The following is a 72,089-nucleotide window of genomic DNA, read 5'->3' on the forward strand; positions in this document are numbered from 1 at the left end:
AGTAAAGGGATATTTCACCACATTCTTCAACGCCTCTCTGAATTTAGTCTGGGTCACGGCATAAATACACGTGTTGGTGCAGCAACTCAGGAGCTGGAGCATAAATCCCAGTTCTTGTATAAATTTAGGTAGAATCACAGGAATAAAGTCGAACACATATAATCGTTTCCATACAGAAAACAACAGAAACACCGCCCATAACAGGATAAAATTCCCCGATATAACAAACAGTAAAATGATGGATTCCTTCTCTTCTCCATCTCTGGGTCACTGGGACTCTCCCCACTGCTGTGGGCCCGGAGTTTCCTGCGGACTCTGCTCGACACTAAAATGTGTCTGACGGTGAAAGCATTGAGCAGCAGAATCAGAACAAATGGAACAAATGGGGTTACAATATAATGAAGGAATTCAATTGCTGTCCACACCTGTGAATAACGAACATAATCTGATGCAAAACAAAACCAGGGAGAATTACTAATCCAATATTCACCTCCAAGCATAAAGTACCAGAAAGTGTTCTTCACACAGAACAGCACACTCACTGTTCCCAGAACCACAGCCGCCGTTTTCTCGGTGCAATATTTTGTTTTCAGCTTCTGGCAACAAATAGCCACAAATCGATCAAAGGTGAAAGTGACTGTGAACCAGACTGAACAGTCTGTGCCTGCGTAAAGCAGGACGGCGTGGATATTACACACTTTAAAGCCCCAAATGAACTGAAACTGAGTCCAATAAAGAATAGGAATTTGCCTGAATATCAGATCAGTGATAACGACCAGTAGATCCGCCGCTGCCATGGACACCAGGTAACGAGTGACACATTTGGAGAGACCGCACCTTCCTCGAGACAGGATCACAATCGTTACTAAGTTCACTGTAAGGAAGAGAAAAACAGAGAATTGTACATCAGACTGAGAGTAAAAGCAGCAGCCTGGTCGCTCATCCCTGGGAACATTCTACTAAATCTCCTCTGCACCCTCTCCAAGGCCTTGAAATCCTTCCTGAAGTGTGATGCCCATAATTGGAGACAATTGGACAGCTGAGGCCTGACCAGTGATTTATAACCAGTGGTTAGTCCACTCTTGGAGTATTGTGCACCGTTGTGATCTCCATTAATAACAATGGTTTAAAGGCACTGGAGTGAGTGCAAAACAGATTAACAATGATGATACCAGAACTGAGAGGATATACTTATCAGGAGAGGCTGAACAGGCTGGGACTCTTTTCTCTCCTTTTTTTCACTTGTGGTGGAGTGGAGGGACAAAACTCGTGGTCATAAATATAAGATAATGACCAACAAATCCAATAAGCAGTTCAGGAGAGACTGAGTTACCCAGGGACTGGTTAGAATGTAGAGCTCGCTACCACAAGGAATAGTTGAGGCGAATAGAATAGATGCATTTAAGGGGAAGTTCACTAAGTACAAGAGGGAGAAAGGAATGGAAGAATATGCTGATAGGGTGAGATGAAGTAGAATGGGAGGAGGCTCGTGTGGAGCATAAACACCGGCATGGACCAGTTGGGCCGAATGGCCTGTTTGTGAGCTGTAAATTCTATGTAATTCTATGTAACCCGAGTTTAGGAATTTTTAAATTGAGGCTTCGCTCGACCGGGAGCCAATGTAGGTCAGCAAGCAGAGGGGTGATGGGTGAACGGGACGAGGTGCGAGTTTGGATGCGGGCAGCAGAGTTTTGGATGAGCTCAAGTTTATGGAGCGTGGTGGGAAGACCGGCGAGAAGAGCATTGGAATAGTCGAGTCCGGAGGTAACAAAACCGCGGATCAGGATTTCAGCAGAAGATGGGCTGAGGCTGGGGCAGAGACGATGATGTTAGGGAGGTGGAAGTCGGCGATCTTGGTGATGGAGAGGACATGGGGACAGAAGCTCAGCTCAGGGTCAAATAGAACGCCTACTAGTCCGGTTCAGCCTCAGACTGTGACCAGGGAGGGGGATGGAATCAGTTGTGAATGAACGGAATTTGTGATAGGGGCTGAAGACAATGGCTTCAGTCTTTCTAATGTTTAAATGGATGAAATTTCTGCTCATCCAGGACTGGACGTTGGATTCGCAGTGAAGGGGTCGAGAGAGGCGGTGGTGAGAAACAGCTGGGTGTCAGTTACATGTGGAATCTGACTTTGTGTTTTCGGATGATGTCGCTGAGGGGAAGCTTGAATATGTGAAATGGGAGGAGGTCAATGATTGTTCCTTGTGGGACACCATAGATAACGGTGCGGGGGCGGGAAGATGAATCATTGCAGGAGATTCCCTAGCTAATCCTGAATTGATAGGAATGGAAGCAGGCGAGGGCAGTCCCACCCAGTTGGACAACGGAAGAGAGGCGTTGGATGTGGCTGGTGCGGACACCCGTGTCAAAGGCTGCAGACAGGCCAAGAAGGAAGAGGAGGGATAGTTTTCCACGGTCAGTCACATGGGATTTCATTCGTAACTTTGATTCGGGCCGTCTCAGTGCTGTGTCAGCGGTGGAAACCTGATTGGAGAGGTTTCTAATGCATTTGCAGGAAAGATGGGCACAGATTTTGGAAACGACAACACGTTGAAGGAGAGGAAAGGGAGGTTGGAGATGGGGCCGTAATTTACAAGGACCGAGGGATCATGGATTTCTTTTTGAGGATGGCGTGATGACGGCAGATTTGAAGAGGAGACGAGAGAGAACCGTGAATAAAAGGGTTAACTTTCCCCCTTTGGACATTAGATTTGGACATTGTAAGTTTAAACTGCAAAGGCAGCAACGTGCAGAAACTTTGAGAAGCTTCGGTTTTCAACAACAACTGATCTGAATGAAAGCAACGATGAGTAGAAGCTTCGAAAAGCTTCGAACTGGCTTTTGGTTCTCAAAACAACTGATCAGAACCTCAACAGAAAACAACTTGGAAAAAACAATGCTGAAACAGTTAGAAACCCCTGGGAAAGACAATTCAAGTTACTTGTTCACAGGTAACAGGAGTTTTAAGGTCTGCTGGTTATAGTTAATGACACTGATCTGTGGAAACCAGCGCTAACAGTCAGATCACCAATACACTCTGAAATATTGGACAATATCCAATAATGATTCAGCTCCAGGCAGCTGTCTTACTCTATGAACACATATTTCTGATCCGATACTAGGGTTCAGTGCAGAGAGCAGACGGCAAACTGTTCAATAAAGAGAATCGTCCACCAACATTCCTTGTGTACGAGACTCAAATAACAGGCAAATCCAAAAAAATGACCATCAGTTGAAGAAAGTCAGAAAAAGAACAGACTGTTCATTGGACTGGGACCATTGAATCGGCAACTGTTCACATGTTACATGAAGGAAACAAGGTGCATTTCCAGACACTGAACAAGAGGATTACAGTGAATACAATTAATAACCGGGTCTAAAGGACAAGGACAGTAAATACAGTTAAATGTGGTTTACAGAATTAATTGCTGAAATAATGACTTACCAGGAACACCAACAGCAGCGAGGAACGGATAGTAAATCTTTTGTACATCAAAAATTGCCCACAGAATCCGAAACTGAGTTGGAATATACCAAAACATGACTTCATTATCTGTGAGATCCAATGATCACTGTTTGTACTCGAGGCAAAGCTGCATCAAACACTCTGCTGTGACGCCTTGAAAACAGTCCCTATTTATGGCCCAGAGGGAACTCTCCAGTGAGACAATTAAACGACACATTGACATTAATTAAGGTCAGTGAACAAACAGGTTCGGTTAATCCCTAAACACCATCACTCCATATTGAAAATTACAGGTAAACAAGCATTTTACTGATGTTCAGTGAAGCTACCGAAAGTTCTGAATATTACTGAAAGAAAATGACGTAAAAAAGAAATTCTGAATCCCGCAGTCTTGCAGTGCTGATGTGAAGAGAGAGCAGCTTCACTGACAGAGTTCAGATTTTTTCTGTGATTTGAATTCAGCCGGCAATTTCAGAATGTTTCAAATACGTTTTCTGGGGTGGAGTTAACAAAAGTGCAAAAGACAACAAGGATAGATTGAAGCAGATCAAGTAATGGTCAGTAAGGAGACATGGGGGCTGATAATATAATGGTCAGTAATGATACATGGTGGCTGATAATACAATGGTCAGTAAGGATACATGGGGGCTGATAATACAATGGTCAGTAATGTTACATGGGGGCTGATAATACAATGGTCAGTAAGGATACACGGGGACTGATAATACAATGGTCAGTAAGGATACATGGGGACTGATAATACAATGGTCAGTTAGGGTCCAGGGGGACTGATAATACAATGGTCAGTAAGGGTACACGGGGGCTGATAATATAATGGTCAGTAAGAACACATTTGGTGTGATAATGCAATGTCCTGTACGGATACATGTGGGTGACAACTGAATGTTCCGGAAGGATTCTTGAATGCAGATAATGCAATGATCAGTAAGGAAACATGGGGTTTGCTAATGCAATGGTCAGAAAGAACACATTTGTGTGATAATGTAACGGTCAGTAAGAACACAGCGGGATGATAATACAGCAGTCAGGAAGAACAGCTGGGGTTTATCCGACAATGGTCAGTAAGGATACGTGGGGTGTGATACTGCAATGGTCAATAACTGTAAATGGGGCAGATAATATAATGGTCACTAATAATGTGTAGGGGTGATAATACAACGGTCAGTACGGATACTTGAGATGTGATAATGCAATGGTCGATAAGGATACTTGGATGCAGATGATACAATGGTCAATTATGATACATGGGGGTTATAATACAATGGGCAGTAAGGATACTTGGGGGCTGATAATGTAATGGTCAGCAAGGAGAGATGGGATTGATAATACAATGGTCAGTAATTATACATGGGGTGTGATAATGCAATGGCAATAAGGATACATCGGTGGTAATAATACAATGATCAGTAAAAATACACGGGGGTGATAACACAATGATCCATAAAAATACACGGGGGTGATAATACACTATTCATTAAGGAAACATGGGGCCGTTAATTCAACAGTCGGTTAGAATACATGGGATCTGACATTTACATGCTCATTTAGGATATTTTAGGCAAATAATGCAATGGTCAGTAAGAAGACACAGGGGCTGATAATGGAGTGGTCTCTAAGAACACATAGTGGTGGTAATACAATGGTCAGTAAAGATAATTCGACACAGATATTACAATTGACAGTACGAATACATGTGAGTGATAATGCAATGGTCTGTAAGAATACATGACGGTTCATAATACAATCGTCAGTCAGGATACATGGGATTGATAATACAGTGGTCAGCAAGTATACATGGGGGCTGATAATTCAATGGTTACCACGAATTCAGGGGGCCTGATAATACAATGGTTAATAAGGATACATGGGGGCTGAAAATACAATGGCCAGTAAGTATACACGGGGGCCGATAATACAATGGTCAGTAAGTAAAGATGGGTGCTGATAATATAATGGTCAGTAAGTATACATGGGGACTGATCATATAATGGTCAGTAAGTATACATGGGGTCTGACATTACAATGGTCAGTAAGGATACATGGGGGTTGATAATATAATGGTCAGTAAGTATACATGGGATCTGATATTACAATGGTCAATAAGGACGCATAGGGGCTGATAATACAATGGTTTCTAAGGATGCATGGGGTCTGATAATACGGTAGTTACTAAGGATGCATGGGGCCTGATAATACAATGGTCAGTAAGTATACATGGGGGCTGATATTAAAATGGTCACTAAGGATACATGGAGACTGATAATATAATGGTCAGTAAGTATACATGGGGTCTGATTTTACAATGGTCAGTAAGCATACATGGGGGCTGATAATACAATGGTCAGTAAGGATACATGGCGGCTGATAATAAAATGCTCAGTGACTATACATGGGGTCTGATATTACAATGGTTTGTCAGGACACATGGGGGCTGATAATACAATGGTTACGAAGGATACATGGGGGCTGATAATTCAATGGTTACGAAGGATACATGGGGGCTGATAATACAATGGTTACGAAGGATACATGGGGGCTGATAATACAATGGTTTCAAAGGATGCGTGGGGCCTGATAATACAATGGTTACTAAGGATACATGGTGGCTGAAAATACAATGGCCAGTAAGTGTACATGGGGACTGATAATAGAATGGTCAGTAAGGATACATGAGGGCTGATAATACTATGGCCCGTAAGTAAAGATGGGGATTGATAATACAATGGTCAGTAAGGATACATGGGGGCTGATAATATAATGGTCAGGAAGTATAAATGGGAGCTGATAATATAACGGTCAGCAAGTATACATGAGGGCTGATAATGCAATGGTCAGTAAGGATACATGGGGCCTGATAATACAATATTTACCAAGGATACATGGGGTCTGATAATATAATGGTTACAAAGGATGCATGTGGCCTGAAAATATAATGGTTACGAAGGATACATGGGGCCTGATAATTCAATTGTCAGTAAGGATGCATGGGGCCTGATAGTACAATGGTTACTCAGGATACATGGGGGTCGATAATACAGTGGTCAGTATGTAGACATGGGGGCCGATAATACAATGGTCAGTAATTATCCACGGGGAGTATTAATACAATGGTCAATAAGTATACAAGGGTGCTGACAATACAATGGCCAGTAGGTATACACGGCGGCTGATAATAGAATGGTCAGTAAGTGTACACGGGGGCTGACAATACAATGGCCAGTACGTATACATGGGGGCTGATAATACAATAGTCTTGAAGTACACATGGGAGTGATAATATAATGGTGAGTAAGGATACATGGGAGTGATAATAGAATGGTCCGTACGTATACATGGGGACTGATAATACAATGGTCAGTAAGGATACATGGCGGCTGATCATACAATGGTCAGTAATTATACATGGGGGTTGATAATACAATGGTCAGTAAGGATACATGGGGGCTGATAATATCATGATCAGTAAGTACATATGAGGGCTGATAATACAATGGTCTTTAAGTATACATGGGTGATGATAATAAAATGGTCTTTAAGTATACATGGGAGTGATAATAGAATGGTCAGTTAGTATACATGGGGGCTGATAATACAATGGTCAGTCAGTATACATGGGGGCTGATAATACAATGGTCAATAAGTATACGCGGCGGCTGATCATGCAATGGTCAGTAAGTGTACATGTGGACTGATAATACACTGGTCAGTAAGTGTACATGTGGACTGATAATACAATGGTCAGTAACTGTACATGCGGACTGATAATACACTGGTCAGTAAGTGTACACGTGGACTGATAATACAATGGTCAGTAAGGATACATGGGAGTGATAATACAATGGTCAGTAAGTGTACATGGAGTCTGATAATGCAATGGTCAGTGAGGAAGCATGAGGCAGATCTTGCCAGAAATTGTTCGGAGCGTCGAATCAACGTTCACCGCCGCTCCTTCGATTTAAATTAACGAAATTCCTTCCGGCGGGCTCTTCGGCGTCGAATTGTTTGAACTGGACCATGAATCCAATCCTGCTCTGTCCCCCGAGCCTCTGAGCAGCGTTGGTTGCCGCGGCTGGAAATGTCTGTGAGAGGAGAAGACACGCCCACAAAATCTGTCAGGAAGTGAAGTCACGCCCACAGCTCCAGCCTTCATTGCTCAAAGAGGTGAGCAGACTTCTCATTGAAAGTTAGTGTTCTTCATGCAATTGTAAATTCAAAATAAACTTTTTATAAAAAGCCGAATTTAAATGCATTTTTAAAAAGCAGTGGAAACTTAAATAAACAGTCTTTAAAAAGGAGTGTAAAATAAAATGAACTGTTTTTGAAAAGGCTGTTTTTACACTGAGAAAAATGATGGAACAGCAAAAGATGAATGAGAAGAGGTGAAACAAATGTTGTGATGAAGACCTCTACACACTCCTCAATGAGGTTGAGGTGAGGCTTCGGCGGCTTCTGGGGAACGGAAGTCTCGGGCGGCACAGAAAGTTAGCGTGTTGGTGTGGAAGGAGGTGGCACAGGTTCTGAGCACGAACAGCACCGTGTCACGGAGAGCGGAACAGGGCCGCAAAAAATCAATGATTTAATGCAGTCGGCCAGGATGTATAGAGAGTTTTTGAAATTCAAAATTTCAAATTTAAATGTGCTGAGTTTTCCTAATGCACAAACACAGGTTGTTTCTGGGTGGTGTGGTCAAGGTTCAATCCAATGGCAACTGGTCGGAAAACTCAGTTACCATTGTGGACGGGCCTCACTAAATGCTTTTCGAGATCTTTTATCCCAACTCCAGAGATTTGAGATGTTGAATCAAAATTAATGAATTAGACCCCGTCTCCAAACCCCCAATTTATCTCTCTCGCACAAACAAGCACAAACTGATTTTTTATTGTTAAATGTCCTGGAGAGTAAAACGGCTTTTAACAACCGTGAGAGGTCGAAGACCGGCGGCGGTTCAGCCTTGATGAGGGAGATGACCGAGCATGAAGAAAGGGCCACTCAGCTGCAGGGCAACACTTCCAGTTTAGTGCCTGGAGCGAGGAAAGGTGAGATTCACATTCCTCTATTGGCCAGCTGCATGTTTAAAACCTGCGTGTTGTCTGAAGGATGGGAAAAGGAGATTCGAGTCTGACCATGCTCGTGCAGCGTGTGGGCGTCTGTGATGTGACCGATGAACATGCTTCACCAGTGGAACATTTTGTTCTTCCTTCCCACAGGTGCACAGCCGTCTGAGGACACTCGGGCTGCCGAAGGTGTTGAGTCGGCGGCTGCAGAGGGTGATGGTGTTTGTGCTGCAGAGGGTGATGGTGTTTGGGCTGCAGAGGGTGATGGTGCTTGGGCTGCAGAGGGTGATGGTGTTTGTGCTGCAGAGAGTGATGGTGCTTGGGCTGCAGAGAGTGATGGTGTTTGGGCTGCAGAGAGTGATGGTGTTTGTGCTGCAGAAGTTGATGGTGTTTGTGCTGCAGAGAGTGATGGTGTTTGGGCTGCAGAGAGTGATGGTGTTTGTGCTGCAGAAGGTGATGGTGTTTGGGCTGCAGAGAGTGATGGTGTTTGTGCTGCAGAGAGTGATGGTGTTTGGGCTGCAGAGGGTGATGGTGTTTGTGCTGCAGAGGGTGATGGTGTTTGTGCTGCAGAGGGTGATGATGTTTGTGCTGCAGAGGGTGATGGTGTTTGGGCTGCAGAGGGTGATGGTGTTTGTGCTGCAGAGAGTGATGGTGTTTGTGCTGCAGAGAGTGATGGTGTTTGTGCTGCAGAGAGTGATGGTGTTTGTGCTGCAGAGGGTGATGGTGTTTGCGCTGCAGAGGGTGATGGTGTTTGGGCTGCAGAGAGTGATGGTGTTTGTGCTGCAGAGGGTGATGGTGTTTGTGCTGCAGAGAGTGATGGTGTTTGGGCTGCAGAGAGTGATGGTGTTTGTGCTACAGAGGGTGATGGTGTTTGTGCTGCAGAGGGTGATGGTGTTTGGGCTGCAGAGAGTGATGGTGTTTGTGCTGCAGAGGGTGATGGTGTTTGCGCTGCAGAGGGTGATGGTGTTTGTGCTGCAGAGGGTGATGGTGTTTGGGCTGCAGAGAGTGATGGTGTTTGTGCTGCAGAGGGTGATGGTGTTTGCGCTGCAGAGGGTGATGGTGTTTGTGCTGCAGAGGGTGATGGTGTTTGTGCTACAGAGAGTGATGGTGTTTGTGCTGCAGAGAGTGATGGTGTTTGTGCTGCAGAGAGCGATGGTGTTTGGGCTGCAGAGGGTGATGGTGTTTGTGCTATAGAGGGTGATGGTGTTTGTGCTGCAGAGAGTGATGGTGTTTGGGCTGCAGAGGGTGATGGTGTTTGGGCTGCAGAGAGTGATGGTGTTCGGTCTGCAGAGAGTGATGGTGTTTGGGCTGCAGAGGGTGATGGTGTTTGGGCTGCAGAGGGTGATGGTGTTTGGGCTGCAGAGAGTGATGGTGTTCGGTCTGCAGAGAGTGATGGTGTTTGGGCTGCAGAGAGTGATGGTGTTTGGGCTGCAGAGGGTGATGGTGTTTGTGCTGCAGAGGGTGATGGTGTTTGTGCTGCAGAGGGTGATGGTGTTTGGGCTGCAGAGAGTGATGGTGTTTGTGCTACAGAGGGTGATGGTGTTTGGGCTGCAGAGAGTGATGGTGTTTGGGCTGCAGAGAGTGATGGTGTTTGGACTGCAGAGAGTGATGGTGTTTGTGCTGCAGAGAGTGATGGTGTTTGGGCTGCAGAGAGTGATGGTGTTTGGGCTGCAGAGGGTGATGGTGTTTGTGCTGCAGAGGGTGATGTTGTTTGTGCTGCAGAGGGTGACGGTGTTTGGGCTGCAGAGAGTGATGGTGTTCGGTCTGCAGAGTGCGATGGTTTTTCAGCTCCGGACCCCACCTGCCACCCTCAGGGTGTTGATGTGGGGGGAGCGCTTTACGATGAGGAGCCTCACCTCACCGCCTCTCCAACTCCCGGCCCCTCTGGCTCTGTGCGAGACACAAATAATCCCCCTCTCACAGGCAGCCGTCAGCTGAGTCCGACCTGTCGGAGTGTGAGGAACCGATGGGAGTTGGGGTAGATGCGCCCCAGTCCCCCGTGAGGCGACGTAGACGTCATCCCCCTCCCCCTCCCCGCCATGTGCATGATGCATTGGGAGAGGACATCAACGGTCAACAAGTGAGACGATTGACGGCTGATGAGAGCGACAATTACCATGACTGTTTCGTCTCCATGAGACAGGAGATCAATGATGCTGGACACAACATTCATGTCAAGCTGGCCCATACTGGACAGAACATTGTCCAGCTGGCCCATACTGGACAGAACATTGCCCATCTGGCCCATACTGGACAGAACATTGCCCATCTGGCCCATACTGGACAGAACATTGCCCATCTGGCCCATACTGGACAGAACATTGCCCAGCTGGCCCATACTGGACGGAACATTGCCCAGCTGGCCCATACTGGACAGAACATTGCCCAGCTGGCCCAGACTGGACAGAACATTGCCCAGCTGGCCCATACTGGACAGAACATTGCCCAGCTCGTCCATACTGGACAGAACATTGTCCAGCTGGCCCATACTGGACAGAACATTGCCCAGCTGGCCCATACTGGGCAGAACATTGCCCAGCTGACAAATATTCACCAGGCTCTCGTACATTTCATGGAGTTGAATGCGAGTACGTCTGTGCTGTACCTGAAGCCCGTGACACACCCCGTGCCACTTCCTGCCGCAGACAGAGTACAGGCCCAAGAGTCAGGAGCTGAACCTGCACCTAACGCTACTTTTACTCATGTCCCCGTGGAACAGCAGCACTCCAGCTCCGAACTCCCTGATTACAGCCATTTTGTAAGACACAGATTTCGTGCCCTTGGCTAAAGAGGGGCTCGATCACAGGGTGGGATGGGGGCCAGGAGGAAATAGGATGCTCCTTTCGCACAGAGTTCACTTTCTCTTGTTCCGAGTGTCACAGCGACCCTCGAGCATGCCGCAAGGGGGCGTCTGTAAATCTTATTGCTGTTTGTTCGGTTGATGGTTGTTTGTTTTTATTCGCTTGTTGATATTTTATTATGTAATGAATCGCTCCTGATTGTTTGTGTGATAATTTTTGTTGCTGCTGCTGCTGCCCTTCAATCTTAGTCAGAAGTCATTTGTAATTGTTCGAAGATTTTCTGAATATAAACCATGTTAACATCACAAATGCTTTCAATCAAAAAAATTAATAAGTAAACGCAATTTTTGTTTAAAGTTTTGCACTACACACCTCAATGTTCACAATAAAGTTTTGCAATAACTAACGACTTCAAAATGTTAATGTAAAGTTTTGCACTAATTTTTTGATGCTGCAATTAAAGCTCACTGTTTCACTTTCAATCTTGCTTGTCCTGTTATCTGCTTTCCCGGGAGGGGGCGGAGAGACAATTCTTCACTTTCATCGATGTCTGAAAGCATCAGCCACTGGGTGCTCTCTCGCTGTCCTGTCCCCTGCAGCCACGGTTTCCTCGGGGGTGGGAGTGTGGGCACCAAACAAGGCCCCAGCAACATCCGGGTTGTCATCCTGCATCTCATCCATTCCCAGAGGCATCTCGTCTTCCTGGTCAAAGGTCAGTCCTTCCCGCAGGGTAAAGTTGTGCAATGCGCATCAGACAACCACAACCCTGGACACCTTGACAGGTGAGTACGGCAAAGATCCCCCGACCTGTCCAAGTATCGAAAGCGTGATTTCAGCTCCCCGATTCTCCTCTCCACGACTTGGCGTGAGCTCACGTGGGCACGGTTGTTCCTCTCCTGAGCTGTACTATTGGTCCTGTGGTAGGGTGTCATCAGCCACGGCTTCAGCGGGTCGCCCTTGTCACCTGATATCCATCCAGATCCTTGCTGCTCTCCGGTGAAGGTATCATTGCAAGTCTGAGTGGCGAAGGACGAAGGCATCATGGGCACTTCCCTTGTGATCTGTATTTACACTCATGATCCACAGGTCGGCATCGCAAAGGATCCTCACATTTAACCAATTAAACCTCTTCCTGTTGTTGTTAGTGACAGGTGCCTCATTGGGTGCCTTGAACGTCACATGGAATCCGTCGACAGCCCCCTGTAATCTGGGAATCCAGCGATCCTGCGGAACGCGGTCGACCTCTCCCTTTGAGAATCCAGCGATCCTGTGGAACGCGGGAGACCTCTCCCTTTGGGGAAATCAGCGATCCTGTGGAACACGGTAGATCTCTCCCTTTGGGGAATCCAGCGATCCTGTGGATCACGGTAGATCTCTCCCTTTGGGGAATCCAGAGATCGTGTGGAACGCGGTAGACATCTCCCATTGGGGAATCCAGCGATCCTGTGGAACACGGTCGACCTCTCCCTTTACCGCGCTGGGGACATGTCAAGTTTGAACAACTGGGAAACCGCGCGGAATATCGCGCCCGTGACCTCATGAATCCACTCTCACAGGACTCTGGGTGATTGTGTATCTGTGACCTGATGAATACAGACTCCCGCAGGGCTCTGGCTAATGGTGTATCTGTGACCTGATCAATTCAGACTCCCGCAGGGCTCTGGGTAATGGTGTATCTGTGACCTGATGAATTCAGACTCTCACAGGGCTCTGGCTAATGGTGTATCTGTGACCTGATCAATTCAGACTCCCGCAGGGCTCTGGGTAATGGTGTATCTGTGACCTGATGAATTCAGACTCTCACAGGGCTCTGGTGATGTTGCACATGTCACCGGGGCCTGACTGAAATGACCCACGTGCCACTGACGAGGCCCTGCAGGAAGTAGAAGGTGGCTGAAGGTCCTCTTGTAACATCTCATAGAGGCGGCCGATTGCCTCCTTGCTAAAACGAAGTCTCCACACAGAGAAGGTTGAGAGGAGATTTGATCGAGGTATTCAAAATCATGAAGGGTCCAGACAGAGTCGATAGAGAAGAAGTGTTCCCATTGGTGGAAGGGTCAAGAACTAGAGGACATGGCTTTAAGGCGATTGACAAAAGAACCAAAGGTGAAAAACATTTTTACACAGCGAGTGGTTCGGATCTGGAATGCACTGCCCGAGGGGGTGGTGGAGGCAGATTCAATCATGGCTGAAAAAATGCAGGGCCACGGGGACAGGGACGAGCTGGAATGTTCTTGCACAGGGCCGGTGCAGACTCGATGGGACGAATGGCCTCCATTCGTGCTGAAACCTTTATCTGACGGTATGATGCAAATGGGAGAAGAGTGACAATGAGCACTGTCAAAATGTAACTGAAATAACAACTCGCTGGAGTGCGGTTCGAACCCACGAGAACATAAACCCAGCGGATTTTAAGTAAAACGCTTGAAACACTCGGCCACTCTGTTTACTGTGTTTTTATATAATGTGCTTGAGTGTCATTTCTTCCATCTCTTTGTCAGTCAAGGTCCAGAATGAAATGATGTCGGGAGCAGGGAAAGAGAGACACTCTGAAAAGCGTTGAAGAAGTGACACATTACACATACACATACACGGACAGGTACCCACATGTGTAGGTTGAAACGCAGAAATGAAATCTTTGGAAAGTAAGCTCTGAACCGTTGTCGGCAGGATTCAAAGCTGCGCGGGGAGATCCCAATGGATTTCTAATCGATCGCCTGAACCACTTGGCGACGACGACTTGATTTCAGTTCAATGCTGCTCACTGGAAATTGCAACGATCCCTCCGTGCTGTAACCTTTCTCTGATGCAAATGGATGAAGAGTGACAATGAGCAGTATCAAAATGAAACAGCTACGAGGAGTGTGGAAACACGCTGATATAAAACAATTGGATTTTAAATCCAACGCCTTAAGCACTAACGATCGTTAGTCTTTAGCTTTTTCCATACCGACAGAAGCTTTTAGAGTCCGTTATGTTTCTTGCCAGTTGACTCTCATTTTCTATTTTCCCTTTCATCATCAATTTCTTGGTCCTCCTTTGTTGAATTCTAAAATGCTCCCAATCCTCAGGTTTACTGCTTTTTCTGGCAACTTTATTTCCCTCTTCCTTTGATTTAATACTATCTTTAATTTATCTTGTTCGCCACGGTTGGATCACTTTTCCTGTTGGGTTTTTGTGCCTTAAGGAATATATATTTGTTGCAGTCTTTCACTATCCTCTTCACTGTTCACTACACTTCCAAGTTTTGAGTCACCTGCAATTTTTTTAATTTTGCCCTGTACACCCAAGTCCAAGTCATTAATATATGTCAAAAAAGCAATGGTCCCAATACCGACCTAAGGGGAACACCACTGTACACCTCCCTCCTTCCGAAAAACTTTCACTTGCAATTGATCTCCAATATTTGATGTGGAAAATACACTGAAAATCTAACTCGGACCATCCCACTTTCCACAATTTAATTTCACTGATATTCCAGCGATTTTAAAGCCTGCTCTCTGCCTCACTCTTCACCTCGATTTCAGAACCCGAATAATATGCAAGTAATGAATACGCAGAATCGAGCTGTTTGCAGACCCGGGCTAATTCAGCCGCTCCAAACGAAGAGAAAGAGAGAGAGAGACAGACATACAGAAAGAAATTTATTTCCAATATTTGATGTGGAAAATACATTGAAAGACGAACTCGGACCATCCCAGTTTCCTGAATTTAATTTCACTGATATTCCACCGATTTTAAAGCTCTCTATTAAGGTCTCTCTCTCTGCATCTCTCTCCCCGTATCTCCATCTGTCTCCATCTCTCTCTCTCTCTTTCTGTCTGTCTCTTTCCATCTCTCTCTCTGTGACTCTTTCCACAACGGCCCGTTAAATAAACTGTCATGAAATTATTCGTTAAGGCGGAACAGTAGAAATCCATTGTTCCTCGATTAGTCGATTGTCGCAATCAGTTGCATAAACCTGTTGATCTGACTTCACCCGCTGAAGAGCATTATCATCGGGTTTTTGCTCGTGGGGTGCGGTGGCCAAGTGGAAAGGCGTCGGTCTTGTAAACCGAAAAGCGCGGGTTCGAACCCCGTCCGTACTTGTTTCAAGCTTGAATTTTTAATGAAATGACCGATTTGATGACAGTTTGTTCAACTTTCCACGGTCCACTGTTGAAAGAAGACTCACTGTTCACATTTCCATCTCTCTGTTCGTTCAGATCCAGAATAAAGTGATGTGGGGTGCGAGGAAAAGAGTGGGAAAGAGAGACACTCAGAAAGAGAGAGAGACACTGGGACAGAAAGAGACTCTCTCGGTCTGTCTGAGTCTGTGTCAGTCTCTCTCCCTCCATCTGTCCAATACCCGCAGATTTGAGAATCACGGGGTCAAAGAAGGAAACAGATTGGAACACATTGAGCCTGTGTCCTGTTTCAAAACCGACTCCCAGGAAAACGGCTCCGCTAGAATCGTTAAATGGTTCAAGTTTTTCCGGCGAGTTTGACCTCCTCCCTGAGATGGCGAGACACGGGGACGTGGGGCGATTAAAAGTCTTCGGAAAAATAATTTCCAATTGGATATTCTCCATCGTGGTGAGATATCCCCCCTTAGCCAGGGATTCAATTCCCCGATAGGGAGGAAGCATTTTTAAGACGCTAACTACAAATGTTACTTCTTTGCCTCACTTCTTCTTCAAAAACGACAGAAAAATAGAACAGAAAAAGAATGAAACAGGTGATTGTCACTTTCAGAATATTATTGAGCGGAGACTGTTTGGGGACTGAATTCTTGGGGCCCGTCTGTTGCAGAGCACAAATGTGTTCCGATCTGTTTCCTTCTTTGACCCTGTGATTCTCAGATCTGCGGGAATTAGAGAGAGGGAGGGGGAGAGACAAACAGAGAGAGAGAGAGAGAGACTGAAACAGAGAGAGAGAGAGAGAAAGACTGATCCTGAGAGACACCTTGAAATATTGGGGGGAGAGGGAGAGAGAGAGATTTAACGATTATGCCTGTGTGTGTAATGTGCCTAAATATGTGTGTATGTCTCACTTTTGCTGAGCTTTTCTGAGTGATTCTCTGTTTCTCTGTCTTTCTCTCTCTGTCACTCCCTCCCGCTCTCCCCACATCACTTTATTCTGGACCTTGACGAACAGAGAGATGGAAATGTGAAAGGTCAGTCTTCTTTCAACAGTGGCCCGTGGAAACCAGGGTTCAATTTCCCCACCGGGAGGTTACATTTTTATTGCCTTTAAAAGCTTCACTTTCATTCCTCTTGCAATTTATCTCCAAGTGGAGGTTTACCAGAAAGATCCCACATCCAACAATGAAATGGATGGTCAGTTAATCTGCGTTTTGGTGGTGTTAGTTGAGGGAGGAAGGATAATTTCCTTAATAATGGATTCTAGCATTTTCATTTTAGACACACACATACACAGCCATGTACACACGCAGACACTGATACATAGACAGATACTAACACACACACAGACACACACACACACACACACACAGGTACACACACTGACAGACAGACACACGTGTAGATTGAACCGCAGAGATGAAAGGTCATCAAATAAATGGTTAGAACAGATTCACTGAAATTTGAATCCTGTTTAACGCCATCTGTGGTGAGTGTCCTTTACTGACCCACACCAGTTCTTCGTTACTGTACTGGTGAGTATCACCGCTTATCACGCAAGTGACCGGGGGTTCAATTCTCCAACGGGGAGGTTGCACTTTCGCTGCCTTTAAAAGTTTCACGTTCATTTCTCTTGCAATTTATCTCTAATATTTGATGCGGAAAATACACTGAAAGGCTATCACGGACCACGAGGCACCGGACACAACAAAGGCAAACCAAGCCCAGTCGACAATGCAAAGTCCTCCTCACAAACATCTTGGGACTTGTGACAAAATTGGGAGAGCTGTCCCAAGAATAGCCTGACATAGCCATACTCACAGAATCATACCTTTCGGCCAACGTCCCAGACTCTTCCATCACCATCCCTGGGTATGTCCACTCCCACCGGCAGGACAGACCCACCAGAGGTGGGGGTATCGTGATATGCAGTCAGGAGGGAGACCTCAGATTTGACTCCGGACCCCATGAAATCTCATGGCATCAGGTCAAACATGGGCAAGGAAACCTTCTGCTGATTACCACCTAGCGCCCTCCTTCAGCTGATGAATCAGTCCTCCTCCATGTTGAGCACCACTTGGAGGAGGCAGTGACGGGAGCAGGGGCACTCTGGGTGGGGAACTTCCATGTCCATCACCAAGAGTGGCTCGGTAGCACCACTAAATTTAGCGAATTGTAATGAACTAAATGGTTGAAATAGAGTCACTGAAAATTGAAGCGCATCTAACGCCATCCGTGGTGATTGTCCTTGACCGACTCACGGCAGTTCCTCGTTAGTATCGTCTGTCTAGCGGGAGACCGGGGATACCCAACTTTAACTGCCTTTAAAAGACAGAGAGACAATCTGAAAAACGTTGAAGAAGTGAGACACATTACATACACACATATAGAGCGACCTACACACCCAGACACTGATACACAAACAGGTACACACACTGACAGACAGGCGCACCCTTCACCTCGATGTCAGAACCACAATAATTTGCAAGTAGTGAATACGCAGAATCGAGCTGTGAGCAGACCCGGGCTAATTCAGCAGCTCGAAACAGACAGAGAGAGAGAGAGAGAGATACAGAAAGAAAGAGAAACAGAGAGCGAGACACAAGAAGAGAGATGGAGAGTGAGAGAAGCCTTGATAAGGACGCAGAGGATGATTAGCAGAAAGATCCCACATACAACAATGAAATGGATGGCCAGTTAATCTGCTTTTTGGTGGTGTTAGTTGAGGGAGGAAGGATTACCGTTCAGGTTTCCAAATTTGCGCACAGCAAGGTCCCATTAATAGTAATGAAAAAGTACCAGGTACATAATGCAGATGTAAAAAGAGTGTCACTGAACAGTATGAAAGTGTAAATTAAAAAGCTACCAGGAGTGGGCTTCAAACCGCAGAACTGGTCGAGGTGTCAGCCGTCGCTCAGTGGGCAGCACTCTCGGCAGCCAGCACACAATCTGCTGAAAGAAGACTTGTCTTTCACATTTCCATCTCTTTGTCAGTCAAGATGAAATGATGTGGGGAGCGGGGGAAAGAGAGACAGAGAGAGAGAAAGACAGAGAAACACTTTGAAAAGCGTTGTAAAAGTGAGACACACACACACTCGTGCAGATTGAAACGGAGAGATGAAAGGTTTGAAAAGAAAGCTCTGAACCGGAGTCGGCAGGACTCGATCATACGCGGGGAGAATCCAATGGATTTCGGGACGACGACTGAACCTGTTCTAAATGCTGCTCACATTAAAATTACAAAGACCCATCGCTCTGTAACAGACGAGCATTAAGAATCGGGCTGCCTGTGTGTGTAATGTACCTGTATTTGTGTGTCTCACTTTTTCGAAGCTTTTCCGAGTGAGTCTCCGTTCCTCTGCCTTTCTTCGCTCTGTCACTCTCTCCCGCACTCCCCACATCACTTTATTCTGGACCTTGATGAACAAAGATATGGAAATGTGAAAGGTAAGTCTTCTTTCAACAGTAGCCCGTGGAAAGTTAAGCAAATTGTCATCAAATAAATGGTTAAAATAGATTCACTGAAACCTGAAGCGTGTCTGACGCCATCTGTGGTGAGTGTCCTTAATTAGCCCACGGCAGTTCCTCGTTCGTTTTGTGGTGAATATCCCCGCCTGTTATGCGAGAGACCGGGGCTTAATTCCCCGACGAAATATATCAAATCTTATTGCATTTAAAAGCTTCACTTTCATTTCTCTTGCAATTTATCTTCAACATTGGATGCGTGAAAAAACACTGATAAACTAACTCGGACTATCACACTTTCCACAATATAATTTCACTGACATTCCAGCGATTTTAAACCTTCCTCTCTGCGTCACCTTGATGACAGAACCACAAGAATGAGCAAGAAATGAAAGAAACAGTCGCGTTGTTTTATTTTATTCGTTCATGGGATGTGGGCGTCGCTGGAGAGACCAGCATTTATTGCCCATCCCTAATTGCCCTCGAGAAGGTGGTGGTGAGCCGCCTTCTTGAACCGCTGCAGTCCGTGTGGTGAAGGTTCCCCCACAGTGCTGTTAGGAAGGGAGTTCCAGGATTTTGACCCAGCTACGATGAAGGAACGGCGATATATTTCCAAGTCGGGATAGTGTGTGACTTGGAGGGGAACGTGCAGGTGGTGTTGTTCCCATGCGCCTGCTGCCCTTGTCCTTCTGGGTGGTAGAGGTCGCGGGTTTGGGAGGTGCTGTCGAAGATGCCTTGGCGAGTTGCTGCAGTGCATCCTGTAGATGGTACACACTGCAGCCACTGTGCGCCGGTGGTGGAGGGAGTGAATGTTTAGGGTGGTGGATGGACCTGAGGAACTTCTGCAGCAGTGTCCTGGGGCTGAGATGATTGGCCTTTGGCAACCACTAACCATCTTCCTTTGTGCTCGGTATGTCTTCAGCCACTGGAGAATTTTCACCATCATTCCCATTGACTTCAATTTTACGAGGGCTCCTTGGTGCTGCACTCGGTCAAATGCTGCCTTGATGTCAAGGGCAGTCACTCTCACCCCACCTCTGGAATTCAGCTCTTTTGTCCATGTTTGGACAAAGCCTGTAATGAGGTCTGGAGCCGAGTGGTCCTGGCGTAACCCAAACTGAGCATTGGTGAGCAGGTGCGGCTTGATAGCACTGTCGACGACACCTTCCATCACTTTGTTGATGTTTGAGAGCAGACAGATTGGGCTGTAATTGGCCGGATTGGTTGTGTCCTGCTTTTTATGGACAGGACATACCTGGGCAATTTTCCACATTGTCGGGTAGATGCCAGTGTTGTACCTGTACTGGGACAGTTTGGCTGGAGGCGCCGCTAGTTCTGGAGCACAAGTCTTCAGCACGAGAGCCGGGATGTTGTCGGGGCCCGGAGCTTTTGTTGTATCCACTGCACTCAGCTGTGAGACACACACGCACAGACACATTACACACACGCAGCCATGTACAAACCGACACTGATACACAGATAGATAATCACACATACAGTTACACACACTGACAGACAGACACACACGTGTATGTTGAAACGCAGATATGGAAGGTTTGAAAAGAAAGCTGTGAACCGTTGTCGGCAGGATTCGAAGCTGCGGGGAGGCCCCAATAGATTTCTGGTCCATTGCCTTCAGCACAACGACTTAACCTCAACTAAAACCTGCTCACTTAAAATGGCAACGACCCATCGCTCTGCAACACACGGGCACCAAGGTTCACTCGGCCTGTGTGTGTAACGTGTATGTTTGTCTCACTCGTTCTAAGCTTTTCTGAGTGGGACTCCGTTTCTCTGCCTTTCTCTCTCTCTGTCACTCTTTCCCGCGCTCCACACATCACTTTATTCTGGCACCTTGACTAACAAAGAGATGGAAATGTGAAAGGTAAGTTTTCTTTCAACAGAGGCCCGTGGAAAGTTTGTGTGCAACGTGCCTGAGTGTCACTTCCACGCTTTTCTGAGTGTCTCACAGTCTTTCTTTCTCCCTGTCATTTTGTCCCCAGCTCCCCACATCATTTTGCTCTGTACCTTGACCAACAAAGTGATGGAATTGTGAAATGTAAGAACTCTTTCAACAGGGACCCATGGAAAGTTAAACAAACTATCATCAAATAAATAGTTTAAAAAGATTGACTGGAACATACAACATGTCTCAGACCATCTGTGGTGAGAGGACATTCACTTCGTGCATCAGTTCTCCGTTAGTGGGAGCACGCGGAAGACCGAGGTTCAATTGTGGCATTAAAAGTCTCACTTTTATGTTTCTGGCCATTTATCTGCAAAATTGGATGCAGAAAATCGATTGATAAAATGTTCCCACCTTCCCGAAATTAATTGCACTGATATTCCAGCGAATCTCAGATCTCTCTAATCTGCTCCACTCTGGCCTTTGAGTCTGAAGATTGTGGTTTCAAGCCCCACCCCACCAGAGAGCTGAGCAGAGCAGAGGTTCCCAAACCGGGAACCGGACAAGGTGATCAAGGGGTCTGAGAAGAGGGAGGCCGTTGAAACTCACAAAACAGGAGATGCCTGCAATACCAATCGTCTCCAGTGGTGGCGCTGCAGCTCTCCCCTCAACTCTCTCAGTTTGATGCAATCACAATTGCCCACAACAAAAATTTGCATTGATATCGAGTCTTTAACGCAGCAAAACGCCCCAAGGCGCTTCACACCAGCGTAATCGGACAAACAATTGACGCAGAGCCGCATGACGGGTATCGTTATCAGCCGTCGCTCAGTGGGCATCAGTCTTGGCAACTAGCTCACAATGTGTTGAAAGAAGGCTTGTCTTTCACATATTCCATCTCTTTGTTAGTCAAAGTCCAGAATGAAATGATGTGGGGAGCGGGGGAAAGAGTGACGGAGATACACACTGAAAAGCGTTGAATAAGTGAGACACACACGGACAGACACAATACACACACGCTGACTCAGCAGACACTGATACACAGATTGATACTCAAACACACAGGTACACACACTGACAGACAGACACACACGTGTCGGTTGAAACACAGACGTGAAGGGTCTGAAAACAAAGCTCTGAACCTGCACGGGGAGACACCATTGAATTTTTTATCCATCGCCCGAAACAGCTCGGCAACGACTGCGAGAGCTCAGCTAAATGCTGCTCACTTAAAATTGCAACGATCCATCGCGCTGCAACAGACGGGCACCAAGAACGACCATGCCTCTGTGTGTAATGTGTGAGTGTCTCATTTTTTCTCAGCTTTTCTGTGTGAGTGTCCGTTTCTCTGTCTTTCTCTCAATAGTCCAATATTCCGTTTGCCTTCTGGATTACCTGCTGCACCTGTATGTTGACTTTTTGTGTTTCATGTACGATGACACCCAGATCCCTCTGTACTGCAGCATTTTGTAGTATTTCTCCGTTGAAATAATATTTTGCTTTTTTATTTTTCCTTCCAAAGTGGATGAATTCACATTTTCCCACCTTATATTCCACCTGCCAAATTTTTGCCCATTCGCTTAACCTGTCAATATCCCTTTGTGTCACCCTCGCAACTTGCTTTTCCACCTATTTTCGTATCATCAGCAAATTTGGCCACAATACACTCTGTCCCTTCATCCAAGTCATTGATATATATTGTAAATAGTTGAGGCCCCAGCACTGAACCCTGCGGCACCCATCAGTTACCGATTGCCATTTTGAAAATGACCCTTTAATCCCGACTCTTTGTTTTCTGTTCGTCAGCAAATCCCCAATCTATGAACTCTTATCTTGTGCCTGTTATTCTCTGCGAGGTAAAGGTCAGAAGCAGTGGCAGGAAGCGGCAGAAGGCACGGGTGTGTGCAAACGTGGAGTATAACAAGCAGCAGGGATACCACCTTTTATATGGCACCTTTTCGAATGCCTTTTGGAACTCCAAATATACTGCATCCATTGGTTCCCCTTTATCCACCCTGATCGTTACTTCCTCAAAGAACTGCAATAAAATTTTCAGACACGATTTCCCATTCATAAAACCATGTTGACTATTCTAGATTGTATTGTGAGTCCGCGAATGTCCTGCTCCGACTTCTTAAAAATGGATTCGAGCATTTTGATTTGAAACACACTCTTATCGGTTGAAACGCATAGATGAAAGGTCGGAAATGAAAATTCTGAACCGTAGTCGTCAGGATTCGAACTTGCGCGGGGAGACCCCAATGGATTTCTAGTCCATCGCCTTAACCACTCGGCCACGACTACTTGCTAAAAGCATAATGCTGCTCACTTAAAATCGCAATAATCCAGCGCTCTGCGACACGGAGCCGCAGAACTGGTGTCGGGATCAGCGGTCGGTGAGGGGGTCGGTTGTTCACGCTCGTTGCTCGTTTGGATATTGGTGGGTATCCGTACCTATTACATGGTAGACCTGGCTTCAAATACACCTGGACGATGAACTTCTCCTCCCTTTGAAGATATCATTTATCTCCAACATTGGACGTGTTGAAAAAAGACTGATAAACGAACTCGGACAATCCCACTTTCCACAATATAATTTCACTGATATTTCAGCGATTTTAAATCTCACTCTCCGCGTCACCTCGATGTCAGAACCACAATAATGAGCAAGAAATGAAAGGCAGAGTCGCGTTGTGAAGAGACCCCGGCTAATTCAGCATCCCGAAGTGGCTGATGGAGGCAGATTCAATGATGGCTTTCAAAACGGAACGGGATAAGTACTTGAAAGGAAAAAAGTTGCAGTGCTAGAGGGATAGGGCGGGGTCGTGGGACTAGCTGGATTGGTCTTGCATCAAGCCGGCACGGACACGATGGGCCAAAAGGCCTCCTTCCGTGCTGTCACCTTTCTCTGATTCTGTGATGCAAATGGCAAAAGAGAGTCAATGATCAGTATCAAAATGGAACGCAAACCGCACCGACCAGGAGTGGGGTTCGGAACCCACGCGGGTATAAAACCATTGGATTTTAAGTCCAACGCCTTAACCACTCGGCCATCCTGGTCCTTTCATAATATTGCTCCATGTGCAATGTGATTGAGTGTCACTTCTTCTACGGGTTTCTTTGTCATCAAATCAATGGTTGGAATGGATTCAATGAAATTTGAAGCGTGTCAAACGCCATCTGTGGGGAGTGTCCATCAACTGCTCACGCCAGTTCCTCCTTCGTGTTGTGCTGAATATCCCCATCTGTCACGCGGTTGATCAGGGTTCAATTCTCCAATGTCGAAGTCCCGGTGTTTCTGCCTTTAAAAGCTTCACTTTCATTTATCTCCACTATTTCATGTGGAAAATACACTGAAAGTCAAACTCGGACCATCCGACTTTCCACAATTTAATTTCACTGATATTCCAGCGATTTTAAAACCTGCTCTCTGCCTCACTCTTCACCTCGATTTCAGAACACTAATAATGTGCAAGTTATGAATACGCAGAATCGAGCTGTTTGCAGAATCGAGCTGTTTGCAGACCCGGGCTAATTCAGCCGCTCAAAATAGAGATAGAGAGACATACAGAAATAAATTTATTTCGAATATTTGATGTGGAAAAAACATTGAAAGACTAACTCGGACCATCCCACTTTCCAAAATTTAATCTCACTGATACTCCAACGATTTTAAAACTCTCTATTAAGGTCTCTCCATCTCTCTCTCCCCATGTCTCTATCTCTCTCCCTCGTTTTCTCTCTCTGTCTCTTTCAATCTCTCTCTCTGTGAATCTTTCCACAATGGCCCGTTTCATGAACTGTCATGAAATTATTAGTTCAGGCGGAATAGTCGAAATCCATTGCTCCTCAATCAGTCGATTGTCGCAATCAGTTGCTAAAAGCTGTTGATCTGACTTCACCCGATGAAGAACATTATCATCCGTTTTTGGCTCGTGGGGTGCGGTGGCCAATTGGAAAAGCGTTGGTCTCATTATAATAGTAAAAGCGCGAGCTCGATCCCCGTCCGTACCTGTTTCCAGCTTTAACTTTTAATGAAATGACCCATTTGATGACAGTTTGTTGAACTTTCCAGGGGCCACTGTTGAAAGAAGACTCACCGTTCACATTTCCATCTCTCTGTTCGTTAAGATCCAGAATAAAGTGATGTGGGGTGCGAGGAAAAGAGTGGGAAAGAGAGACACTCAGAAAGAGAGAGAGACACTGGGACAGAAAGAGACTCTCTCGGTCTGTCTGAGTCTGTGTCAGTCTCTCTCCCTCCATCTGTCCAATACCCGCAGATTTGAGAATCACAGGGTCAAAGAAGGAAACAGATTGGAACAAATTGAGCCTGTGTCCCTTTTCAAAACCGACTCCCAGGAAAACGGCTCCGGTAGAATCGTTAAATGGTCAATGTTTTCTTCTTCTTTCTCTCAATAGTCCAATATTCCGTTTGCCATCTGGATTAACTGCTGCACCTGGATGGTGACTTTTTGTGTTTCATGTACGATGACACTCATATCCCTCAGTACTGCAGCATTTGGTAATATTTCTCCATTGAAATAATATTTTGCTTTTTTATTTTTCCTGCCAAAGTGGATGAATTCACATTTTCCCACCTTATATTCCATCTGCCAATTTTTTGCCCATTCGCTTAACCTGTCAATATCCCTTTTTAGATACTTTGTGTCACCCTCGCAACTTGCCACCTCTTTTCGTATCATCAGCAAATTTGGCCACAATACACTCTGTCCCTTCAACCAAGTCATTGATATATATTGTAAATAGTTGAGGCCCGAGCACTGATCCCTGCGGCACCCGTCAGTTACCGATTGCCATTTTGAAAATGACCTTTAATCCCAACTGTTTGTTTTCTGTCAGTTCGCAAATCCCCAATCTATGAGCTCTTATCTTGTGACTGTTATTCTCTGCGAGGTAAAGGTCAGAAGCAGTGGCAGGAAGCGGCAGAAGGCACGGGTGTGTGCAAGCGTGGAGAACAACAAGCAGCAGGGATATCACCTTTTATATGGCACCTCATCGAATGCCTTTTGGAAATCCAAATATACTGCATCCATTGCTTCCCCTTTATCCACCCTGATCCCTACTTCCTCAAATAACTCGAATAAAATTGTCAGACAGGATTTCCCATTCATAAAACCATGTTGACCATTCGAGATTGTATTGTGAGTCCGCGAATGTCCTGCTCCTCCTTCTTGACAATGGATTTTCATTTCACACACACTCGGATCGGTTGAAACGCAGAGATTAAAGGATAAAATGATAACTCTAAACCGTAGTCGGCAGGATTCGAACTTGCATGGGGAGACCCCAATGGATTTCTAGTCCATCGCCTTAACCACTCGGCCACGACTACTTGCTAAAAGCATAATGCTGCTCACTTAAAATCGTAATAATCCAGCGCTCTGCGACACCGAGCCGCAGAACTGGTGTCGGTATCAACCGTCGGTCAGCGGATCGGTTGTTCACGCTCGTTGCTCGTTTGTATCGTGGTGGGTATGCCTACCTATTACATGGTCGACCTGGCTTCAAATACACCTGGACGATGAACTTCTCCTCCCTTTAAAGATATCATTTATCTCGAACATTGGACGTGTGATAAAAAGACTGATAAACGAACTCGGACAATCCCACTTTCCACAATATAATTTCACTGATATTTCAGCGATTTTAAATCTCACTCTCCGCGTCACCTCGATGTCAGAACCACAATAATGAGCAAGAAATGAAAGGCAGAGTCGCGTTGTGAAGAGACCCGGGCTAATTCAGCATCCCGAAGTGGCTGATGGAGGCAGATTCAATGATGGCTTTCAAAACGGAACGGGAAAAGTACTTGAAAGGAACAAAAGTGCATTGCTCGGGGGATAGGGCGGGGTCGTGGGACGAGCTGGATTGGTCTTGCATGGAGCCGGCACGGACACGATGGGCCAAAAGGCCTCCTTCCGTGCTGTCAACTTTCCATGATTCTGTGATGCAAATTGCAAAAGAGAGTCAATGATCAGTATCAAAATGTAACATCTACCAGGAGTGGGGTTCGAACCCACGCGGGTATAAACCCATTGGATCTTAAGTCCAACGCCTTAACCACTCGGCCATCCTGGTTCTTTCATAATCTTGTTCTATATGTAATGTACTTGAGTGTCATTTCTTCTACGCTTTTCTTTGTCATCAAATAAATGGTTGGAATGGATTCAATGAAATTTGAAGCGTGTCTCACGCCATCTGTGCGGAGTGTCCATCAACTGCTCACGCCAGTTCCACGTTGGTGTCGTGCTGAATATCCCCATCTGTCACGCGGTTGATCAGGGTTCAATTCTCCAATGTCGAAGTCCCGGTGTTTCTGCCTTTAAAAGCTTCACTTTCATTTATCTCCAATATTTGATGTGGAAAATACACTGAAAGTCGAACTCCGACCATCCCACTTTCCATAATTTAATTTCACTGATATTCCAGCGATTTTAAAACCTGCTCTCTGCCTCACTCTTCACCGCGATGGCAGAACCCGAATAATGTGCAAGAAATGAAGACGCAGAATCGAGCTGTGAGCAATCCCGGGCTGATTCAGCAGCCCGCAACAGAGAGAGAGAGAGAAACAGAAAGAAAGAGAAACAGAGAGCGAGACACAGGAAGAGAGACGGAGAGTGAGAGAGGCACTGATGAGGGCGCAGAGGAGGTTTGCGAGAAATATCCCACATACAACAATGAAATGAATGGCCAGTTAATCTGCGTTTTGGTGGTGTTAGTTGAAGAAGGAAGTTTCGCAAATTGTCATTAAATAAATGTTCAAAATAAATTCACTGAAATTTGAAGGGTGTCCAACGCCATCTGTGGTGAGTGTCCATCACCAGATTACACCAGATCCTCGTTAGTATTGTGGTGAGTATCCTCGCCTGTAACTCGAACACCCGCGGTTCAATTCCCCGACCGAAAGTGGAACTTTTGCTGCCTTCAAAAGCTTCACTTTTCGTCCTGTGCCAGTTCCTCGTTCGTGTTGTGGTGAAGGACAGGGAGAGACAGAGAGACAAAGACATCGGAAAGGGCGCAGAGGAGATTCACCAGAAAGATCTCACATACAGCAATGAAAAGGATGGTCATTTCATCTGCTTTTTGGTGGTGTTCATTATCGTCCAGGTTTGGAAATTTGCGACCAGCAAGGCCCCACAAACAGCAATGACAGAGTAACAGGTGCATGAGGCAGATGGAACAAGAGTTTCAATGAGCAGTATCAAAATGTAACGGAAATAACTGTTATCAGAAATGGGTTTCGAACCCACGCGGGTATAAACCCGTTGGATTTTTAGTCTAATATTTTAACCCCACGCCTCCATGCTTGTCGATGTGTCGAGATGGTGCTGAGTATCCCCGAGTGGTTAAGGCGATGGATCAGAAATCCATTGGGATCTTTCCGCGAAGGTCCGGATCCTGCCGACTGCGGATGCCATTATCAGCGGTTTAACATGCAGCAAACTTCTCATTCTTCAGTGAATTAAAAATGCACGGCTTTGAACACTTCGAGTTTTATGCTCGTTGGAATTGATCTGCAAGATTTCACGAAATCGACGACAGAAATAGAACAAAGAATGAGCCAAATGACCGATAGTCTGTCTCTCTCTGTGTGTTTGAGTCACCCGATGTGTTTCTGTCTGTTTGTGTGTGTGTGTTGGTGTGTGCGCGCGCCACACATTTTCTCCGTTTTTCTGAAGGGGTCTCTGTCTCTTTCTTTCTCTCCCACACTCTCTCCCGCGTTCCTCACATAATTTGACTCTGGACATGATCCAACAAAGAGATGGAAAAGTGGTCGTTCATCTTCTTTCACCAGTGGCCCGTGGAAAGATAAATAAAGTGTCATTAAGCACCAGGCCGAGCGGTTCAGGACTTAAGATCCAATTGGTTCACAACCGGGTGAACCCCACTCCAGGCAGCTCTTCAATTTAATCCCGTTACACTTTCATACTGCTCAGTTCCACTCGTTTCCCATCTGCATTATGTACCTGTTACTTTGTCATTGCGGTTTTTGGGACCTTGCTGTGCGCATGGCTGGAAACCTGGACGATAATCTTTCCTCAAGCAATACCACCAAAAAACAGATTAACTGTTGGTTCTGATATCGAGGTGAAGGGTGAGGCAGAGAGCAGCTTTTAAAATCGCTGGAATATCAGTGAAATTAAATTGTGGAAAGCGGGATGGTCCGAGTTTGTCTTTCAGTGTATTTTCCGCATCCAATATTGCAGGTAAATTACAAGAGAAATGAAAGTGAATCTATTAAAGACAGCAAAAATGTAACCTCCCTGTCGGGGAATTGAATCCTGGTCTTCCGCGTGGATTTTTCTCTCTGAATACACAGATTCCAATGTTGAAAACGTGACAGGAACATTCTCTCCAACACGAATTATATATAAGACACTTGGAAATCCATGAACACACATTGATAGCCTCATGGTAGCACTGGGTCTGGATATGGAATGGCCGGTTCAAATCACTGGAGAATGACAAGAATCCCATCGTTTTAATTCTGTTTGGGAATCAAATCACTTATTTAAATTTTTTAAATAAAGCATGAAGCAATATAAGGGCATAAGAACATAAAATAGGAGCAGGAGTAGGCCACTGGGCCCCTCGAACCTGCACCGCCATTCAATAAGATCATGGTTGATCTTCGACCTCAACTCCACTTCCCGCCCGATCCAAATATCCCTTGATTCCCCGAGAGTCCAAAAAATTATCGATCTCAGTCTTGAATATATTGAATGACTCAGCATCCACAGCCCTCTGGGGTTGAGAATTCCTCAGATTCACAACCCTCTGCGTGAAGAAATTCCTCCTCATCTCAGTCTTGAATGGCCGACCCCTTACCCTGAGGCTATGCCCCCTACTTCTCGACTCTCCAGCCAGAGAAATCAGCCTCTCGGCATGTACCCTGTCAAGCGCCCTCAGAATCTTATATGTTCCAATGAAATCACCTCTCATTCTTCTGAACTCCAGAAAGTATAGTCCCATTCTACTCAACCTCTCTTCATAGGACAAACCTCTCACCCCAGGAATTAATCTAGTGAACCTTCGTTGCACCGCCTCAAAGGCAAGTATATCCCTCCTTAGATAAGGAGACCAAAACTGTGCGCAGTACTACAGGTGAGGTCTCACCAATGCCCTGCACAACTGCAGTAAGACTTCCTTACTCTTGTACTCCAACCCCCTTGCAATAAACGCCAACATGCCGTTTGCCTTACTCATTGCTTGCTGCACCTGCATAATCACTTTTTGTGTTTCTTGTTGGAGGACACCCAATTCTTCCTGAACACCAAATGTTACTAATTTCTCAACATATAAAAATATTCTGCTTTTCTATTTTTCATACCGAATTGTAAAACCTCACATTTCCCCACATCATACTCCACCTGGCACCTTGTTACCCATTCACTTAGCCTGTCTATATCCCTTTGCAGACTCTTTGTGTCCTCCTCACAGCTTACTTTCCCACCGAGCTTTGTATCATCAGCAAACTTGGATGCATTACACTCGGTCTGTTCATCTAAGCCATTGATATAGATTGTAAATAGCTGAGGCCCAAGCTCCGATCCTTGCGGTACCCCACTAGTTACAGCCTGCCAACCTGAAAATGACCCATTTATCCGCACTCTATTTTCTGTCCGTTAACCAATCCTCTATCCGTGCTAATGGATTATCCCAACTCCATGAACCCTTACATTGTGCAACAACCTTTGATGTGGCATCTTATCGAATGTCTTTTGAAAATCCAAATGTACGACATCCATTGGTTCACCTTTATCTATCCTGCCAGTTGCATCCTCAAAAAACTCTAATAAATTTGTCAAACACGATTTCCCTTTCATTAAACCATGTTGACTCTGCCGAATCATATTATGATGTTCTAAGTGCCCTGTTAACACTTCCTTAATAATGGATTCCAGCATATTCCCGACAGCAAGAGGTCAGGCTAATTGGCCTGTCGTTCCTTGTTTTTTCTCCCCCTCCCTTCTTGAAAAGCGGGATAACATTTGCTGCATTCCAATCCACTGGGACCATTCCAGAATCTCGAGATTTTGGGAAGCTCATAACCGATGCATCCACTATCTCTGCAGCCACCTCTTTTCGAACTCACGGATGTTGGCCATCAGGTTCAGGGGATTTGTCGGCTTTTATTCCCATTAGTTTGTCCAGTACTTTTTCTCCAGTGATATTAATTGTATTAAGTTCCTTCCTCTCATTTACCCCCTGGTTCCCCATTATTTTTGTTGTGCTTTTAGTGTCTTCCACTGTGAAAACAGAGAAAAAAATATTTGTTTAACGTATCTGCTTCTTCCTGATTACCTATTATAATTTCTCCTGTCTCAGCCTGTAAGGGACCAATGTTTACTTTTGCTACTCTCTTACTTTTTACATCGAAACATAGAAACAAAGAAAATAGGAGCAGGAGTAGACCATTCGGCCCTTCGAGCCTGCTCCGCCATTCAATATGATCATGGCTGATTCTTTATCTCAATACCATATTCCCGCTCTCTCCCCATACCCCTTCATGCCTTCTGTGTCTCGAAATCTCTCAATGTCCTTCTTAAATATTTTCAGTGACATGGCCTCCACAGCCTTCTGGGTAGAGAATTCCATTGGTTCACCACCCTCTGAATGAAGAAATTTCTCCTCATCTCAGTCCTAAATGTCCTGCTCCGTTTCATAGCCTGTGACCCCTCGTTCTGGACTCCCCAACCAGGGGAAACATCCTCCTTGCATCCAGCCTGTCTAGCCCTGTCAGAGCTTTATACGTTTCAATGAGATCCCCTCTTTTTCTTCTAAACTCTGGTGAATACAGGCTGAGTCGACCGAATATCTCCTCATACGACAGTGCTGCTATCCCAAGAATCAATCTGGTGAAACTTCGCTGCACTCCCTCCATGCCAAGTTTATCCTTTCTTCGGTAAGGAGGCCAAAACTGCATACAAACAGGTGTGGTCTCACCAAGGCGCTGAAAACTGCAGTGAGACTTCTTTTCTCCTGTACTCAAATCCACTTGCAATGAAGGCCAACATACCATTTGCCTTCCTAACTGCTTGCTGCACCTGCATGCTTGCTTTCAGTGATTGGTGTACAAGGACACCCAGGTCCTTTTGTACATCAACGTTTCCCAATCTATCACTATTTAAATAATACTCTGCCTTTCTGTTTTTCCATCCGAAGTGGATAACTTCACATTTATCCACGTTATACTGCATCTGCCATGTATTTGCCCACTCACTCAACTTGTCTAAATCGCCTTGAAGCCTCTTGGCATCATCCTCACAACTCACCATCCCACCTAGTTTTGTATCATCAGCAAACTTGGAAATATTACATTTGGTTGCCTCATCCAAATCAGGGGGCCAAAGCACAGATCCTTGCGGTACCCCACTAGTTACCACCTGCATCCCCGAAAAAGACCCATTTATTCCTACTCTCTGTTTCCTGTCTGCTAACCAATTTTCAATCCATGCCAGTATATTAATCCCAACCCCATGTGATTTAAGTTTGTACACGAACTTCTTATGTGGGAGTTTCTCAAAGGCCTTCTGAAAATCATAATACACCATATCCACTGGTTCCCTCTTATCTATCCTACCAGTTACACCCTCAAAAACCTCCAGTAGGTTTGTCAAACAAGATTTCCCTTTCATAAATCCATGTTGACTTTGTCGAATCCCATTGATATTTTCGAAGTGTCCTGTTATTACATCCTTTACAATCGACTCGAGCATTTTCCCTGCTACTGATGTTAGGCTAACCGGTATGTAGTTCCCTGTTTTCTCTCTCCCCCCTTTTCTAAATAGTTTTGTTACCTTTGCCACCCTCCAATCTGCAGGCATTTCTCCAAAAACTATACAATTTTTGAAGATGACAACCAATGCATCCACTATTTCCATAGCAAATTATTTTAATACTCTGGGATGCAGATTATCAGGCCGTGGGGATTTATCGGCTTTCAGTCCCAATAATTTCTCCAGCACTATTTTTTTACAAACACTAATTTCCTTTAACACCTCCTTCTCACGAGACCCTTGGTTCCCGAGCATATCTGTGAAGTTGTTTGTGTCCTCTTCCTTGAAGACAGAACCAAAGTATTTGTTTAATTGCTCTGCCATTTCCTTGTTCCCCATTATAAATTCTCCCGTTTCTGACTGTAAGGCACCTGCATTTGTCTTCACTAATCTTTTTCTTGTTACATACTTGTAGAAGCTTTAACAGTCTGCTTTTATGTACCTTGCAAGTTTACTCTCGTGCTCTATTTTCCCCTTTTAATCTTTTTTGCTGAATTAAAAACTGATCCCAATCCTCAGTCTTGCTACATTTTCTGGCAACTTCATATGACTCCTCTTTGGATCTAAAATTATGCTTAATTTATTTTGTTAGCCATGGTTGGGCCGCTTTTCCTTTTGTGTTTTTGCGCCAGAAAGGAATGTATAATTGATGCAGTTCATGCATTCGTTCCTTAAATGTTAACCATTGCCTATCCACCATCATGGTAATCACCAATCTATCACAGCCAACTCACTCCTCATTCTTCGTAGTTTCCTTTGTTGAGATTTGGGACCCTAGTTTCGATTGGACTATTTCACTTTCCATCTTAATGAAGAATTCTATCATGTTATGGCCATTCTTTCCAAAAGGACCACGCAAACAAGATCATTAATTAACCCCTTCTCATTGCACAATATCCAATTAGGGATAGCCTGTTCCCGAGTTGTCTCCTCAACGTACTGGTCTAAAAAACCATCTCAGACTCACTCCAGGAATTCATCCTCCACAGTATTATTACCAATTTGGTTTGGCCAAGTCAATATGTAGATTACAATCACCCATGATTACTACAGTACCCTTGTAACATGCATCTCTCATTTCCTGTTTGATGCCGTTCCCTACATTACCACCACTGGTATTGATTCATGTTATCATGAAGAATCTTTTTTTTTTCATTTCATTCCGTTTACCTTATTTTATGGACACTGCACAAATGGCGGATGAAAATAAAATCAGCAATCATTTTGAGAGAATTGTTCTAACCTGGAGTTCAGGTTACATGAGCTGATGCCTGATTGCTGGACGCTTAACTTTCAAATATTGATTGGTAAAAAATGGTCCTTGCCTGGGCACAGTTTGCACTCCAGGGATTTAAGCAGAAAATCTCGGCTGACACTCCAGTGCAGTACTGAGGGAGCGCTGCACTGTTGTAGATGCCGTCTTTCGGATGAGTCGTTTAACTGAGGACCTCATAGGTGGATGTAAAAGATCCCATGGTACTATTCGAAGAAGAGCAGTGGAGTTCTCCCCGATGTCCTGGCCAATATTTATCACTCAACCAACATCGAAACAGATTATCTCATCATGTTCTTCATTGCTGTTTATGGGAGCCTGCTGTGCTCAAATTGGCTGCCGGCATTACAACCGTGAGTACAGTTAAAAGTATGTCATTGATTGTAAAGCGCTTTGGGACAACGTGACACTGGGAAAGGCGCTATAGACATGCAAGACTTTCTATCTTTCTCATTCTGCATGGGGTCATTTGACTGAGATAATCTGATACACCCCTCTACCCATGATTCCTCTCTTGATTTGTGCTTTTTGCATACATAAATATTGTTTTTTTAATGTATGTACGTGTAGATTGCCCACGTCTATTTTTCTGATTGGAAGAATTTTGATGAAGAAGATTCTCCACGCCCGAAACGATAACCTTTGTTCTTTCAGATTTAGAATATTTTGCTTTTTGTTGCAGTGCTGTGGGACTCTGTCCAGTTTACTAACATAACAGAAGGGGTAAGAGTACAGGCTGATTTAATACAGAATACAGCAGGTCACTGGGAAAGTTACACACTGTACAGTGCAGCTGATAAAACTCCTGCTGTAAATAAAGGGCAGGGTCAGTTACACAAGACTGAGCGACTTTATTGTGCAGCCTCCAGGCATCATCTTTACAACTGTCAAAATTAAACCCAAAATCTGTTCCCCAGAACAGACATTAACTGGCTCGCCTGCTTCATCTGCTGCTGTTCTGCTTCTGCACTCACCCACTCCAAGCTGATTACAATGAGTTGTTTTATGATTATTTCGTGCTCTCTGTGTGTTAATCACATTCCTGTCTCTACCTTGCTGTTTTTTTTATCTGTCTGCCTTTCACTGGTTCTGTCTCTCTGTCAATATATTTATCTTTCTCAGTCTTCTTTCTGGCATTTTTCTGTCTTGTTACTTCACCCTCTTTTAATTTCTATCTCTGTATTCCTGTTCCATTTCTACATTTTTTCTCTGTGACCCTTTGCTTCTCTCTTTATATCTCTATGTTTCTGTCTTCCATCTTTATCTCTTCTTTCCATTTGCCTCGCTGTCCCTCTCGCTCGTTCTCTCCCCACTCTCTCTGTCTATCTCTGTCTTTTTTGCCTTCTCACCCCCTTTTCAACTCTTTCTCTCTCTTTCGCTCTGCCTTTCACTCTCTCTGTTCTGTCTCTCCTTTTCTTTATTTCTCTCTTCACTTTCTCCATCTCCTTCTTTTTTATGAATTCGCAATCAACTTTAATTTGGTTGTACGCAGACTACGTAAATGCATCATTAATTCTTGCACATTAGTCCAACATTATCTTTTATACAAATGAAGAAAAAGTAACAGTAAAATTGGATGTTTTTTTCAACATAAAAATACCCATTTCTTCTGTTCAGATACATACGTAGTAATTATATTCATAAACATATTTATTTACATAGCTGTCTCCGCAGTTCAGTATTAATTCATTGTGTAAAGTGTTTTGAGATGTGTTAATATAAAGGGCACTGTACAAATTCCGTTTTAATGAATTACATTGTCCATTTGTAGACCAGCAAATATCCGCCTCTTTCTTTTGTTGTCTCACTTTGTCTCTTTTGCTGTCTGTCGCTCTCCTGCACTGATTCTTTCTGTGTCTCCAGTTCTCTTTGTTTCACTTCTTTTGTCTCTATCGCCCTGTTTCAATCTCTCTTTGCAATTTTCCCTGTGTCCCTCTCACTTTCTGTCCACTTTCCTTCTGCACCTCTGAGTTTCTTTCTCCATTTGTCCACCTGTTTCTCTCAACTCGCTCTCGCTGGTAAATTCCCTCTCTTTCTCTTAATCTGTGTTATTCATTTCCTGTCTCTGTTTTCTGATGGAAAGATGCTCCTTTCCTGTTTGTGCCTTTTCTCCCTGTATTTCTTTCTCATTGTATTTTTCTCCTTTCATGTTTTTCCATCTCTCGTGTCTTTTCTATTTATCTTCCTGTCCCCTCTCTGTTTCTGCACTTTATTCTTTCTCCCTCTCTCCCTCTTTTCTGTTTATTTCTTTTTCTTTCTGATTGTCTCGAGCTGTTTCTCCATCCAAATCTCTTACTCTGTTTCTTTCCGTCTTTCTTTAACTTGTTAACTGTCCTTTTCTCTCTGCCGCTTTCTGCTCTTCGGTCACTTTCACTTTCTTTTTCTCTACGCCTTCCTTTCTATCTCTTTCTTCACTCGTTCTTTCTCAATGATCTGCTTTTCTCTCTGTTTATGGCTCTAACTGTCTCTCATTTCCCCTTTCTATCTGCCTCTATATGTAAGTTTATCTCTATGTGTAACCCTGTCTCTTCCTCTCCATGCCTTTATCTATCTATCTATCTATCTATCTATCTATCTATCTATCTATCTATCTATCTATCTATCTATCTATCTATCTATCTATCTATCTATCCATCTATCTGTCTATCTATCTATCTAACTATCTATCTATCTGTTTGTTGGTCTGTCTGTCTGTCTATCTCTCTCTGTCATTCTATCTCTCCATTTATGTGGAGTGCACCCATTCCGATCAGGCCCACAGTCGCTACTTTCATTGACAGGTTTGCCCATTTTGCAGGGCGGCCATTTCGTTGAAGTCCAGTTGAGCTCTTTCGTGCCGCCTGTTGGAGCAACAATTCATGTGTTGTCTGCAGAGCGAATCACGCCTCAATGGGGCAGATTATCAATATAATGTAACATCAGAATCAGATGTAAAATTATTTCAGCGAATATAAAATGTACTTTCCATCCGGTGGGTTGTGCAGGGGGTGGAGTATGAAATGGCTTTAAATAGTTATTGTGCTTGAAACCCTTCAGCCCTTTCTACGATTTAACGAATTTAACAATTAGATTGAGTGGGTATTTCACCGCGTTCTTCAGCTCCTCTCTGAATTTAGACTGGGTCAGGACATAAATACACGTGTTTGTGCAGGAACTGAGAAGCTGCAGCATTCCTGATGTGGCTTCTGTGATATAACGAGGGTCAGTGTAGGAATTATAATACCGAGTGAGTGTAATTCGCCGATAAATGTTATTTACAACCTGGGTCACCCATAATAGGATAAAACTGCCCGATATACTGAAGAGTAAAATGATGGATTTATTTCGGTTCTCCATCTCTGGATCCTTCTGATTCTCTTCATTGCTGCGGCCCCGGAGTCCCCTGCTGACTCGACTGGCCACTAAAATACGTCTGACCGTCAGAACATTGAGCAGCAAAATCAGAAAGAACGGGACACAAGGGGTTAAAATTAGGTGAACGAACTCATATGCGGCCCACACTGGGGAAGTGCGGAAGTTCAGTTTAAAGACACAATCCCGGGGAACATTATCAATTATAAGGTAAGGTTGATATATGAAGTACCAGGGAACGCTCTCTAAACAGCCCAACACACTCACTGTTCCTATAACTACAGCCGCCATTTTCTCGGTGCAATATTTTGTTTTAAGATTCTCACAACAAATGGCCAAAAATCGATTAAAGGTGAAAGCGACTGTGAGCCAGACAGAAACCACTGTGGCTGCAGAACCAAAGAACATAATGGGACGACACACGGGAGTAATGAACAAGAATGAATTGGGGAAATAACTTAGACCAACCCGTGTCAATATCAGATCAGTGATCACGACCAGGAGATCGGCCGCTGCCATTCCCAGCAGGTAGCGACTGATGCACTTGGAGAGCCCGCACTTTCCTCGGGACAGGATCACAATCGCAAAAAGTTAACTGTAAGAGAGAGAAAAGGAAGCAGAGAAATTACTGATCAGACCTGGAGCCAAAGCAGCAATTTGACAGGATCTGGGGTTAAATTTCCAGCTTTGTTGCTGCATCGAACGGTGGAAACTGATTCATTCACCTGGGCAGCGCTCTCGGGCAGAGAAATGTTTATAAACTCAATTATCAATAACGAATTGTGAGAGCGATAAAGAAAGTGAATAAATGAGCACTGGATCCACTGGAAGGGCCGAGTGAGAGCGCAGTGCCGGTGGGGAAGAGAGAAGGAGTTTTAGCGAGCGGGAATCCGGGTTAAAGCCGAATTTGGGCTCCAGACTGACGGGAAAGAGAGCGAAGGCCGGAAAGGTAAGGGGACAGGGGGAGGAGCAGCGGGTTTGTTGCCCTGGATTAAGAGAACCGACAGAGGCTGACACAAAACGGGATAAGACCGAAAGCGGTGGCCGTGAGTTTGAGGCTTCGGATCGGATTGGAAGAGGCAGCTGGAGACAGAGGCAATGAGTGAGATTGGGAGGTGGACAAGGAAAAGGACATGTCGGAGCAGGAGGGGAGTTAGGAGTAGATTGTTTGAGAAAGCGGATAAACTGAAGCAATGGATGAGGAGACAGAGGATTCAATGTGGTGGTTGGAGAGGCTGGGATTCACAGGGAGAGACTGCAGCAGAGTGTGAGAGGAAATCTAATCTATCGGTCCCACTAACACAATCCAACTAATACACTGAACGGTTCACTTCAGTGGTTATTGGTGTCAGGGAACAGCTGGTTGGATATAAAATGTATTCATTAAATTTACTTTGCACATTCAATTAAAACTAAATTAAAATATATGAATTAAATCAACCACGTTCTTCAGTGAATTCTGCTGATTCTGAGTTTTTGAATACAGTATCCTAATAATTCATTAGGATCAAGAAATCACGAATTCTATTCTTTAAATACATTTGAATTATGTTTATTTATTCAGTCAGTGAATAAGGAAAAGTAACAATCACCAAAACAGACTGAGGCCCTGATAGCGATAAACACACCCAGCGAGAGTGCAATAAAACTCTCACAATCTGACAACTTCCTGTTGACATCCTCAAGTCACATTTCCTCTTCATAATTGTACTGGAAGCTTCAACAGTTCATTCCGATGAATGATTCACCGCATGGCCGCTTTATCTCTGTCTCTCTCCCATTCTCTTTCTCTCTTTCTCTCTCTCTTCTCACGTTCTTTCTCCCCCTCCCTCTCGTTTTCCGTCTCCGTCTCTGTCTCTATCGCTTCTCTATCTATTATTCTGCCCTCTCTACTCTTTCTCAATGCCCCTTTTCACATCCGATTCAATCCTAACATCCTGCAGCACATTCTGTTCACCAGCGCGGTGTTCCACGGATCCTATTCTCAGTGTCAGTTTGTAAAATTGTGAATCCTCTATGGAATAGTTTAATGTTACTACAGAAGATCCAAGTCTCCACCTGTTCACCTACACTGTTAACTTCATCTGCAAATCATGGAAGAAACAGAATCAAATGCCCCTTCCAGACAGACCTCACAATAATTGAAATTCCTTCTCCTGTAATTATAAAGTACACCATTAGATGGAGCTGTTGTTCAATTCACAAAACGCCAACATCACCGCTGCTGCAAAGAATCGACAGATAAATAGAAGGGCTCAGGATTCCAATGGATAAAGTGCAAACTGGTTTATCATACCCTCAAAACATTGCATTTTACAATGAACTCATCCACCGTGACACAGAGAAGGAGATGTGAAAGATTCAGCAGCAAACTCATTTCAATAGCCAGAACTTTGGAGCTGCGCCAGATACACACAATGAAATAATATTTCATAAGAGTGAGAACCAATAAATACATTGAAATCCCAGTTAAGCTGAACCATGTTATTGGGGAGGAGGGACATTGCGCTGCCTCCTTGTAACACTGAGACCGTGAGCTGTCTCGTCATCAATCATTCAAAACACATTTTTGAAAAAATACTGCAGGACACGTTCGTTCCACAACATGAAACTGTTCCGAGCTCCTGATGGTCTGATACCAGCTCTTAGCCCAGACACCTGATTCCAATACATTTAGCACAGAGAATAATTCAGTGACAATGCCAGGGTTGGACATAAAACGTTCATTACAGATATAATGGAATTGCTGCAAGACCGAAAGTTTACAATTTAAGAGATGCCATTATTGAACAGTACACTTAGTGCAGACAATTATCCAGTAACAAGGTCAGGGTTGGATACACAAAGATCATTACTGCTCAGTCCTGTAACTGAAAGAGCGGAGACTCCATCAGTTAACTGGTAGAACAGAACAGGCGACTGTGTGAGACATTCAGGGAGCAAAAATATTTTGCCAAGTACAGCAGCACAGTTAACACCGATTTACACCATTAACAGCTGAGATAACAGCTTACCCGGCACTCCAATTACTGCAAGGGCAGGATAGTAAATATCTTCTATCTGATAAATTATTGGATATTCCATTTCTGTGAGAAGCAGTCACTTCCGTTGTTCTGGAAACCATAACTCTGGCAGGTACTCTGAGCTGATACATTCCAATGAACCCTGATTTATACAGGGGACAAGACTTCACTGACACGGTTATACTCGTGATCATTGCTATTAGTTACAGTCACTTAAACAAACACATTACATCAGCAGCTTTGACTCTGATATAAATAATGTGGTGGATATAACACAAAAATCTCAAAGTCCAGGACATTATCTTAATGAGACCTCTCTCAGGAATAAAGTTAAAATCTGTGCTCATACAGGACTGATCCAACAATAATGAGCGGCTTCATTTACAGTTTTCATATAATTGTATTGGCCATGTTCACTCTTAGCGATTCATTTATAATTTATACCGATTTATCCGCCGTGTCCATCAAATCCAGGGTCTCAACCAGACCCGTTCCACTCTTTTCCTGCAGTTTCCCAGTTATAATATGAATTCTGAGTCTGGCAAGAGTGCCACCCACTGAATCACAGCTGACATTGAAAGGGAGTAATGTAGATGGAGCGGCTTAGGGAGCACATTCTGGGGCGTGGATGTGGCTTAACGATCAGCTGCCAAAAGTAGGGCAAAGAGACTGTGGATACACAAGCAGCCAGAGGTGGACGAGAAGGGCGAGGGGCTGTAAAGATGGAGGAGATTGCAGAGATAGGGAGGGGTGAGGCTTTTATGTATTTCAGCGTAAGAAAGAAAAAAAAATAAAGACTTAGGAGACTGGAAGCCAATGCAGATGAGTCGGGGATTGGAAGATTGGTGAAGGAGTTAATGAGGGATACGTTACAGGGAGCAAAGCTTTGGATGAGTTGAAGTTTTTCGAGATGCCAGAGAGGAGAAGAAAGGCCATAGAGGGTAGAAAGGCATGGCTAAGGGTTTTAGAAGCTTAGCAGGGTGAGTGGAACGGGCGTTATTAAGGACCTGGAAGTCGGCGGTCTTTGTGATGGAGAGGATATGGGGTCAGAAGCTCAGCACGGGGTCGAATGGGACGTAAAAGTTACGAACATTCAGATTCAGCCTCAGACTAAAGCCAGGCATGGGGATGGAATCAGTGCCGAGGATGTGGAGATTGTGCGACCAAAGATCATGACATTCCAATGAAATTGGAGGAAATTTAAAACAGGATGTCGATCTGATAACACAAAGACATTGCAAGGATCGAGGGAGGAGGTTGTTTTGTCAGTGTTCATCTGAAAGGAGGTCCATGTTTGTGGACGAAGTCACCAAAGGGGCAGCATGTAGATGAGGACAAGGAGGGAGCCAAGGATTGAACCTTTAGAGACGTCAGAGGTAACGGTGATCGGGTGGGAAGAGAAGCTTCTCCTGGTTACGATCAGATAGGTGAGTGGAAACAAGCGAGGGTCGTCCCACCAAAAGAGGCCAAAGTCTGATGAGCGAGGAGGTCATGAGTGGATTTGCTGTCGGTGCATAGGGAAATGTGCAGGGCTATGGGGAAAGAGCAGGCGGGTGGGACGAATTGGATAGTTCTTTCAAAGAGCCGGCACAAGCACGATGGGTCGAATGGCCTCCATCAAATTCTATGATTTTATTTGTGGAGGAGACGAGGGGGATGCAGAGGGGTGGGTCATGGACGGATTTAAATTCAAGGATGAGGATTCTAAATTTCAGGGATATGGGAGTGGGAGCCAGTGAGGGTCAGTGAGGCCGAGCGGGACCTGGTGCTGGTTGGTCACAGGCAACAGAGTTTTGGACGAGCTCAGGTTTATGGAAGGTGGAGGATCGGTGGCCGGACAGGACTGTATTGGAGGAATGGAGTCTGGAAGGGACAGAGGCATGGATGAGGGTTTCAATGGCAATGGGCTGAGGAAGGAAAGGAGGCGGGTGAGGGAAACAGGGGGCCTTTGTGATGGAGGTCAAATCAGGTCATGAGCTCAGCTCGGCGTTACACGGGGCTAACTTTACTGGACACGTTAACCAATGCAGAATAAACGGGTAAACATCTGAAGTAAAATAGCGGAGAGTGGAATCTCAATGGGGCACTTTCAGTCTCCGTCCCCTAATATCACCCACAGTCATTTCTAGGCTGCAATCCTCAACCTGCCCTTTAGCTCTCCGCGTGTTAAGGAATCAAAATTCAGATTTTGATTGGAAAACTGCAGGAACAGAGTGAAACGGGTCTGGTTGAGTCCCTGGATTCAATGTGCACTGCGGATAAATCGGTATACATTATAAATGAATCGCCAAGAGTGAACATGGCCAATACAATTATATGAAAACTGTAAATGAAGCCGCTCATTATTGTTGGATCAGTCCTGTATGAGCACAGGTTTTAACTTTATTCATGAGAGAGGCCTCATTAAGATAATGTCCTGGACTTTGAGATGTTTGTGTTATATCCACCACATTATTTATATCAGAGTCAAAGCTGCTGATGTAATGTGTTTGTTCAAGTGACTGTAACTAATAGCAATGATCACGGGTATAACCGTGTCAGTGGAGTCTTATCCCGTGTATAAATCAGGGTTCATTGGAATGTATCAGCTCAGAGTGCCTGCCGGAGTTATGTTTACCAGACCAACAGAAGTGACCGCTTCTCACAGTAATGGGATATCCAGTAATGTTTCAGATTGAAGACATTTACTATCCTGCCCTTTCAGCCGTTGGAGTGCCGGGTAAGCTGTTATCTCAGTTGTTAATGGTATAAATCGGTGTTAACTGTGCTGCTGTACTTGGCGAAATATCTTTTCTCCCTGCATGTTTTACACAGTGGCTTGTTGTGTTCTACCAGTTGAATGATGGAATGTGTTAAGTTGGTCTTGTAGGAGCTGGTCTGTAATGAACTTTGTAAATACAAACCTGGCATTGTTACTGGGTGTACTGAATGTAAACTACTCTGTACTGAATGTCCTGTTCAATAATGGTATCTCCTAAACTTCGAAACGTTCGGTCTTGTCGCAATTCCATTATATCTGTCGTGGCCTTTGTATATTCCAAACTGGCATTGTTCCGGGATTATTCTCTGTACTGAATGGATTGGAATCAGGTGTCAGGGCTAAGAGCTGGTATCAGACCATCAGGAGCTGTTAACAGTTTCATGTTGTGGAACGAACGTGCCCTGGAATATTTTTTCATTAATGTGTTTTCAGTGATAGATAATGGGACAGCTCACGGTCTCAGTGTTACAAGGAGGCAGCGCAATGTCCCCCCTCCCCAATAACATGGTGCAGTTTAACAGGGGTTTCAGTGTTTTTTTTGGTTATCACTTATAAAATGTTATTTCATTGTTTGTATCTGGCGCAGCTCCAGAGGTCTGGTTACTGAACTGAGTTTGCTGCTGAATCTTTCACATCTCCTTCTCTACTTCACTGTGGATGGATTCATTCTAAAATACAATGTTTTGGTGTTATGCTGTGTCAGTTTGCACTGAGTCTGTTGGAATCCAGAGCCCTCTCTTTGTCATGGATTCGAAGCGGTGACGTTGGCGTTTTGTTAATTGAACAACACCGCCATCTAATGGTGTACTTTATAATTACAGGAGAAGGAATTTCAATTATTGTGCAGTCTGTCTGGAAGAGGCATTTGATTCTGTTTCTTTCATGATTTGCAGATGAAGTGAACAGTGTAGGCGAACAGGAGGAAACTTGGATGATCTGTAGTAAAATTAAACTATTCCACAGAGGCTTCACTATTTAATAAACTGACACTGAGAATAGGATCGGTGGAACACGGGGCTGGTGAACAGAATGTCGGGGCAGGATGTTAGGATTGAATCGGATGTGAAAAGGGGCATTGAGAAAGAGTAGAGATGGCAGAATAATAGATAGAGGAGCGAGAGTGCAATAAAACTCTCGCAATCTGACAACTTCCTATTAACATCTTCAAGTCACTTTACTTCTTCATATTTGTACTGGAAGTTTCAGCAGTTCATTCCGATGAATGATTCACCCTGCTGCCACTCTCTCCCTCTCTCTACCTGTCTCTCTCCATCTCTATCCCCGTCTCTCTCGCTCTCTGTCTCTCCCTCTCACTCTCTCTCTCTCTCCCGATGTCTCTCTCTATCTCTATGTCTCTCTTTCTCTTCTCGCGCTCCTCCTAACCCCTCCTCTCGATTTCCCTCTCAGTCTCTGTCTCTACCGCCCTCTATCTATTATTCTGCCATCTCTACTCTCTTTCTCAATGCCCCTTTTCACATCCGATACAATCCCAACATCCTCAGCGCCTCAGTCTGTTTTGGTGAATGTTACTTTTCCTTATTCACTGAATGAATAAATAAACATAATTCAAATGTATTTAAAGAATAGAATCAGTGATTTCTTGATCCTAATGAATTATTAAGATAGTGTATTCTAAAAACTCGGTATCGGCGGAATTCAATGAAGAACGAGGTGGATTTAATTCATACATTTCAATTTAATTTTAATTGAATGTGCAAAGTAAATTTAATGAACACATTTTATACCCGATGAGCTGTTCACTGACACCAATAACCACTGAAGTGAAGTGTTGAATTTATTAGTTGGATTGTGTTAGTGGGGTCTATAGATTAGATTTCCTCTCACACTCTGCTGCAGTCTCTCCCTGTGAATCCCAGCCTCTCCCACCACCACAGTGAATCCTCTGTCTCCTCATCCATTGCTTCAGTTTATCCACTTTCTCAAACAACCTGCTCCTGACTCCCCTCCTGCTCCGACATGTCCTTTTCCTTGTCTCTCTCCGATCTCACTCATTGCCTCGGTCTCCAGCTGACTCTTCCAATCCGATCCAAAGCCTCAAACTCACCGCCGCGACTCTCGACCTTTCCTTGTTTTGTGCCAGCCCCTGTCGGCGCTCTGAACCCAGAGAAACAAACCAGCTGCACCCCCCACCCTGTCCCCTCACCTTTCTGGCCTTCGCTCTCTTTCCCGTCAGTCTGGAGCCCAAATCCGGCTTTAACCCGTTGGATACCAGCTCGGTAAAACTCCGTCTCCCTTCCCCACCGGCACTGCGCTCTCACTCGGCCCTTCCAGTGGATCCAGTGCTCATTTATTCACTTTCTTTATCGCTCTCACAATTCATAATTGATAATTGAGTTTAAAAACATTTCTCTGCCTGAAAGCGCTGCCCAGGTCAATGAATCAGTTTGCACCGTTCGATGCAGCAACAAAGCTGGAAACTTAACCTCAGATCCTGTCAAATTGCTGCTTTGGCTCCAGGTCTGATCAGTAATTTCTCTGCTTCCTTTTCTCTCACTTACAGTAAACTTGTTGGCGATTGTGATCCTGTCCCGTGGAAATTGCGGGCTCTCCAAGTGTATCAGTCGCTACCTGCTGGGAATGGCAGCGGCCGATCTCCTGGTCGTTATCACTGATCTGATATTGACACGGGTTGGTGGAATTTATTTCCCAGATTCATTTTTGTTCATTACTCCCGTGTGTCGTCCCATTATGTTCTTGGGTTATGCAGCCACGGTGGTTTCTGTCTGGCTCACAGTCGCTTTCACCTTTGATCGATTTGTGGCCATTTGTTGTGAGAATCTTAAAACAAAATATTGCACCGAGAAAATGGCGGCTGCAGTTATAGGAACAGTGAGTGTGTTGGGCTGTTTAGAGAGTGTTCCCTGGTACTTTATATATCAACCTTACCTTATAATTGATAATGTTCCCCGGTATTGTGTCTTTAAACTGAACTTCCGCACTTCCCCAGTGTGGGCCGCATTTGAGTTATTTCACCTCATTTTAACCCCTTGTGTCCCGTTCTTTCTGATTTTGCTGCTCAATTTTGTGACGGTCAGGCGCATTTTAGCAGCCAGTCGAGTCCGCAGGGGACTCCGGGGCCGCAGCAATGGAGAGAATCACAAGGATTCAGAGATGGAGAACCGAAAGAAATCCATCATTTTACTCTTCAGTATATCGGGCAGTTTTATCCTATTATGGGTGACCCAGGTTGTAAATAACATTTATCGGCGAATGACAGACACTCGGTATTATAATTCCTACACTGACCCTCGTTATATCACAGAATCCACATCAGTAATGCTGCAGCTTCTCAGTTCCTGCACAAACACGTGTATTTATGTCCTGACCCAGGCTAAATTCAGAGAGGAGCTGAAGAACGCGGTGAAATACCCATTCAATCTAATTGTTAAATTAGTGAAATCATAGAAAGAGCTGAAAGGTTTCAAGCACTAGAATTTTTCTAGCCATTTCATACTCCACCCATTGCACTTCCCACTGGATGGAAAGTACATTTTATATCAGCTGAAATATTCTTAAATCTGATTCTAACATTACATTATATTGATAATCCGACCTATTGAGGCGTGATTCGCTCTGCAGACAACACGTGAATTGTTGTTCAAACAAGCGGCACGAAAGAGCTCAGCTGGACTTCAACTAAACGGCCGCCCTGCAAAATGGGCAAACTTGTCAATCAAATTAGTTGCTGTGGGCCTGATCAGAATGAGTGCACTCCACATAAATGGAGAGATAGGATGACAGAGAGAGATAGACAGACAGACAGACCAACAAACAGATAGATAGATAGTTAGATAGATAGATAGATAGATAGATAGATAGATAGATAGATAGATAGATAGATAGATAGATAGATAGATAGATAGATAGATAGATAGATAAAGGCATGGAGAGGAAGAGACAGGGTTATACATAGAGATAACATTACATATAGAGGCAGATAGAAAGGGGAAATGAGAGACAGTTCGAGCCATAAACAGAGAGAAAAGCTGATAATTGAGAAAGAAATCGTGAAGAAAGTGAAAGAAAGGAAGACGTAGAGAAATAGAAAGTGAAAGTGACTGAAGGGCAGAAAGGGGCAGAGAGAAAAGGACAGTTAACAAGTTAAAGAAAGACGTAAAGAAACAGCTTAAGAGATTTCGATGGAGAAACAGCTGGAGACAATCAAAAAAATGAAATAACCAGAAAAGGGTGCAAGAGAGAGAGAAAGAATAAAGTGCAGAAACAGAGAGGGGGCAGGAAGATAAATAGAAAAGACAAGAGAGATGGAGAAACATGGAAGGAGAATATATAATGAGAAAGAAATACAGGGAGAAAAAGCACAGACAGGAAAGGAGCATGTATACATTAGAAAACAGAGACAGGGAATGAATAACACAGATTAAGAGAAAGAGAGGGAGTTTACTAGCGAGAGAAATTTGAGAGAAACTGGTCGACAAATGGAGAAAGAAACTCAGAAGTGCAGATGGAAAGTTAGACAGAAAGTGAGAGGCACACAAGGAAAATTACAAAGAGAGATTGAAACAAGGCGATAGAAACAAAAGAGGTGAAGCAATGAGAACTGGAGACACATAAAGATTCAGTGCAGGAGAGAGACAGACTGCAAAAGAGACAAAGTGAGACAACAAAAGAAAGAGGCGGATATTTGCTGGTCTACAAATGGACAATGTAATTCATTAAAGCGGAATTTGTGCAGTGCCCTTTATATTAACACATCTCAAAACACTTTACACAATGAATTACTTCTGAGCTGCAGAGACAGCTATGTAAACACACGTGTAAATGAATATAATTACTATGTATGTGTCTGAACAGAAGAAATGGGTGTGTTTATGTTGATTTGCAAATATCCAATTGTACTGTTATTTTTTCTTTATTTGTATAAAAGATAATGTTGGACTAATGTGCAAGAATTAATGATACATTTACGTAGTCTGCGTACAACGAAATTAAAATTGATTGTGAATTCATAAAAAAGAAAGAGGCGGAGAAAGTGAAGAGAGAAATGCAGAAAAGGAGAGACAGAACAGAGAGAGTGAAAGGCAGAGCGAAAGAGAGAAAGAGTTGAAAAGGGGGTGAGAAGGCAAAAAAGACAGAAATAGACAGAGAGAGTGGGGAGAGAACGAGCGAGAGGGACAGCGAGGCAAATGGAAAGAAGAGATAAAGATGAAAGACAAAAACATCGAGATACAAAGAGTGAAGTAAAGGGTGACAGAGAAAAAGTATAGAGATGGAACAGTGATACAGAGACAGAAATTAAAAGAGGGTGAAGTAACAAGACAGAAAAATGCCAGAAATGAGGCTGAGAAAGATAAATATATTCACAGAGAGACAGAACCAATGAAAGACACAGATACAAAAAAAACAGCAAGGTAGAGACAGGAATGTGATTAACACACAGAGAGCATGAAATAATCATAAAACAACTCATTGTAATCAGTTTGGAGTGGGTGAGTGCAGAAGCAGAACAGCAGCAGATGAAGCAGGCGAGCCAGTTAATGTCTGTTCTGGGGGAACAGATTTTGGGTTTAATTTTGACAGTTGTAAAGATGATGCCTGGAGGCTGCACAATAAAGTCACTCAGTCTTGTGTAACTGACCCTGCCCTTTATTTACAGCAGGAGTTTTACCAGCTGCTCTGTACAGTGTGTAACTTTCCCAGTGACCTGCTGTATTCTGTATTAAATCAGCTTGTACTCTTACCCCTTCTGTTGTGTTAGTAAACTGGACAGAGTCCCACATCACTGTGACAAAAAGCAAAATACTCCGAATCTGAAAGAACAAAGGTTATCGTTTCGGGCGTGGAGAATCTTGTTCACCAAAAATTGAAGACACAGACATAGTCATCCAAGCAGGAAAATAGGCGGGGATATCTCCAACTATCGATATGAAACAATCTCGATTTATGTATGCAAACAATGCAAAGCAATAGAAGAATCATGGGTAGAGGGGTGGATGAGATTATCTCAGTCAAATAACCCCACGCAGAAGAAGAAAGATAGAAAATCTCGCATGTCTAAAGCGCATTTCACAGTGTCAGGTTGTCCCAACACGTTTTATAATCAATGAAATACTTTTAGCTGTACTCACTGTTGTAATGCAGGCAGCCAATTTGAGCACAGCAAGCTCCCATAAACAGCAATGAAGAAAATGATTGGATAATCTGTTTTAGGTGTTGATTGAGTGATAAATGTTGGCCAGGACATCGGGGAGAACTCCACTGCTCTTCTTCGAATAGGACCACGGGATATTTTGCATCCACTTGAGGGGTCCTCAGTTTAATGTCTCATCCTAAAGACGGCATCTCCGACAGTGAAGAGCTCCCTCAATACAGCACTGAAGTGTCAGCCTAGATTTTCTGCACAAATCCCTGGAGTGTAAACTGTGCCCAGGCAAGGACCATGACTTGGTTAAATAAAGTTTACCAATCAATATATTAAAGTTAAGCCTCCAGCAATCAGACACCACTTTGTGTAACTTGGACTCCAGGTTCCAACAATTCTCTTAAAATGATTGCTGATTTTATTTTCATCCACCAATTGTACAGTGTCCATAAAAAGAAGGTGAACGGAATAAAATCAAAACAAAAAAAGACTCTTCATAATAACATGAATCAATGCCAATAGTGGTAATGTAGGGGCAGCATAAAACAGGAAATTAGAGATGCATGTAAAAAGAGTTCTACAGTAATCATGGGTGACTTTAATCTACATCTCGACTGGCCAAACCAAATTAGCAAAAATACAGTGGAGGTTGAATTCCTGGAGTGTGTACCAGATGCTTTTTTAGGCCATTACGTTGAGGAGCCAACTAGGGGACAGGCTATCCTAGATTGGGTATTGTGCAATAGAAGGGGTTAATTAATAATCTTATTGTGCGGGATCTAAACAAAGGAAACTACGAAGGTATGAGGAGTCAGTTGGCTATCATAGGTTGGGGAGCTTCATTAAAAGACATGACGGTTGATAGGCAATGGCTAACATTTCAGGAACGAATGCATGAATTGCAACAGTTGTACATTCCCTTCTGGAGCAAAAACACAAAAAGAAAAGCGGCCCAACCATGGCGAACAAAAGAAATTAAGGATAGTATGAGATCCAAAGAGGAGTCATATAAAGTTGCCAGAAAAAGTAGCAAGCCTGAGGATTGGAAAGAGTTTACAATTCAGCAAAAAAGCACCAAGAGATTGATTGATAAGGGATTAATAGAGTATGAGAGTAAACTTTAAGGAACATCAAAGCAGATTGTGAACGCTTCTACAAGTATGTAAAAAGGCAAAGATTAGTGGAGACAAAAGTTGGTCCCTTACATTCAGAAGAGGGAGAATTTATAATGGGCAACAAGGAAATGATAGAGCAATTAAACAAATACTTTGGTTCTGCCTTCACGGAGGAGAACACAAATAACTTCCCAGAATTGCTGGGGAACCAAGGGTCTGGTGAGAAGGAGGTATTAAAGGAAATTAGTATTCGTAAAAAAAAATAGTGTTAGAGAAATTAATGGGACTGAAAGCCGATAAATCCACAGGAACTGATAATCTGCATCCCACAGCACTAAAAGAGGTAGCCATGGAAATAGCGGATGCATTGATTGTCATCGTCCAATATTGTATAGATGATGGAACAGTTCCTACTGATTGGAGAGTGGCAAATGTAATCCCACTATTTGAAAAAGGAGGGAGAGTGAAGACAGGGAAGAACAGACCGGTGAGCCTAACATCAGTAGTGGGGAAAATACTGGAGTCCATTATAATGGCTGTGATAACAGGGCACTTCGAAAATATCAACGGGATTAGACAAAGTCAACATGAATTTATGAAAGGGAAATCGTGTTTGACAAACCAACTGGAGATTTTTGATGATGTAAATGTTAGAATAGATAAGGGAGAACCAGTGGATGTGGTACATTTGGATTTTCAGAAGGCCTTTGATAAAGTCCCACATGATAGGTTAGTGTGCAATAGTAAAGCACATTGGATTGGGGGTAATATGCTGGCAAGGAAACAGGAAGCGGAGAATAGGAATAAAAGAGTCTTTTTTGGGCTGCCAGGCGGTGACTAGTGTGGTACCACAGGGATCAGTGCTTGGGCCCCAGCTATTCACAATTTATATCAATGATTTGGATGAGTGAACCAAATGTAATATTTCCAAGTTTGCTGACGATACAAAACTCGGTGGGATGGTGAGTTGTGAGGATGATGCAAAGAGGCATCAAGGCGATTTAGACAAGTTGAGTGAGTGGGAAAACACATGGCAGGTGCAGTGTAATGTGGATAAATGTGAAGTTATCCACTACGGAAGGAAAAACAGAAAGGCAGAGTATTATTGAAATGTTGATAGATTGGGAAATGTTGATGTACGAAGGGACCTGGGTGTCCTTGTACACCAGTGACTGAAATCAAACATGCAGGTGCAGCAAGCAGTTAGGAAGGCAAATGATATGTTGGCCTTCATTGCAAGAGGATTTCAGTACAAGAGCAGGGATGTCTTACTGCAGTTATACAGGGCCTTGGTGAGACCACACCTGAAGTATTCAGTGCAGTTTTTGTCTCTTTAAGAAAGGATATCCTTGTCATAGAGGGAGTGCAGCGAAGGTTCACCAGACTGATTCCTGGGATGGCAGGAATGTCGTATGAGGAGTGATTGGATCGACTATGTCTGTTTTCACGTGAGTTTGAAGAATAAGAGGGGATCTCATTGAAATGTATAAAACTCTGACAGGACTAGACTGACTGGATGCAAGGACGATGTTTCTCCTGGATGGGGGGTCTGGAACGAGGGGTCACCGTCTTTGGATACGAGGGAGGACATTTAGGACTGAGATGAGGAGAAATTTTATCACTCAGAGGGTGTTGAACCTGTGGAATTCTCTACCACAGAAGGCTGTGGAGGCCAAGTCACTGAATATATTTAAGAAGGAGTTAGAAAGATTTCTAGACACAAAAGGCATCAAGGGGTGTGGGGAGAGAGCGGGAATATGGTACTGAGATAGAGGATCAGCCATGATCATATTGAGTGGTGGAGCAGTCTCGAAGGGCTGAATGGCCTACTCCTGCTCCTATTTTCCATGTTTTTTGTAAAAAGGAATAGATTAGCAAAAGAAAACGTTAGACTCTTAGAGGCTGAGACAGGAGAAATTATGAGGGGGAATCAGGAAATTGCAGATGCGTTAAACAAATATTGTTTCTTTGTCTTCACAGTCGAAGACACAAAAATCATACCAAAAATAATGGGGAACCAAGGGGTAAATGAGAGGGAGCAACTTTAAACAATTAATATCACTAGAGAAAAAGTACTGGATAAGTTAAAGGAGTAAAAGCCAATAAATCCCCTGGGCCTGATAGCCTACATCCAAGTGTTCTAAAAGAGGTGGCTGCAGAGATAGTGGATGCATCGGTTATGATCTTCCAAAATTCTCCAGATTCTGGAACGGTCCCAGTGGATTGGAAGATCGCAAATGTTATCCCGCTGTTCAAGAAGGGAGGGAGAGAGACAATAGGGAACTACAGGCCAGTTAACCTGACCTCTGCCGTTGGGAAAATGGTGGAATCCATTATTAAGGAAGTGGCAACAGGGCACTTAGAACATCACAATATAATTAGGCAGAGTCAACATGGTTTTATGAAAGGGAAGCCGTGTTTGCCAATTTATCAGAGTTTTTTGAGAATGCAACTAGCAGGATAGATAAAGGGGAACCAATGGATGTCGTATATTTGAATTTTCAAAAGGCATTCGATAAGGTGCCACATTGAAGGTTGTTACACAATGTAAGGATTCATGGCGACGGGGTAACATATTAGCCCGGATAGAGGATTGATTGAGGGACAGAAAATAGAGCAACGATAAACGGGTCATTTTCGGGTTGGCAGGCTGTAACTCGTGGGGTCCCGTATGGATCGGTGCTTGGGCCTCACCTATGTACAATCTATATTAATGACTTTGATAAAGGGACCGAGTATAATGTATCCATTTTGCTGATGATACAAAGCTAGGTGTGAAAGTAAGCTGTGAGGAGGATACAAAGAGTCTGCAAAGGGATATAGACAGGCTCAGTGAATGGGCAAGAAGGTGGCAGGTGGAGTATAATGTGGGGAAAGGTGAGGTTATTCACTTAGGTAGGAAGAATAGAAAAACCGAGTATTTTTAAATGGTGAGAAACTTTTCAATGTTGGTGTTCAGGGAGAATGGGGTGTTCTCGTAAAAGAAACAGAAAAAATGAGTATGCAGGTGCAGCAAACAATTCGGAAGGAAAATCGGATGCTGGCGTTTATTGTAAGGGGCTTGGAGTATAAGAGTAAAGAAATCTTCCTACAAGGCATCGGTGAGACCTCACCTGGAGTACTGCATACAGTTTTGGTCTCCTTACCTAAGGAAGGAAAAACTTGCCTTCGAGGCGGTGCAATGAAGGTTCATTAGATTAATTCCTGGGATGAGAGGATTGTCCTATGAAGAGAGGTTGTGTAGAATGGGGATATCCTCTCTGGAATTTAGAAAAATGAGAGATGATTTCATTGAAACATATTTGATTCCGAGAGGGCTTGACAGGGTAAATGCTGAGAGGCTGTTTTCCCTGGCTGGGGAGTCTTGAACTAGGGGGCATATTATCCGGGTAAGCGGTCGGCCATTCAAGACTGAGATGAGGAGGAATTTCTTCACGCAGAGGGTTGAGAATCTTTGGAATTCTTCACCCCAGATGGCTGTGGATGCTGAGTCATTCAATGTATTGAAGACTGAGATCGATAATTTTTTGGACTCTCGGGGAATCAAGGGATATGGGAATCGGGAAGGAAAGTGGAGTTGAGGTCGAAGATCAGCCATGATCTGATTGAATGACGGAGCGGGCTCGAGGGGCCGTATGGCCGACTTCTGCTCCTATTTTACGTTCTTATGTTCTTATATTGCTCAATGCTATATTTAAAAAAATAAAAAGAAGGATTTGTTTCCCAAACAGCATTAAACGATGGGATTCTTGTCATTCTGCAGTGATTTGAAGCGACCATTCCATATGCAGACCCAGTGCTACCATGAGGCTATCAATGTCTGTTCATGGATTTCCAACTGTGCTTTTTATCAAATTCGAGTTGGAGAGAATGTTCATGTTTCGTTTTCAGCATTGAAGTCTATTTATTCTGAGAGAAGAATCCATGTGGGACACCGGGATTCAATTCCCCGACAGGGAGGTTACACTTTTGCTGTCTTTAATAGATTCACTTTCATTTCTCTTGTAATTTATCCGCAATATTGGATGCGGGAAATACACTGAAAGACAAACTCGGACCATCCCACTTCCCACAATTTAATTTCACTGATATTCCAGCGATTTTAAAAGCTGCTCTCTGCCTCACTCTTCACCTCGATATCAGAACCAACAGTTCATCTGTTTTTTTTTTTGTGGTGTCGTTTGAGGAAAGATTATCGTCCAGGTTTCCAGCCATGCGCAAAGCAAAGTCCCACAAACCGCAATTACAAAGTAACAGGTACATAATACAGATGGGAAACGAGTGGAACTGAGCAGTATGAAAGTGTAACGGGATTAAATTAAAGAGCTACCGGGAGTGGGGTTCACCCGGGTGTAAACCAATTGGATCTTAAGTCCTTAACCACTCGGCCTGGTGCTTAATGACACTTTATTTATCTTTCCACGGGCCACTGGTGAAAGAAGACTGAGCGGCCACTTTTCCATCTCTTTGTTGGATCATGTCCAGAGTCAAATTATGTGAGGAACGCGGAAGAGAGTGAGGGAGAGAAAGAAAGAGACAGAAACCCATTCAGAAAAACGGAGAAAATGTGAGGCGCGCGCACACACATACACACGTACAAATACACACAGAGTGACTCAAACATCCAGAGAGAGACAGACTGTCGGTCAATTGGCACATTCTTTGTTCTATTTCTATCTTAGATTTCATGAAATCTTGCAGATCAGTTCCAATGAGCGTAAAACTCGAGGTGTTAAAAGCCGTGCATTTTTAATTCACTGAAGAATTAGTAATTCTACAAGAAGTTTGCTGCAATTAAAACGCAGATAATGGGATCCCCAGTCCTCAGGATCCGAATCTGCGTGGAGAATGGAGTTCTAGTCCATCGCCTTAACCACTCGGGAATACTCACCGCCATAAACACTTAGCGACTAGGATAGCAGCGTGGTTAAAACATTGGACTCAAAATATAACGGCTTTTTACCCGCGGGGGGTTCGAAACGCACTTCTGACAGCTGTTATTTCTCTTACATTTTGATACTGCTCATTGACACTCTTGTTCCATCTGCCTCATGGACCTGTTACTCTGTCATTGCTGCTTGTGGGACCTTGCTGATCGCAAATTTCCAAACCTGGACGATAATCATCACCACCAAAAAGCAGACAAACTGGTCATCCTTTTCATTGCTGTATGTGAGATCTTTCTGGTAAAACTCCTCTCCGCCCCTTCCGATGCCTTTCTCTCTCTGTCCCTCACCACGACACTAACGAGGAACTGGAAAAGGACGGAAAGTGAAGCTTTTGAAGGCAGCAAAAGTTCCACTTCCGCTTGGGGAATTGAACCGCGGGTGCCTGAGTGACAGGCGAGGATTCTCACCAGGAAAGGAACGAGGAGCTGGTGCAGTCTGGTGAAGGAAACTCACCACAGGTGGCGTGAGACACCCTTTAAATCTCAGTGAATCTATTTCAAACTTTTATTTGATGACAATTTGCGAAACTTCCTTCTTCAACTAACACCACCAAAACGCAGATTAACTGGACATTCATTTCATTGTTGTATGTGGGATATTTCTGGAAAAGTTCCTCTGCGCCATTATTAGGGCCTCTCTTACTCTCCGTCTCTCTCTCTCTCTCTGTTTCGGGCTGCTGAATTCGCCCGGGTCTGCTCACAGCTCGATTCTGACATCGAGGTGAAGAGTGACGCAGAGAGCAGGTTTCAAAATCGCTGGAATATCAGTGAAATTAAATTGTGGAAAGTGGGATGGTCCGAGTTCGACTTTCAGTGTGTTTTCCACATGAAATAGTGAAGATTTTAAAGGCAACAACAATGGGACTTCGACATTGGCGAATTGAACCATAATCAACCGCTTGACAGATGGGGATACTAAACTCTGCACGAACGAGGAACTAGCGTGAGCCACTGATGGAGATTCCGCACAGATAGCGTTGGACACGCTTCAAGTTTCAGTGAATCTATTCTCACCATGAATTTAATGACAAAGGAAAGCGTAGAAGAAATGACAATCAAGTACATTACACATAGAGCAAAGCTGCGAAAAGACCAGGATGGCCGAGTGGTTAAGGCGTTGGACTTAAGATCCAATGGGTTTATACCCGCGTGGGTTCGAACCCCACTCCTGGTAGGTTTTATTTCCGTTACATTTCGATATTGCTCATTGACTCTCTTTTGCCATTTGCATCACAGAAGGAGGCCTTTTGGCCCATCGTGTCCGTGCCGGCTCCATGCAAGACCAACCCAGCAAGGCCCTCTCCCCAGCCCTATCCCCGGAGCACTGCATTTTTTTCCTTTCAAGGACTTATCCTGTTCCGTTTTGAAAGTCATGATTGAATCTGCCTCCATCAGCCACTCGGGATGCTGAATTAGCCCGGGTCTGTTCACAACGCGACTCTGCCTTTAATTTCTTGCTCATTATTGTGGTTCTGACATCGAGGTGACGCAGAGAGCAAGATATAAAATCGCTGAAATATCAGTTGAATTATATTGTGGAAAGTGGGATTGTCCGAGTTCGTTTATCAGTGTTTTTTCACACGTCCAATGTTGGAAATAAATGATATCTTTAAAGGTAGAAGAAGTTCATCGTCCAGGTGTACTTAAACCCAGGTCCACCGTGTAATCGCCAGGGATAGTCACCACCGTACTGACGAGTAACGAGCGTGAACATCCGACCCCCTGAGCGACGGCTGATACCTGGACCAGTTCTGCGGTTCTGTGTCGCAGAGCGCTGGATTATTGCTATTTTAAGGGAGCAGCGTTGTATTGAAGCCAAGTGGTCGTGGCCGAGTGGTTAAGGCAATGGACTCGAAATCCATTGGGGTCACCCCGCGCAGGGTCGAATCCTGCCGACTACGGTCCAGATTTCACTTTACAGACCTTTCATCACCGCGTTTCAACATTTTCGTGTGTGTGAAATGAAAATGCGAGAATCCATTATTAAGAAGTAGGAGCAGGACATTCGCGGACTCACAATACAATCTAAATTGTCAGCATCGTTTTATGAATGGGAAATCGTGCCTGACAATTTTATTAGAGTTCTTTGAGGAAGTACGAGCAGGGTGGATAAAGGGGAACCAATGGATGCAGTATATTTGGAGTTCCAAAAGGCATTCGATGAGATGCCACATAAAAGGTGGTATCCCTGCTGCTTGTTATTCTCCATGCTTGCACCCACCCGTGCCTTCTGCCGCTTCCTGCCACGCTGCAGCCACTGCTTCTGGCCTTTACCTCGCAGAGAATAACAGGCACAAGATTAGAGCTCACGGATTGAGGATTGGCGAACTAACAGAAAACAAAGAGTTGGGATAAAAGGTTCATTTTCAAAATGGCAATCTGTCACTAGTGGGTGCCGCAGGGATCAGTGCTCGGGCCTCAACTATTTACAATATATATCAATGACTTGGATGAAGGAACAGGGTGTATTGTGGCCAAATTTGCTGATGATACGAAGATCGGTGGAAAAGCAAGTTGCGAGGGTGACACAAAGTATCTGCAAAGGGATATTGACAGGTTAAGCGAGTGGGCAAAATTTGACAGATGGAATATAATGTGGGAAAATGTGAATTCATCCACTTTGGCAGGAAAAATAAAAAAGCAAAATATTATTTGAATGGAGAAATACTACAGAATGCTGCGGTACAGAGGGATCTGGGTGTCCTCGTACATGAAACACAAAAAGTCAACATACAGGTGCAGCAGGTAATCCAGAAGGCAAACTGAATATTGAACTATTGAGAGAAAGACAGAGAAACGGACACTCACGCAGAAAAGCTTAGGAAAAGTGAGTCACACACACATTACACACAGAGGCATGGTCGTTCTTGGTGCCCGTCTGTTGCAGAGCGATGGATCGTGGCAATTTTAAGTTAGCAGCATTTAGCTCAACTCAAACAGTCGTGGCGGGGGTTGTTTCGGGCGATGGATAAACAATTTAATTGGGCTCTCCCCGGGCAGGTTCGAGCCTTGCCGACTATGGTTTAGAGCTTTATTTTCAGACCCTTCACGTCTGCCTTTCAACGTACACGTGTATATCTGTCTGTCAGTGGTGCACCTGTGTGTGTGAGAGTCTGCATGTGTATCAGTGTCTGCTGTGTCAGTGTGTGTGTATATTGTGTCTGTGCGTGTGTATCTCACTTCTTCAACGCTTTTCAGAGTGTCTCTCTGTCACTCTTTCCCCCGCTCCTCACATCATTTCATTCTGGACTTTGACTAACAAAGAGATGGAATGTGTGAAAGACATGCCTTCTTTAAACAGTTTGTGTGCGGGTTGCCGAGAGTGCTGCCCACTGAGCGACGGCTGATAACGCATCCAACGTTGCAGATAAATTAAAGTGAAGCTTTTAAAAGCAGCAGAAGTTGATTTTTTCTATCGGGTCATTGAGTCCCGGCCTCGAGTGTGATATGTGGGGAAACTCACCACTGTACTAACGAGGAGCTGAAGTGCGCTGCTCCAGGACACTCACCACAGATGGCGTTACACACAATTCAAGTTTCACTTAATCTATTTTAACCATTTATTTGCTAACAATTTGCTTGACTTTCCACGGGCAACTGTTGAAAGAAGACTTACTTTTCACATTTCCATCTCTTTGTTCCTCAAGGTCCAGAATGAAGTGATGTGGGGAGCGGGAGAGAGTGAGAGAGAGAGAGAAAGGCAGAGAAACGGAAACCCACTCAGAAAAGCTTTGAAAAAGTGAGACACAAAAATACAGGTACATTACCCACACAGGCATCCTGATTCTTAATGCTCGTCTGTTAGAGAGCGATGGATCTTTGTAATTTAACTGTGAGCAGCGTTTGGAGCAAGTCAAGTCGTTGACTGGAAATCAATTGGGGTTTCCCCACGCAGCTTCGAATCCTGCCGACTGCAGCTCAGAGCTTTCTTTTCGAAACTTTCATCTCTGCGTTTCAACCTACACGAGTCTGTGTGTGTGTGTGTGTGTGTGTGTGTGTGTGTCTGCTTTTGTGTGTCATGTGTGTGTCTCACTTTCACAACGCTTTTCAAAGTGTTTCTCTGTCTTTCTCTCTCTCTGTCTCTCTTTCCCCCGCTCCCCACATTATTTCATCCTCACTAACAAAGAGATGGAAATGTGAAAGACAAGCCTTCTTTCAGCAGATTGTGTGCTGGCTGCCGAGAGTGCTGCCCACTGAGCGACTGCTGACACCTCGACCAGTTCTGCGGTTTGAAGCCCACTCCTGGTCGCTTTTTAATTTACACTTTCATACTGTTCAGTGACACTCTTTTTACACCTGCATTATGTACCTGGTATTTTGTCATTGCTATTAATGTGACCTTGCTAACACCAACAAAAAGCAGGTTAACTGCCCATCCATTTCATTGTTGTATGTGGGATCTTTCTGGTAAACCTCCACTTGGAGAGAAATTGCAAGAGGAATGAAAGTGAAGCTTTTAAAGGCAATAAAAATGTAACCTCCCGGTCGGGAAATTGAACCCTGGTTTCCACGGGCCACTGTTGAAAGAAGACTGACCTTTCACATTTCCATCTCGATGTTAGTCAAAGTCCAGAATAAAGTAATGTGGGGAGAGCGGGAGCGAGTGACAGAGAGAGAACGACAGAGAAACAGAGATTCACTCAGAAATCTGAGAACAAGTGAGACACACACACACACACTTAGGCACATTATACACAGAGGCAAAATCGTTAAACCTCTCTCGCCCCCTCCCTCTATGTTTCAATGTGTGTCTCAGGATCAGTCTATTTCTCTCTCTCTCTCTCTCTCTCTCTCTTTCTGATTCTCTCTTTCTCTCTCTCTCTCTCTCACAGTCTCTGTTTCTCCATATCTCCCTCTCGCTCTCTCTCTCTGTCAGTTTATCTCTCCACCTTCCTCTCTCTAATACCCGCATATCTGAGAATCACAGGGTCAAAGAAGGGAACAGATCGGAACACATTTGGGCTCTGCAACAGACGGGCCCCAAGAATTCAGTCCCCAAACAGTCTCCGCTCAATAATATTCTGAAAGTGACAATCACCTGTTTCATTCTTTTTCTGTTCTATTTCTCTCTGTCGTTTTTGAAGAAGAAGCGAGGCAAAGAAGTAAAATTTGTAGTTGGCCTCTTAAAAATGCTTCCTCCCCATCGGGGAACTAAATGCCTGGCTGAGGGGGGATATCTCACCACGATGGAGAATATCCAATTGGAACTGGTTTTTCTGAAGCCTTTTAATCGCCCCACGTCCCCGTGTCTCCCCATCTCAGGGAGGAGGTCAAACTCGCCGGAAAAACTTTGACCATTTAACGATTCTAGCGGAGCCGTTTTCCTGGGAGTCGGTTTTGAAACAGGACACAGGCTCAATGTGTTCCAATCTGTTTCCTTCTTTGACCCTGTGATTCTCAAATCTGCGGGTATTGGACAGATGGAGGGAGAGAGACTGACACAGACTCAGACAGACCGAGAGAGACTCTTTCTGTCCCAGTGTCTCTCTCTCTTTCTGAGTGTCTCTCTTTGTCACTCTTTTCCTCGCACCCCACATCACTTTATTCTGAATCTGAACCAACAGAGAGATGGAAATGTGAACAGTCAGTCTTCTTTCAACAGTGGCCCGTGGAAAGTTAAACAAACTGTCATCAAATAGGTCATTTCATTAAAAATTGAAACGCGAAACAGGTGCGGACGGGGATCGAACCCGCGCTCTTCGGTTTACGAGACCGACGCCTTTCCACTTGGCCACCGCACCTCATGTTTAAAAAGCGGATGATAATGTTCTTCAGCTGGTGAAGTCAGATCAACAGGTGTTTGCAACTGATTGCGACAATCGACTGATTGAGGACCAATGGATTTCTGCTATTCCGCCTGAACTCATAATTTCATGACAGTTTATTTAACGGGCCATTGTGGAAAGAGTCACAGAGGGAGAGAGATAGAAAGAGACAGACAGGGAGAGAGATAGACACGGGGAGAAAGAGACAGGGAGAGAGACCTTAATAAACAGTTTTCAAATCGTTGGAATATCAATGAAATTAAATTTTGGAAAGTGGGATGGTCCGAGTTAGTCTTTCAATCTATTTTCCACATCAAATATTGGAAATAAATTTCTTTCTGTATGTCTCTCTCTCTCTGTTTGGAGCGGCTGAATTAGCCCGGGTCTGGAAACAGCTCGATTCTGCGTATTCATTACTTGCACATTATTCGGGTTCTGACATCGAGGTGAAGAGTGAGGCAGAGAGCAGGTTTTAAAATCGCTGGAATATCAGTGAAATTAAATTGTGGAAAGTGGGATGGTCCGAGTTCGACGTTCAGTGTATTTTCTACATCAAACATTGGAGATCAATTGCAAGTGAAAGTTTTTCGGACGGAGGGAGGTGTCCAGTGGTGTTCCCTCGGGGTCGGTACTGAGACCACTGTTTTTTTGATATATATTAATGACTTGGACTTGGGTGCACAGGGCAAAATGTTAAAAATTGCAGATGACACAAAACTTGGAAGTGTAGTGAACAGTGAGGAGGACAGTGATAGACTGCAACAAATATATATTCCTTAAGGCACAAAAACCCAACAGGAAAAGTGATCCAACCGTGGCTCACAAGATAAATTAAAGATAGTATAAAATCAAAGGAAGAGGCAAATAAAGTTGCCAGAAAAAGCAGTAAGCCTGAGGATTGGGAGCATTTTAGAATTCAGCAAAGGAGGATCAAGAAATTGATAAAGAAAGGGAAAATTGAAAATGAGAGTAAACTAGCAAGAAACAGAACGGACTCTAAAAGCTTCTGTTGGAATGGAAAAAGCTAAAGACCAGCGGTCGTGCTGGAAGGACCAGGATGACCGAGTGGTTCAGGCTTTGGATTTAAGATCCAGTGGATTTATCCCCGCGTGTTTCCGAACCCCACTCCTCGCAGCTGTTACTTCGGTTACATTTTGATGCTGCTCATTGTCACTCGTCTTCCATTGGCATCACAGAAAAGTTACCGCACGGAAGGATCGTTACAATTTTAAGTGAGCAGCATTTAACTGAAATCCAGTAGTCGCAGACAAGTGGTTGAGGCGATCGACTGGAAATCCATTGGGGTCTCCCCGCGCAGGTTTGAAGCCTGCTGACTCCGGTTCAGAGCTTTCTTTCTCAAAGCTTCCATCGAGTGTTTCAACCTGCACATGTGTGGATCTGTTTGTGTGCGTGTGTCACTTCTTCAACGCTTTTCAAATTGTCTCTCTGTTCCTCTTTCTCCACTCCCGACATAATTTCATTCTGGACCTTGACTGACGAAGATATGAAAGAAATGACACTCCGGCACATTGCGCACAAACTCGCAACGCGGGATGGCCGCGTGGCTATGAGTTTGGACATAAAGTCTAATGGGTTTATACCAGCGTGGGCTCGAACCCTACTCCAGGTACTTGTTATTTCGGTCGTATTTTGACTCATTTTCACTCTTCTCCCATTTGCATCAGACCGTCAGAGAAAGGTGACAGCACGAAATGAGGCCATTCGGCCCATCGAGTCTGTGCCTCGTCTGTGCAAGGTCATTCCAGCTCGTCCCTTTTCTTGTAGCCCTGCATTTTTTTCCTTTCAAGTAATTATCCAATTCCCTTTTGAAACCATGATCGAATCTGCCTCCACCACCCCCTCAGTCAGTGCATTCCAGATCACAACCACTCGCTGTGTAAAAAAGTTTTTCCTCATGTCACCTTTGGGTCTCATGCCAATCACCTTAAAGCTATATCCTCTAGCTCTTGACTCTTCCACTAAAATGGGAACAGTTTCTCTCTATCTACTCTGTCTGGACCCTTCATGATTTTGAACACCTCTATCAAATCTCCTCGCAACCATCTCTGTTCCAAGAATCACAAACCCAGCTTCTCCTGTCTACCCACGTAACTAAAGTCCCTCATCATTGGAATCGTTCCAGTAAATCTCTTCTCCACCCTCTCCAAGGCCTTCACATCCTTCATAAATTGCGGTGCCCAGAACTGGACAAAATATTCCAGTTGTGGTCAAACCAGTGTTTTATAAATGTTCATCATGACTTCCTTTCTTTTGTACTTGTGCCTCTATTTATAATGCCGAGTATCCCGTTGCTATTAAAACGGTTTCTCAACATACCCTGCCACCTTTAACGATTTGTGCACATAAACCCCCAGATCTCTCTGTTCCTTTATCCCTTTTAGCGTTGTACCCTCCAGTTTACATTGCGTCTCCTCATTCTTCCAACCAAAATGTATCAATTCGTATTTTTCTGCTTTAAATTTCATCTGCCACGTGCCCGCCCAAGCCACCAGCCTGTCTGTTTCCTCTTGACGTCTATCACTGTCCTCCTCACTGTTTACGACCCTTCCAAGTTTTGTGTCATCTGCAAATTTTGAAATTGTGCCCTGTGCACCCAAGTCCAAGTCATTAATATATATCAAGAAAAGCAGTGGTCCCAGCACTGACACTGGGGAACATCACTGTACACTTACCCCCAGTCCGAAAAACAACCGTTTACCACTTCTCTCTCTTTCTGTTCCCCAGTCATTTCTGTATCCATGTTGCTACAGCCCCCTTTATTCCATGGGCTGCTGTCTTGATGACAAGCCTACCGTGCGGCACTTTATCAAACGCCTTTTGAAAGTCCAGATACACCACATCAACCACATTGTTATCGGAAGAGATATCTGTGTGGAGACTTCGTTTCAGGAAGGAGGCAATCGGCCGCCTCTGTGAGATGTTACAAGAGGACCTTCAGCCACCTTCTACTTCCTGCAGGGCCACGTCAGTGGCATGTGGGTCATTTCAGTCAGGCCCTGGTGACATGTGCAACATCACCCAGAGCGCAGCGAGAGTCTGTATTCATCAGGTCACAGATACACCATCACCCAGAGCCCTGTGAGAGTCTGTATTCATCAGGTCACAAATACACCATCACCCAGAGCCCTGCGAGAGTGAATTCATGAGGTCAGTGGCGCGATATTCCGCAGGGTTTCCCAGTTCATCAACCTTGACATGTCCCCAGCGCGGCAAACGGAGAGGTCTCCCTTGTTCCACAGGATCGCTGGATTCCCCTAGGGGTCACTGGATTCCACAAAGGGAGAGGTCTACCGTGTTCCACAGGATCGCTGGATTCCCCAAAGGGAGAGGTCAAGCGTGTTCCACAGGGTCGCTGGATTCCCCAAAGGGAGAGGTCAACCGTGTTCCATTGGATCGCTGGATTCCCCAGAGCGCACGGGCTGTCGTTGGAACCCATGTGACATGTAAGGCACCCAATGAGGCACCTGTCACTAACATCAAATGGAAGGGGTTTAATTCGTTAAAGGTGAGGATCCTTTGCGATGCCGACCTGTGGATCATGAGTGTAAGTAAAGATCACAAGGGAAGTGCCCATGATGCCTTCGTCCTTCGCCACTCAGACTTGCAATGATACCTTCACCGGAGAGCAGCAAGGATCTGGATGGATTTCAGGTGACAAGGACTACCCGCTGAAGCCGTGGCTGATGACACCCTACCACAGGACCAATAGTACAGCTCAGGAGAGGTACAACCGTGCCCACGTGTGCTCGCGCCAAGTTATGGAGAGAAGAACCGGGGAGCTGAAATCACGCTTTCGAGACTTGGACAGGTCGGGGGATCTTTGCAGCACTCACCTGTCAAGGTGTCCAGGGTTGTGGTTGTCTGATGCGCATTGCACAACTTTGCACTGCGGGAAGGATTGACCTTTGAGCAGATGGACGAGATGCCGCTGGGAATGGATGAGATGCAGGAAGACAACCCGGATATTGCTGGGGCCATTGTTGGTTCCCCCACCCCCACCCCCGAGGAAACTGTGGCTGCAGGGGACAGGGCAGCTGGAGAACACCCAGTGGCTGATGCTTTTGACATCGATGAAAATGGTTAATTGCCTCCCCGCCCGCTCCCAGGAAAGCAGATAACAGGACAAGCAAGAATGAAAGTGATGCAGTGAGCTTTAATTGCAGCATCAATAAATGAGTGCAAAACTTTACATTAACATTTTGAGGTCGTTAGTTATTGCAAAACTTTATTGTGAACATTGAGGTGTGTAGTCCAAAACTTTAAATAAAAATTACGTTAACTTATTAATTTTCTTGTTTGATAGCATTTGTGATGTTAAAATGGTTTATATTCAGAAAATCTTCGAACAATTACAAATGACTTCTGATTAAGTTTGAAGGGCAGCAGCAGCAGCAACAAAAATTATCACACAAACAATCAGGAGAGATTCATTACATAAAAAAATATCAACAAGCGAATAAAAACAAACAACCAAAACATCAACCGAACAAACAGCAATAAGATTTACAGACGCCCCCTTGCGGCATGCTCGAGGGTCGCTGTGACACTCTGAACAAGAGGAGGTGAACTCTGTCCTCGAGGAGCATCCTATTTCCTCCAGGCCCCCATCCCTCCCTGTGATCGAGCCCCTCTTGAGCCAAGGGCACGAAATCTGTGTCTTACAAAATGGCTGTAATCAGGGAGTTCGGAGCTGGGGTGCTGCTGTTCCACGGGGACATGAATAAAAGCAGCGTCAGGTTCAGGAATAGCTGCTGGCTCTTGGGCCTGAACTCTGTCTGCGGCAGGAAGTGGCACGGGGTGTGTCTCGGGCTTCGGGTGCAGCACAGCCGTGCTCGCATTGAACTCCATGAAATGTACGAGAGCCTGGTGAATATTTGTCAGCTGGGCAATGTTCTGTCCAGTTTCGACCAGCTGGGCAATGTTCTGTCCAGTATGGACCAGCTGGGCAATGTTCTGTCCAGTATGGGCCAGCTGGGCAATGTTATGTCCAGTATGGGCCAGCTGGGCAATGTTCTGTCCAGTATCGGCAAGCTGGGCAATGTTCGGTCCAGTATGGAACAGCTGGGCAATGTTCTGTCCAGTATCGGCCAGCTGGGCAATGTTCTGTCCAGTATCGGCCAGCTGGGCAATGTTCTGTCCAGTATGGACCAGCTGGGCAATCTTCTGTCCAGTATGGGCCAGCTGGGCAATGTTCTGTCCAGTATGGACCAGCTGGGCAATGTTCTGTCCAGTATGGGCCAGCTGGGCAATGTTCTGTCCAGTCTGGGCCAGCTGGGAAATGTTCTGTCCAGTATGGGCCAGCTGGGCAATGTTCTGTCCAGTGTGGGACAGCTGGGCAATGTTCTGTCCAGTATGGGCCAGCTGGGCAATGTTCTGTCCAGTATGGGCCAGCTGGGCAATGTTCTGTCCAGCCTGGGCCAGCTGGGCAATGTTCTGTCTAGCGTCCTTGATCTCCTGTCTCATGGAGACGAAACAGTCACGGTACTTGTCGCTCTCATCAGCAGTCAATCGTCTCACTTGTTGACCGTTGATGTCCTCTCTCAAGTCATCATCTACATGGGGGGGCGAGGGGGGAGGTGGGAGGGGGATGACGTCTACTTCGCCTCACGGGGGACTGGGACGCATCTACCTCCACTCGCATCGGTTCCTCACACCCCGACAGGTCAGACTCAGCTGGCGGCTGCCTGTGAGAGGGGGATTGTGTGTGTCTCGCACAGAGCCAGAGGGGCCGGGAGTTGGAGAGGCGGTGAGGTGAGGCTCCTCATGGTCAAGCGCTCCCCCCACATCAACACCCTGAGGGTGGCAGGTGGGCTCAGGAGCAAAAACACCATCACCCTCTGCAGCCCAAACACCATCACTCTCTGCAGCAGAAACACCATCACTCTCTGCAGCCCAAACACCATCACCCCCTGCAGCAGAAACAACATCACCCTCTGCAGCCCAAACACCATCACCCTCTGCAGCCCAAACACCATCACTCCCTGCAGCACAAACACCATCACCCTCTGCAGCCCAAACATCATCACCCTCTGTAGCACAAACACCATCCCTCTCTGCAGCACAAACACCATCACCCTCTGCAGCCCAAACATCATCACCCTCTGTAGCACAAACACCATCACCCTCTGCAGCACAAACACCGTCACCCTCTGCAGCCCAAACACCATCACCCTCTGCAGCACAAACACCATCACTCTCTGCAGCACAAACACCATCACCCTCTGCAGCCCAAACACCATCACCCTCTGCAGCACAAACACCATCACTCTCTGCAGCCCAAACACCATCACCCCCTGCAGCAGAAACACCATCACCCTTTGCAGCACAAACACCATCACCCTCTGCAGCACAAACACCATCACCCTCTGCAGCCCAAACACCATCACCCTCTGCAGCACAAACACCATCACTCTCTGCAGCCCAAACACCATCACCCTCTGCAGCACAAACACCATCCCTCTCTGCAGCCCAAACACCATCACTCTCTGCAGCACAAACACCATCACCTTCTGCAGCACAAACACCATCACCCTCTGCAGCACAAACACCATCACCCTCTGCAGCCCAAACACCATCACCCTCTGCAGCACAAACACCATCACTCTCTGCAGCCCAAACACCATCACCCCCTGCAGCACAAACACCATCACTCTCTGCAGCACAAAGACTCTCACCATCTGCAGCACAAACACCATCACTCATGCAGCACAAACACCATCACCCTCTGCAGCAGAAACACTCTCACCCTCTGCAGCCCAAACACCATCACTCTCTGCAGCACAAACACCATCACCCTCTGCAGCCCAAACACCATCACCCTCCGCAGCACAAACACCATCACCCTCTGCAGCCCAAACACCATCACCCTCTGCAGCACAAACACCATCACCCTCTGCAGCCCAAACACCATCACCCTCTGCAGCACAAACACCATCACTCTCTGCAGCACAAACACCATTACCCCCTGCAGCAGAAACACCATCACCCCCTGCAGCAGAAACACCATCACCCCCTGCAGCAGAAACACCATCACCCTCTGCAGCACAAACACCATCACCCTCTGCAGCCCAAACACCATCACCCTCTGCAGCACAAACACCATCACCCTCTGCAGCACAAACACCATCACCCTCTGCAGCCCAAACACCATCACCCTCTGCAGCACAAACACCATCACCCTCTGCAGCCCAAACACCATCACCCTCTGCAGCACAAAGACCATCACTCTCTGCAGCACAAACACATTCACTCTCTGCCGCCGCCGACTCACCACCTTCTGCAGCCCGAGTGTCCTCAGACGGCTGTGCACCTGTGGGAAGGAAGAACAAAATGTTCCACTGGTGAAGCATGTTCATCGGTCACATCACAGACGCCCACACGCTGCACGAGCATGGTCAGACTCTAATCTCCTTTTCCCATCCTTCAGACAACACGCAGGTTTTAAACATGCAGCTGGCCAATAGAGGAATGTGAAACTCACCTTTCCTCGCTCCAGTGTCTGATCGGTCACCAGGCACTAAACTGGAAGTGTTGCCCTGCAGCTGAGTGGCCCTTTCTTCATTCTCGGTCATCTCCCTCATAAAGGCTGAACCGCCGCCGGTCTTCGACCTCTCACGGTTGTTAAAAGCCATTTTACTCTCCAGGACATTGAACAATAAAAATCAGTTTGTGCTTGTTTGTGTGAGAGAGATAAGTTGGGGGTTTGGGGACAGGGTCTAATTCACTAATTGTAATTTAACACCTCACCCTTTTTTATAAACTGTTTTTTATACAGCTTTTTATAAACTGTTCATCTAAATTCGGCTTTTTATTAAATGTTTATTTTTTTATTTACAATTACATGAAGAACACTAACTTTCAATGAGAAGTCTGCTCAGCTCTTTGAGCAATGAAGGCTGGAGCTGTGGGCGTGACTTCGCTTCCTGACAGATTTTTTGGGCGTGTCTTCTCCTCTCGCAGGCATTTCCAGCCGCGGCAACCAACGCTGCTCAGAGGCTCGGGGGACAGAGCAGGATTGGATTCATGGTCCAATTCAAACAATTCGACGCCCAAAAGCCCGCCGTCAGTAATTTCGTTAATTTTAATCGAAGGAGCGGCGGTGACCGTTGACCTTTGTATTATCAGTCCCCATGTGTCCTGACTGACCATTGTATTATCAGACCCCATGTGTCCTTACTGGCCATTGTATTATCAGCCCTCATGTATACATACTGACCAGTGTATTAACATCCCCAATGTATACTTAATGACCATTGCATTAACAGCCCCCGTGTTTACTAACAGACCATTGAATTATCAGCCACCGTGTATACTTACTGACCATTGTGTTATCAGCCCCCGTGTATACTTACTGATCATTCAATTATCATTCCCATGTATACTTACTGACCATTCTATTATCATTCCCATGTATACTTAAACACCATTGTATTATCATCCCCCATGTATACTTAATGACAATTGTATTATCATTCTTCATGTGTCCTTACTCACCATTATATTATCACTCCCATGTATACTTAATGACCATTGTATTATCAGCCCCATGTATCATTACTGACCATTGTATTTTCAGCACCCGCTTACAATTACTGACCATTGTATTCTCACTCTCATGTATTTTAAATGACCATTTTATTATCAGCCTTCATGTGCTTTTACTGACCATTGTATTATCAGCCCCCGTGTATACTTACTGGCCATTGTATTATCAGCCCCCGTGTACACTTACTGACCATTCTATTGTCAGCCGCCGTGTATACTTACTGACCATTGTATTATCAGCCGCCTTGTATACTTACTGACCATTCTATTATCAGCATCCATGTATCCTTACTGACCACTGTATTATCACTCCCATGTATACTGAAAGACCATTGTATTATCATGCCCCATATATACTTAATGAACATTGTATTATCATGCTTCATGTATCCTTACTCACCATTATATTATCTCTCCCATGTATACTTAATGACCATTGTATTATCAGCCCCATGTGTCATGACTGACCATTGTATTATCAGCACCCGTTTATAATTACTGGCAATTGTATTAACACTCCCATGTATACATACGGAAATTGTATTATCAACCCCCATGTATACTTACTGGCCATTGTATTATCAGCGCCCCTGCATCCTTAGTAACCGTGATATTATCAGCCCCCATGTATACTTACTGACCATTGTATGATCAGCCCCCGTGTATACTTACTGAACATTGTATTATCAGCCCCCATGTATCATTACTGACCATTGTATTATCAGCATCCGTTGATCCTTACTGGCCATTGTATTAACACTCCCATGTATACTTACGGACAACTGTATTATCAACCCCCATGTACACTTACTGACCATTTTATTATCAGCCCCCATGTACACTTACTGACCATTTTATTATCAGCCCCCTGGACACTTACTGAACATTATTTGATGACTCCCATGTAGATTTACTGACCATTTTATTATCAGCCTTCATGTGCACTTACTGACTATTGAATTAACAGCAGCCATGTATACTTACTGACCGTTGCATTATCAGCTCCCATGTACACTTAATGGCCATTGTATTATCAGGCGCCATGTATCCGTACTGGCGATTACATTATCAGCCCCCATGTTTCCTTACTGACCATTGTATTATCAGGCGCCATGTATCCTTACTGGCCATTGTATTATCAGCCCCATGTACCCTTACTGACCATTGTATTATCAGCCCCATGTACCCTTACTGACAATTGTATTATCAGCCCCATGTATCATTACTGACCATTGTATTATCAGCCCCATGTATCATTACTGACCATTGTATTGTCAGCACCCGTTTATAATTGCTGACCACTGTATTATCAACCCCCATGTACGCTTACTGAACATTGTATTATCACTCGCATGAATTTTAAATGACCATTTTATTGTCAGCTTTCATGTGCTTTTACTGACCGTTGTATTATCAGCCGCCATGTATACTTACTGGCCATTGTGTTATCAGCCCCCGTGTATACTTACTGGCCATTGTATTATCAGCCCCCGTGAACACTGACTGACCATTCCATTATCAGCCGCCGTGTATACTTACTGACCATTGTATTATCAGCCACCGTGTATACTTACTGGCCATTGTATTATCAGCCGCCGTGTATACTTACTGACCATTCTATTATCAGCCGCCGTGTATGCTTACTGACCATTGTGTTATAAGCCCCCGTGTATACTTACTGACCATTGTATTATCAGCCACCGTGTATACTTACTGACCATTGTATTATCAGCCACCGTGTATACTTACTGGCCATTGTATTATCAGCCGCCGTGTATACTTACTGACCATTCTATTATCAGCCGCCGTGTATGCTTACTGACCATTGTATTATCAGCCGCCGTGTATACTTACTGACCATTCTATTATCAACAGCCGTGTAGACTTACTGAACATTGTATTATCAGCCCCCATGTATACTTACTGACCATTGTATTATCAGCCCCCATGTATACTTACTGAACATTGTATTATCATCCCGCATGCATACTTACTGACCATTGTATTATCAGCCCCCATGTATACTTACTGACCATTGTATTATCATCCCGCATGTATACTTACTGACCATTTTATTATCAGCCCCCATGTACACTTACTGACCATTTTATTATCAGCCCCCATGCACACTTACTGACGATTGTACTATCATCCTTCATGAATCCTTACTCACCATTATATTAACACTTCCATGTATAGTTACGGACCACTGTATTATCAACCCCCATGTACACTTACTGACCATTGTATTATCAGCCCCCATGTACACTTACTGAACATTATATTATCACTCCCATGTATTTTTACTGACCATTTTATTATCAGCCTTCATGTGCACTTATTGACCGTTGTATTATCAGCCGCCGTGTATACTTACTGACCATACTATTATCAGCCGCCGTGTATACTTAATGACCATTGTATTATCAGCCCACGTGTTTACTTACTGGCCATTGTATTATCAGCCCCCGTGTATACTTACTGGCCATTGTATTATCAGCCCCCTTGTATACTTACTGCCCATTCTAT

The 72,089-nt window shown here is 44.6% G+C and overlaps 8 non-coding genes across 8 annotated transcripts; 3 read left to right on the plus strand and 5 right to left on the minus strand.

Moving 5' to 3' along the window:
* Positions 1-15,361: 15,361 nt before the first annotated feature.
* On the plus strand, positions 15,362-15,433 carry trnat-ugu (transfer RNA threonine (anticodon UGU)). Its single transcript has one exon. It is a non-coding gene; the product is annotated as a tRNA-Thr (tRNA).
* A 7,626-nt stretch (positions 15,434-23,059) lies between these two features.
* trnas-aga (transfer RNA serine (anticodon AGA)) lies at positions 23,060-23,141 on the minus strand. Its single transcript has one exon. It is a non-coding gene; the product is annotated as a tRNA-Ser (tRNA).
* Positions 23,142-23,813: 672 nt separating this feature from the next.
* On the minus strand, positions 23,814-23,897 carry trnal-uaa (transfer RNA leucine (anticodon UAA)). The gene has a single exon. It is a non-coding gene; the product is annotated as a tRNA-Leu (tRNA).
* A 2,211-nt stretch (positions 23,898-26,108) lies between these two features.
* trnas-aga (transfer RNA serine (anticodon AGA)) lies at positions 26,109-26,190 on the minus strand. The gene has a single exon. It is a non-coding gene; the product is annotated as a tRNA-Ser (tRNA).
* Positions 26,191-26,853: 663 nt separating this feature from the next.
* Positions 26,854-26,936, minus strand: trnal-uaa (transfer RNA leucine (anticodon UAA)). Its single transcript has one exon. It is a non-coding gene; the product is annotated as a tRNA-Leu (tRNA).
* A 29,385-nt stretch (positions 26,937-56,321) lies between these two features.
* trnal-uaa (transfer RNA leucine (anticodon UAA)) lies at positions 56,322-56,404 on the plus strand. The gene has a single exon. It is a non-coding gene; the product is annotated as a tRNA-Leu (tRNA).
* A 645-nt stretch (positions 56,405-57,049) lies between these two features.
* Positions 57,050-57,131, plus strand: trnas-cga (transfer RNA serine (anticodon CGA)). Its single transcript has one exon. It is a non-coding gene; the product is annotated as a tRNA-Ser (tRNA).
* A 3,768-nt stretch (positions 57,132-60,899) lies between these two features.
* Positions 60,900-60,971, minus strand: trnat-cgu (transfer RNA threonine (anticodon CGU)). Its single transcript has one exon. It is a non-coding gene; the product is annotated as a tRNA-Thr (tRNA).
* Between the last annotated feature and the right edge of the window lie 11,118 nt (positions 60,972-72,089).

The sequence above is a fragment of the Heptranchias perlo genome, unplaced genomic scaffold (assembly GCF_035084215.1).
Source record: "Heptranchias perlo isolate sHepPer1 unplaced genomic scaffold, sHepPer1.hap1 HAP1_SCAFFOLD_56, whole genome shotgun sequence".
In the NCBI taxonomy this organism is placed as follows: Eukaryota; Metazoa; Chordata; class Chondrichthyes; order Hexanchiformes; family Hexanchidae; genus Heptranchias; species Heptranchias perlo.